This window comes from Balaenoptera borealis (assembly GCF_965194805.1).
Source record: "Balaenoptera borealis genome assembly, chromosome: 7".
In the NCBI taxonomy this organism is placed as follows: domain Eukaryota; kingdom Metazoa; phylum Chordata; class Mammalia; order Artiodactyla; family Balaenopteridae; genus Balaenoptera; species Balaenoptera borealis.
Window position 1 is genome coordinate 34,368,987 of NC_138864.1, and position 72,089 is coordinate 34,441,075.

Here is a 72,089-nt window from a genome sequence, read left to right on the forward strand (position 1 = left end):
ATTCTAAGGGGGACGTGGTAAGAGCCACTAATGAAAACACAAAGAAGGTGCTTTGAAAAGGGAAACACGGTGCTACCAGTCAATCAATCACACCCACTGCTGGGCCTATCACCTGAGAAAATGAGAATCGAAAAGTCACAGCCTGGCAATCCTGCACTCCAACAATATTTACCATAGCCAACACTTGGAAGCAATGAAAATGTCCATCAACCGAGGAATGCACAAAGTAGAAGTGGTCCACGTACACAGTGGAAAATTACTCCAATAAAAAATAAAAATTAAATGTAACAATCCAACAAAAGTAAGGAGACATCAGCTTGTGTGGGTTTGTCCGGGCACACTCCACTCTAATTTATAACCGAGAAACACCACAGGCCGCAAGGGCTTTTCCCTAGTTACCAGGGTGGGGGACATAGAAAGGCTGCCGCCCTCTGGCAGTTACCTGCAAAAGCAGCTTTAAAGCCTGTGCTAATGGTCACTTCATAGGAACAAGTACTGCAGAACTGTAAATGAAACAGGCCCTCAAAATGTCTTGAGGGAGGTAAAGGCCAAAACATTTCAAAATATGACACATACTTAAAGAGAACACTTTGAAGAACTAAGGGGTAATCACAGCTTGAAACATAGAAAAGGACATGCCTTAAAGCTCAATTTCAACAGATTATGTGGCACATTCGAATTCAACCACAGAGAGGTATCAGCTCACACTTGTCAGAATAACCATCAGCAAGAAAACTACAAACAATAAATGCTGAAAGTGTTGTGGAGAAATGCATACCCTCAACTTCAAAGGGGACGTAACTTGGAAAGGGCCACGAATGAGAACAGAATGGAGGTGCCTTAAAAAGGTAAACATTGAGCTACTATATGATCCAGCAGGCCCACTCCTCGACGTAAAACCTAAGAAGAGAGAATTGGAAAGACACAGGCAGGCAAATCTGCACTGCACAGTATTACAATAGCCAAGATATGGAAGTAACCAAAAAGTCCACCAACAGATGGATGGACAAAGAAGAACTCCTCCATGTACAGATGGAATATTCGCTAGTGAAAAAAATGAAACAATGCCGTTTGCAGCACCATAGATGAGTCTAGACGTAATCACGCCACGTGTAGTAAGTGAGAAAGCAAAAGACACATATCCTATCATATCACTTTTAAGAGTTACTTAAAAATTGATACCAATGAAGATATTTCCACAGAGAAAGGCAATCACAGATTCATTAAAAAACTTATGGTTCACCAAATAGAAAGGGATGAGGATTGGATACATTACCACATTGGGGTTAACAGAGATATACAAACCATGTGAAATATATAACCACCAAAGACGTACGGAAGACCAGGAGAAGACTACTCAACATTGTGTCATAACCTACATGGGAAAAGGATGCGAGGAAGAATAGATACATGTATATGTGGGAAAGAACCACATCTTGCACACCTAGAACAAACAAACCATTGTAATCATATTTGCTGGGATAAAAAATAAAAAGTAAATTACAAATACGAACAAGAAGTAATGAGACATAAACTTAAAGGGCTTTTCCCTGGCACATTCCATTCTAATTTACAACCTACAACACCACTTCCATTAAGGCTCTGTTTCCCTAGTAACCAAATATGGTAAAGGGGAAATGCTGCCACCTTGTGGCCGTTTCCTGCAAGAACAGCTTTAAAATCACAGCTAATGGTCACTTAACATTCCCAAGGACTCAGGGCTGTAAAGGACACCTGCCCTAAAAAATTGTGCTGAAGGAAGGAATGGACAAAACAATTCAAAACAGGCAAATATTTCAAGAAGAGAGTATGAAGAGTTAAGTTTTACTCACGTTCTTTTAAAAAAAAGGAAAATGGATAAAAGCTCAACCTCAGGGAGTGTTAGACCCATGCAATCTAATCTACAAAAAGTTTCAACTTACACCAGTTGACTTACCATCAGCAAAAAGTCAACAAACAATAAATGCTGAAGGGGTTTTAGAGAACTGTGTACACTCTACCTGCTGGTGAGACGTGAAGGGGTAACAGCCAATAATGAGAAAAGAAAGGAGCTGTGTTTAAAAGTAAAACTGCAGGCACCATTCAATGCAGCAGGCGCACCATTGGACCTCTCACCTGAGAAGACAAGAATCGAGAAGACACAGGCCGCAAAAGCTGCAGTGCAGCCTTATTCACAATAGCCAAGACAGTGGAGCAATCAAAATGTCCAACAACAGGTGAATGGATAAAGAAGAAGTGGTCCATGTACACAATGGAATAATAGCCATGGAAAACAATGAACCACTGCTCTCTGAGGCACCACAAATGAGTCTGGAGATAATCACGAAACATGAGGTAAGTCGGAAAGCAAAAGACCTATAATCTATGATATCACTTATAGGCGTTATCTAATAACTGACACAAAGGAACATATTTCCACAGAGAAAGACACTCACAGACTTAGAAAACAAACTATGCTCATCTAAAAGGAAAGGTGGGGGGAATGGATAAATTAAGATTAGTGTTACTATATGTATACAAACACATATTATATCCATATCTCAAAAAGACCAACCATATAGCAAGGGAGGTCTGCGGAACCCTCAGTAACATTTTACATGGGAAGAGGATCTGTACTTGAATAGACATATATAATTTACAAAGCAACCAGATGGTGTACACCTAGGACAAACAATATTCTAAGCTTTACCCCAATTAAAAAAAAATTTTAAAACCAAGAAGAAATAATGAGACATATACTTATGGGGCTTTCTCCATGCACATTCCAATGTAATTTACAAACTAGGAACACGACTTCCAGAAAGGCTCTGCTGCCCTAGTACCCAGATATGGGAATGGAGATATGCTGCCTGCTTGAGGCCACTTCCCACAACAGCAGATTTAAACCCATTGCTAAAGGTCACTAAATATTCACCAAACTTGCAGTTTGGTAAAAGACACCTGCTTTCTAAAAAAATTCTGGAGTGGAAAATCGACCAAAAATTTCAAAAGAGGGCAACCTTCCAAGAACACAATTTCAAGAGTTCTATTGTACTCCCAATTGTTTCCTTTTTTTTAACAGAAAAGAAAACGGTGGAGAAAAATGATGAGTTTTACGAATTTTCAAAGACATGCAAACGCAAATTACAAAAACCTATCAGCTCACAGCAGCCAGAAGGGCCATTAGCATAAATGCTGCAAACAATAAATGCTGAAGCGATTGTGGAGAAATGCGTACCCTGGATTCTAAGGGGGACGTGGTAAGAGCCACTAATGAAAACACAAAGAAGGTGCTTTGAAAAGGGAAACACGGTGCTACCAGTCAATCAATCACACCCACTGCTGGGCCTATCACCTGAGAAAATGAGAATCGAAAAGTCACAGCCTGGCAATCCTGCACTCCAACAATATTTACCATAGCCAACACTTGGAAGCAATGAAAATGTCCATCAACCGAGGAATGCACAAAGTAGAAGTGGTCCACGTACACAGTGGAAAATTACTCCAATAAAAAATAAAAATTAAATGTAACAATCCAACAAAAGTAAGGAGACATCAGCTTGTGTGGGTTTGTCCGGGCACACTCCACTCTAATTTATAACCGAGAAACACCACAGGCCGCAAGGGCTTTTCCCTAGTTACCAGGGTGGGGGACATAGAAAGGCTGCCGCCCTCTGGCAGTTACCTGCAAAAGCAGCTTTAAAGCCTGTGCTAATGGTCACTTCATAGGAACAAGTACTGCAGAACTGTAAATGAAACAGGCCCTCAAAATGTCTTGAGGGAGGTAAAGGCCAAAACATTTCAAAATATGACACATACTTAAAGAGAACGCTTTGAAGAACTAAGGGGTAATCACAGCTTGAAACATAGAAAAGGACATGCCTTAAAGCTCAATTTCAACAGATTATGTGGCACATTCGAATTCAACCACAGAGAGGTATCAGCTCACACTTGTCAGAATAACCATCAGCAAGAAAACTACAAACAATAAATGCTGAAAGTGTTGTGGAGAAATGCATACCCTCAACTTCAAAGGGGACGTAACTTGGAAAGGGCCACGAATGAGAACAGAATGGAGGTGCCTTAAAAAGGTAAACATTGAGCTACTATATGATCCAGCAGGCCCACTCCTCGACGTAAAACCTAAGAAGAGAGAATTGGAAAGACACAGGCAGGCAAATCTGCACTGCACAGTATTACAATAGCCAAGATATGGAAGTAACCAAAAAGTCCACCAACAGATGGATGGACAGAGAAGAACTCCTCCATGTACAGATGGAATATTCACTAGTGAAAAAAATGAAACAATGCCGTTTGCAGCACCATAGATGAGTCTAGACGTAATCACGCCACGTGTAGTAAGTGAGAAAGCAAAAGACACATATCCTATCATATCACTTTTAAGAGTTACTTAAAAATTGATACCAATGAAGATATTTCCACAGAGAAAGGCAATCACAGATTCATTAAAAATCTTATGGTTCACCAAATAGAAAGGGATGAGGATTGGATACATTACCACATTGGGGTTAACAGAGATATACAAACCATGTGAAATATATAACCACCAAAGACGTACGGAAGACCAGGAGAAGACTACTCAACATTGTGTCATAACCTACATGGGAAAAGGATGCGAGGAAGAATAGATACATGTATATGTGGGAAAGAACCACATCTTGCACACCTAGAACAAACAAACCATTGTAATCATATTTGCTGGGATAAAAAATAAAAAGTAAATTGCAAATATGAACAAGAAGTAATGAGACATAAACTTAAAGGGCTTTTCCCTGGCACATTCCATTCTAATTTACAACCTACAACACCACTTCCATTAAGGCTCTGTTTCCCTAGTAACCAAATATGGTAAAGGGGAAATGCTGCCACCTTGTGGCCGTTTCCTGCAAGAACAGCTTTAAACTCACAGCTAATGGTCACTTAACATTCCCAAGGACTCAGGGCTGTAAAGGACACCTGCCCTAAAAAATTGTGCTGAAGGAAGGAATGGACAAAACAATTCAAAACAGGCAAATATTTCAAGAAGAGAGTATGAAGAGTTAAGTTTTACTCACGTTCTTTTAAAAAAAAGGAAAATGGATAAAAGCTCAACCTCAGGGAGTGTTAGACCCATGCAATCTAATCTACAAAAAGTTTCAACTTACACCAGTTGACTTACCATCAGCAAAAAGTCAACAAACAATAAATGCTGAAGGGGTTTTAGAGAACTGTGTACACTCTACCTGCTGGTGAGACGTGAAGGGGTAACAGCCAATAATGAGAACAGAAAGGAGCTGTGTTTAAAAGTAAAACTGCAGGCACCATTCAATGCAGCAGGCGCACCATTGGACCTCTCACCTGAGAAGACAAGAATCGAGAAGACACAGGCCGCAAAAGCTGCAGTGCAGCCTTATTCACAATAGCCAAGACAGTGGAGCAATCAAAATGTCCAACAACAGGTGAATGGATAAAGAAGAAGTGGTCCATGTACACAATGGAATAATAGCCATGGAAAACAATGAACCACTGCTCTCTGAGGCACCACAAATGAGTCTGGAGATAATCACGAAACATGAGGTAAGTCGGAAAGCAAAAGACCTATAATCTATGATATCACTTATAGGCGTTATCTAATAACTGACACAAAGGAACATATTTCCACAGAGAAAGACACTCACAGACTTAGAAAACAAACTATGCTCATCTAAAAGGAAAGGTGGGGGGAATGGATAAATTAAGATTAGTGTTACTATATGTATACAAACACATATTATATCCATATCTCAAAAAGACCAACCATATAGCAAGGGAGGTCTGCGGAACCCTCAGTAACATTTTACATGGGAAGAGGATCTGTACTTGAATAGACATATATAATGTACAAACCAACCAGATGGTGTACACCTAGGACAAACAATATTCTAAGCTTTACCCCAATTAAAAAAAAATTTTAAAACCAAGAAGAAATAATGAGACATATACTTATGGGGCTTTCTCCATGCACATTCCAATGTAATTTACAAACTAGGAACACGACTTCCAGAAAGGCTCTGCTGCCCTAGTACCCAGATATGGGAATGGAGATATGCTGCCTGCTTGAGGCCACTTCCCACAACAGCAGATTTAAACCCATTGCTAAAGGTCACTAAATATTCACCAAACTTGCAGTTTGGTAAAAGACACCTGCTTTCTAAAAAAATTCTGGAGTGGAAAATCGACCAAAAATTTCAAAAGAGGGCAACCTTCCAAGAACACAATTTCAAGAGTTCTATTGTACTCCCAATTGTTTCCTTTTTTTTAACAGAAAAGAAAACGGTGGAGAAAAATGATGAGTTTTACGAATTTTCAAAGACATGCAAACCCAAATTACAAAAACCTACCAGCTCACAGCAGCCAGAAGGGCCATTAGCATAAATGCTGCAAACAATAAATGCTGAAGCGATTGTGGAGAAATGCGTACCCTGGATTCTAAGGGGGACGTGGTAAGAGCCACTAATGAAAACACAAAGAAGGTGCTTTGAAAAGGGAAACACGGTGCTACCAGTCAATCAATCACACCCACTGCTGGGCCTATCACCTGAGAAAATGAGAATCGAAAAGTCACAGCCTGGCAATCCTGCACTCCAACAATATTTACCATAGCCAACACTTGGAAGCAATGAAAATGTCCATCAACCGAGGAATGCACAAAGTAGAAGTGGTCCACGTACACAGTGGAAAATTACTCCAATAAAAAATAAAAATTAAATGTAACAATCCAACAAAAGTAAGGAGACATCAGCTTGTGTGGGTTTGTCCGGGCACACTCCACTCTAATTTATAACCGAGAAACACCACAGGCCGCAAGGGCTTTTCCCTAGTTACCAGGGTGGGGGACATAGAAAGGCTGCCGCCCTCTGGCAGTTACCTGCAAAAGCAGCTTTAAAGCCTGTGCTAATGGTCACTTCATAGGAACAAGTACTGCAGAACTGTAAATGAAACAGGCCCTCAAAATGTCTTGAGGGAGGTAAAGGCCAAAACATTTCAAAATATGACACATACTTAAAGAGAACACTTTGAAGAACTAAGGGGTAATCACAGCTTGAAACATAGAAAAGGACATGCCTTAAAGCTCAATTTCAACAGATTATGTGGCACATTCGAATTCAACCACAGAGAGGTATCAGCTCACACTTGTCAGAATAACCATCAGCAAGAAAACTACAAACAATAAATGCTGAAAGTGTTGTGGAGAAATGCATACCCTCAACTTCAAAGGGGACGTAACTTGGAAAGGGCCACGAATGAGAACAGAATGGAGGTGCCTTAAAAAGGTAAACATTGAGCTACTATATGATCCAGCAGGCCCACTCCTCGACGTAAAACCTAAGAAGAGAGAATTGGAAAGACACAGGCAGGCAAATCTGCACTGCACAGTATTACAATAGCCAAGATATGGAAGTAACCAAAAAGTCCACCAACAGATGGATGGACAGAGAAGAACTCCTCCATGTACAGATGGAATATTCGCTAGTGAAAAAAATGAAACAATGCCGTTTGCAGCACCATAGATGAGTCTAGACGTAATCACGCCACGTGTAGTAAGTGAGAAAGCAAAAGACACATATCCTATCATATCACTTTTAAGAGTTACTTAAAAATTGATACCAATGAAGATATTTCCACAGAGAAAGGCAATCACAGATTCATTAAAAAACTTATGGTTCACCAAATAGAAAGGGATGAGGATTGGATACATTACCACATTGGGGTTAACAGAGATATACAAACCATGTGAAATATATAACCACCAAAGACGTACGGAAGACCAGGAGAAGACTACTCAACATTGTGTCATAACCTACATGGGAAAAGGATGCGAGGAAGAATAGATACATGTATATGTGGGAAAGAACCACATCTTGCACACCTAGAACAAACAAACCATTGTAATCATATTTGCTGGGATAAAAAATAAAAAGTAAATTACAAATACGAACAAGAAGTAATGAGACATAAACTTAAAGGGCTTTTCCCTGGCACATTCCATTCTAATTTACAACCTACAACACCACTTCCATTAAGGCTCTGTTTCCCTAGTAACCAAATATGGTAAAGGGGAAATGCTGCCACCTTGTGGCCGTTTCCTGCAAGAACAGCTTTAAAATCACAGCTAATGGTCACTTAACATTCCCAAGGACTCAGGGCTGTAAAGGACACCTGCCCTAAAAAATTGTGCTGAAGGAAGGAATGGACAAAACAATTCAAAACAGGCAAATATTTCAAGAAGAGAGTATGAAGAGTTAAGTTTTACTCACGTTCTTTTAAAAAAAAGGAAAATGGATAAAAGCTCAACCTCAGGGAGTGTTAGACCCATGCAATCTAATCTACAAAAAGTTTCAACTTACACCAGTTGACTTACCATCAGCAAAAAGTCAACAAACAATAAATGCTGAAGGGGTTTTAGAGAACTGTGTACACTCTACCTGCTGGTGAGACGTGAAGGGGTAACAGCCAATAATGAGAAAAGAAAGGAGCTGTGTTTAAAAGTAAAACTGCAGGCACCATTCAATGCAGCAGGCGCACCATTGGACCTCTCACCTGAGAAGACAAGAATCGAGAAGACACAGGCCGCAAAAGCTGCAGTGCAGCCTTATTCACAATAGCCAAGACAGTGGAGCAATCAAAATGTCCAACAACAGGTGAATGGATAAAGAAGAAGTGGTCCATGTACACAATGGAATAATAGCCATGGAAAACAATGAACCACTGCTCTCTGAGGCACCACAAATGAGTCTGGAGATAATCACGAAACATGAGGTAAGTCGGAAAGCAAAAGACCTATATTCTATGATATCACTTATAGGCGTTATCTAATAACTGACACAAAGGAACATATTTCCACAGAGAAAGACACTCACAGACTTAGAAAACAAACTATGCTCATCTAAAAGGAAAGGTGGGGGGAATGGATAAATTAAGATTAGTGTTAGTATATGTATACAAACACATATTATATCCATATCTCAAAAAGACCAACCATATAGCAAGGGAGGTCTGCGGAACCGTCAGTAACATTTTACATGGGAAGAGGATCTGTACTTGAATAGACATATATAATGTACAAACCAACCAGATGGTGTACACCTAGGACAAACAATATTCTAAGCTTTACCCCAATTAAAAAAAAAATTTTAAAACCAAGAAGAAATAATGAGACATATACTTATGGGGCTTTCTCCATGCACATTCCAATGTAATTTACAAACTAGGAACATGACTTCCAGAAAGGCTCTGCTGCCCTAGTACCCAGATATGGGAATGGAGATATGCTGCCTGCTTGAGGCCACTTCCCACAACAGCAGATTTAAACCCATTGCTAAAGGTCACTAAATATTCACCAAACTTGCAGTTTGGTAAAAGACACCTGCTTTCTAAAAAAATTCTGGAGTGGAAAATCGACCAAAAATTTCAAAAGAGGGCAACCTTCCAAGAACACAATTTCAAGAGTTCTATTGTACTCCCAATTGTTTCCTTTTTTTTAACAGAAAAGAAAACGGTGGAGAAAAATGATGAGTTTTACGAATTTTCAAAGACATGCAAACCCAAATTACAAAAACCTATCAGCTCACAGCAGCCAGAAGGGCCATTAGCATAAATGCTGCAAACAATATATGCTGAAGCGATTGTGGAGAAATGCGTACCCTCGATTCTAAGGGGGACGTGGTAAGAGCCACTAATGAAAACACAAATAAGGTGCTTTGAAAAGGGAAACACGGTGCTACCAGTCAATCAATTACACCCACTGCTGGGCCTATCACCTGAGAAAATGAGAATCGAAAAGTCACAGCCTGGCAATCCTGCACTCCAAAAATATTTACCATAGCCAACACTTGGAAGCAATGAAAATGTCCATCAACCGAGGAATGCACAAAGTAGAAGTGGTCCACGTACACAGTGGAAAATTACTCCAATAAAAAATAAAAATTAAATGTAAAAATCCAACAAAAGTAAGGAGACATCAGCTTGTGTGGGTTTGTCCGGGCAAACTCCACTCTAATTTATAACCGAGAAACACCACAGGCCGCAAGGGCTTCTCCCTAGTTACCAGGGTGGGGGACATAGAAAGGCTGCCGCCCTCTGGCAGTTACCTGCAAAAGCAGCTTTAAAGCCTGTGCTAATGGTCACTTCATAGGAACAAGTACTGCAGAACTGTAAATGAAACATGCCCTCAAAATGTCTTGAGGGAGGTAAAGGCCAAAACATTTCAAAATGTGACACATACTTAAAGAGAACACTTTGAAGAACTAAGGGGTAATCACAGCTTGAAAAATAGAAAAGGACATGCCTTAAAGCTCAATTTCAACAGATTATGTGGCACATTCGAATTCAACCACAGAGAGGTATCAGCTCACACTTGTCAGAATAACCATCAGCAAGAAAACTACAAACAATAAATGCTGAAAGTGTTGTGGAGAAATGCATACCCTCAACTTCCAAGGGGACGTAACTTGGAAAGGGCCACGAATGAGAACAGAATGGAGGTGCCTTAAAAAGGTAAACATTGAGCTACTATATGATCCAACAGGCCCACTCCTCGACGTAAAACCTAAGAAGAGAGAATTGGAAAGACACAGGCAGGCAAATCTGCACTGCACAGTATTACAATAGCCAAGATATGGAAGTAACCAAAAAGTCCACCAACAGATGGATGGACAAAGAAGAACTCCTCCATGTACAGATGGAATATTCGCTAGTGAAAAAAATGAAACAATGCCGTTTGCAGCACCATAGATGAGTCTAGACGTAATCACGCCACGTGTAGTAAGTGAGAAAGCAAAAGACACATATCCTATCATATCACTTTTAAGAGTTACTTAAAAATTGATACCAATGAAGATATTTCCACAGAGAAAGGCAATCACAGATTCATTAAAAAACTTATGGTTCACCAAATAGAAAGGGATGAGGATTGGATACATTGCCACATTGGGGTTAACAGAGATATACAAACCATGTGAAATATATAACCACCAAAGACGTATGGAAGACCAGGAGAAGACTACTCAACATTGTGTCATAACCTACATGGGAAAAGGAGGCGAGGAAGAATAGATACATGTATATGTGTGAAAGAACCACATCTTGCACACCTAGAACAAACAAACCATTGTAATCATATTTACTGGGCTAAAAAATAAAAAGTAAACTACAAATACGAACAAGAAGTAATGAGACATAAACTTAAAGGGCTTTTCCCTGGCACATTCCATTCTAATTTACAACCTACAACACCACTTCCATTAAGGCTCTGTTTCCCTAGTAACCAAATATGGTAAAGGGGAAATGCTGCCACCTTGTGGCCGTTTCCTGCAAGAACAGCTTTAAACTCACAGCTAATGGTCACTTAACATTCCCAAGGACTCAGGGCTGTAAAGGACACCTGCCCTAAAAAATTGTGCTGAAGGAGGGAATGGACAAAACAATTCAAAACAGGCAAATGTTTCAAGAAGAGAGTATGAAGAGTTAAGTTTTACTCACGCTCTTTTAAAAAAAAGGAAAATGGATAAAAGCTCAACCTCAGGGAGTGTTAGACCCATGCAATTTAATCTACAAAAAGTTTCAACTTACACCAGTCGACTGAACATGAGCAAAAAGTCTACAAACAATAAATGCTGAAGGGGTTTTAGGGAACTGTGTACCCTCTACCTGCTGGTGAGACGTAAAGGGGTAACAGCCAATAATGAGAACAGAAAGGAGCTGTGTTTAAAAGTAAAAATGGAGGTACCATTCAATCCAGCAGGCGCACCAATGGACCTCTCACTTGAGAAGACAAGAATCGAGAAGACACAGGCCGCAAAACCTGCAGTGCAGCCTTATTCACAATAGCCAAGGCAGTGAAGCAATCAAAATGTCCAACAACCGGTAAATGGATAAAGAAGAAGTGGTCCATGTACACAATGGAATAATAGCCATGGAAAACAATGAACCACTGCTCTCTGAGGCACCACAAATGAGTCTGGAGATAATCACGAAACATGAGGTAAGTCGGAAAGCAAAAGAACTATATTCTATGATATCACTTATAGGCGTTATCTAATAACTGACACAAAGGAACATATTTCCACAGAGAAAGACACTCACAGACTTAGAAAACAAACTATGCTCATCTAAAAGGAAAGGTGGGGGGAATGGATAAATTAAGATTAGTGTTACTATATGTATACAAACACATAATATATCCATATCTCAAAAAGACCAACCATATAGCAAGGGAGGTCTGCGGAACCCTCAGTAACATTTTACATGGGAAGAGGATCTGTACTTGAATAGACATATATAATGTACAAACGAACCAGATGGTGTACACCTAGGACAAACAATATTCTAAGCTTTACCCCAATTAAAAAAAAATTTAAAACCAAGAAGAAATAATGAGACATAAACTTATGCGGCTTTCTCCATGCACATTCCAATGTAATTTACAAATTAGGAACACGACTTCCAGAAAGGCTCTGCTGCCCTAGTACCCAGATATGGGAATGGAGACATGCTGCCTGCTTGAGGCCACTTCCTACAACAGCAGCTTTAAACCCATTGCTAAAGGTCACTAAATATTCACCAAACTTGCAGTTCGGTAAAAGACACCTGCTTTCTAAAAAAATTCTGGGGTGGAAAATCGACCAAAAATTTCAAAAGAGGGCAACCTTCCAAGAACACAATTTCAAGAGTTCTATTGTACTCCCAATTGTTTCCTTTTTTTTAACAGAAAAGAAAACGGTGGAGAAAAATGATGAGTTTTACGAATTTTCAAAGACATGCAAACCCAAATTACAAAAACCTATCAGCTCACAGCAGCCAGAAGGGCCATTAGCATAAATGCTGCAAACAATAAATGCTGAAGCGATTGTGGAGAAATGCGTACCCTGGATTCTAAGGGGGACGTGGTAAGAGCCACTAATGAAAACACAAAGAAGGTGCTTTGAAAAGGGAAACACGGTGCTACCAGTCAATCAATCACACCCACTGCTGGGCCTATCACCTGAGAAAATGAGAATCGAAAAGTCACAGCCTGGCAATCCTGCACTCCAACAATATTTACCATAGCCAACACTTGGAAGCAATGAAAATGTCCATCAACCGAGGAATGCACAAAGTAGAAGTGGTCCACGTACACAGTGGAAAATTACTCCAATAAAAAATAAAAATTAAATGTAAAAATCCAACAAAAGTAAGGAGACATCAGCTTGTGTGGGTTTGTCCGGGCACACTCCACTCTAATTTATAACCGAGAAACACCACAGGCCGCAAGGGCTTTTCCCTAGTTATCAGGGTGGGGGACATAGAAAGGCTGCTGCACTCTGGCAGTTACCTGCAAAAGCAGCTTTAAAGCCTGTGCTAATGGTCACTTCATAGGAACAAGTACTGCAGAACTGTAAATGAAACAGGCCCTCAAAATGTCTTGAGGGAGGTAAAGGCCAAAACATTTCAAAATATGACACATACTTAAAGAGAACACTTTGAAGAACTAAGGGGTAATCACAGCTTGAAACATAGAAAAGGACATGCCTTAAAGCTCAATTTCAACAGATTATGTGGCACATTCGAATTCAACCACAGAGAGGTATCAGCTCACACTTGTCAGAATAACCATCAGCAAGAAAACTACAAACAATAAATGCTGAAAGTGTTGTGGAGAAATGCATACCCTCAACTTCAAAGGGGACGTAACTTGGAAAGGGCCACGAATGAGAACAGAATGGAGGTGCCTTAAAAAGGTAAACATTGAGCTACTATATGATCCAGCAGGCCCACTCCTCGACGTAAAACCTAAGAAGAGAGAATTGGAAAGACACAGGCAGGCAAATCTGCACTGCACAGTATTACAATAGCCAAGATATGGAAGTAACCAAAAAGTCCACCAACAGATGGATGGACAAAGAAGAACTCCTCCATGTACAGATGGAATATTCGCTAGTGAAAAAAATGAAACAATGCCGTTTGCAGCACCATAGATGAGTCTAGACGTAATCACGCCACGTGTAGTAAGTGAGAAAGCAAAAGACACATATCCTATCATATCACTTTTAAGAGTTACTTAAAAATTGATACCAATGAAGATATTTCCACAGAGAAAGGCAATCACAGATTCATTAAAAAACTTATGGTTCACCAAATAGAAAGGGATGAGGATTGGATACATTACCACATTGGGGTTAACAGAGATATACAAACCATGTGAAATATATAACCACCAAAGACGTACGGAAGACCAGGAGAAGACTACTCAACATTGTGTCATAACCTACATGGGAAAAGGATGCGAGGAAGAATAGATACATGTATATGTGGGAAAGAACCACATCTTGCACACCTAGAACAAACAAACCATTGTAATCATATTTGCTGGGATAAAAAATAAAAAGTAAATTACAAATACGAACAAGAAGTAATGAGACATAAACTTAAAGGGCTTTTCCCTGGCACATTCCATTCTAATTTACAACCTACAACACCACTTCCATTAAGGCTCTGTTTCCCTAGTAACCAAATATGGTAAAGGGGAAATGCTGCCACCTTGTGGCCGTTTCCTGCAAGAACAGCTTTAAAATCACAGCTAATGGTCACTTAACATTCCCAAGGACTCAGGGCTGTAAAGGACACCTGCCCTAAAAAATTGTGCTGAAGGAAGGAATGGACAAAACAATTCAAAACAGGCAAATATTTCAAGAAGAGAGTATGAAGAGTTAAGTTTTACTCACGTTCTTTTAAAAAAAAGGAAAATGGATAAAAGCTCAACCTCAGGGAGTGTTAGACCCATGCAATCTAATCTACAAAAAGTTTCAACTTACACCAGTTGACTTACCATCAGCAAAAAGTCAACAAACAATAAATGCTGAAGGGGTTTTAGAGAACTGTGTACACTCTACCTGCTGGTGAGACGTGAAGGGGTAACAGCCAATAATGAGAAAAGAAAGGAGCTGTGTTTAAAAGTAAAACTGCAGGCACCATTCAATGCAGCAGGCGCACCATTGGACCTCTCACCTGAGAAGACAAGAATCGAGAAGACACAGGCCGCAAAAGCTGCAGTGCAGCCTTATTCACAATAGCCAAGACAGTGGAGCAATCAAAATGTCCAACAACAGGTGAATGGATAAAGAAGAAGTGGTCCATGTACACAATGGAATAATAGCCATGGAAAACAATGAACCACTGCTCTCTGAGGCACCACAAATGAGTCTGGAGATAATCACGAAACATGAGGTAAGTCGGAAAGCAAAAGACCTATAATCTATGATATCACTTATAGGCGTTATCTAATAACTGACACAAAGGAACATATTTCCACAGAGAAAGACACTCACAGACTTAGAAAACAAACTATGCTCATCTAAAAGGAAAGGTGGGGGGAATGGATAAATTAAGATTAGTGTTACTATATGTATACAAACACATATTATATCCATATCTCAAAAAGACCAACCATATAGCAAGGGAGGTCTGCGGAACCCTCAGTAACATTTTACATGGGAAGAGGATCTGTACTTGAATAGACATATATAATGTACAAAGCAACCAGATGGTGTACACCTAGGACAAACAATATTCTAAGCTTTACCCCAATTAAAAAAAAATTTTAAAACCAAGAAGAAATAATGAGACATATACTTATGGGGCTTTCTCCATGCACATTCCAATGTAATTTACAAACTAGGAACACGACTTCCAGAAAGGCTCTGCTGCCCTAGTACCCAGATATGGGAATGGAGATATGCTGCCTGCTTGAGGCCACTTCCCACAACAGCAGATTTAAACCCATTGCTAAAGGTCACTAAATATTCACCAAACTTGCAGTTTGGTAAAAGACACCTGCTTTCTAAAAAAATTCTGGAGTGGAAAATCGACCAAAAATTTCAAAAGAGGGCAACCTTCCAAGAACACAATTTCAAGAGTTCTATTGTACTCCCAATTGTTTCCTTTTTTTTAACAGAAAAGAAAACGGTGGAGAAAAATGATGAGTTTTACGAATTTTCAAAGACATGCAAACGCAAATTACAAAAACCTATCAGCTCACAGCAGCCAGAAGGGCCATTAGCATAAATGCTGCAAACAATAAATGCTGAAGCGATTGTGGAGAAATGCGTACCCTGGATTCTAAGGGGGACGTGGTAAGAGCCACTAATGAAAACACAAAGAAGGTGCTTTGAAAAGGGAAACACGGTGCTACCAGTCAATCAATCACACCCACTGCTGGGCCTATCACCTGAGAAAATGAGAATCGAAAAGTCACAGCCTGGCAATCCTGCACTCCAACAATATTTACCATAGCCAACACTTGGAAGCAATGAAAATGTCCATCAACCGAGGAATGCACAAAGTAGAAGTGGTCCACGTACACAGTGGAAAATTACTCCAATAAAAAATAAAAATTAAATGTAACAATCCAACAAAAGTAAGGAGACATCAGCTTGTGTGGGTTTGTCCGGGCACACTCCACTCTAATTTATAACCGAGAAACACCACAGGCCGCAAGGGCTTTTCCCTAGTTACCAGGGTGGGGGACATAGAAAGGCTGCCGCCCTCTGGCAGTTACCTGCAAAAGCAGCTTTAAAGCCTGTGCTAATGGTCACTTCATAGGAACAAGTACTGCAGAACTGTAAATGAAACAGGCCCTCAAAATGTCTTGAGGGAGGTAAAGGCCAAAACATTTCAAAATATGACACATACTTAAAGAGAACGCTTTGAAGAACTAAGGGGTAATCACAGCTTGAAACATAGAAAAGGACATGCCTTAAAGCTCAATTTCAACAGATTATGTGGCACATTCGAATTCAACCACAGAGAGGTATCAGCTCACACTTGTCAGAATAACCATCAGCAAGAAAACTACAAACAATAAATGCTGAAAGTGTTGTGGAGAAATGCATACCCTCAACTTCAAAGGGGACGTAACTTGGAAAGGGCCACGAATGAGAACAGAATGGAGGTGCCTTAAAAAGGTAAACATTGAGCTACTATATGATCCAGCAGGCCCACTCCTCGACGTAAAACCTAAGAAGAGAGAATTGGAAAGACACAGGCAGGCAAATCTGCACTGCACAGTATTACAATAGCCAAGATATGGAAGTAACCAAAAAGTCCACCAACAGATGGATGGACAGAGAAGAACTCCTCCATGTACAGATGGAATATTCGCTAGTGAAAAAAATGAAACAATGCCGTTTGCAGCACCATAGATGAGTCTAGACGTAATCACGCCACGTGTAGTAAGTGAGAAAGCAAAAGACACATATCCTATCATATCACTTTTAAGAGTTACTTAAAAATTGATACCAATGAAGATATTTCCACAGAGAAAGGCAATCACAGATTCATTAAAAATCTTATGGTTCACCAAATAGAAAGGGATGAGGATTGGATACATTACCACATTGGGGTTAACAGAGATATACAAACCATGTGAAATATATAACCACCAAAGACGTACGGAAGACCAGGAGAAGACTACTCAACATTGTGTCATAACCTACATGGGAAAAGGATGCGAGGAAGAATAGATACATGTATATGTGGGAAAGAACCACATCTTGCACACCTAGAACAAACAAACCATTGTAATCATATTTGCTGGGATAAAAAATAAAAAGTAAATTACAAATATGAACAAGAAGTAATGAGACATAAACTTAAAGGGCTTTTCCCTGGCACATTCCATTCTAATTTACAACCTACAACACCACTTCCATTAAGGCTCTGTTTCCCTAGTAACCAAATATGGTAAAGGGGAAATGCTGCCACCTTGTGGCCGTTTCCTGCAAGAACAGCTTTAAACTCACAGCTAATGGTCACTTAACATTCCCAAGGACTCAGGGCTGTAAAGGACACCTGCCCTAAAAAATTGTGCTGAAGGAAGGAATGGACAAAACAATTCAAAACAGGCAAATATTTCAAGAAGAGAGTATGAAGAGTTAAGTTTTACTCACGTTCTTTTAAAAAAAAGGAAAATGGATAAAAGCTCAACCTCAGGGAGTGTTAGACCCATGCAATCTAATCTACAAAAAGTTTCAACTTACACCAGTTGACTTACCATCAGCAAAAAGTCAACAAACAATAAATGCTGAAGGGGTTTTAGAGAACTGTGTACACTCTACCTGCTGGTGAGACGTGAAGGGGTAACAGCCAATAATGAGAACAGAAAGGAGCTGTGTTTAAAAGTAAAACTGCAGGCACCATTCAATGCAGCAGGCGCACCATTGGACCTCTCACCTGAGAAGACAAGAATCGAGAAGACACAGGCCGCAAAAGCTGCAGTGCAGCCTTATTCACAATAGCCAAGACAGTGGAGCAATCAAAATGTCCAACAACAGGTGAATGGATAAAGAAGAAGTGGTCCATGTACACAATGGAATAATAGCCATGGAAAACAATGAACCACTGCTCTCTGAGGCACCACAAATGAGTCTGGAGATAATCACGAAACATGAGGAAAGTCGGAAAGCAAAAGACCTATAATCTATGATATCACTTATAGGCGTTATCTAATAACTGACACAAAGGAACATATTTCCACAGAGAAAGACACTCACAGACTTAGAAAACAAACTATGCTCATCTAAAAGGAAAGGTGGGGGGAATGGATAAATTAAGATTAGTGTTACTATATGTATACAAACACATATTATATCCATATCTCAAAAAGACCAACCATATAGCAAGGGAGGTCTGCGGAACCGTCAGTAACATTTTACATGGGAAGAGGATCTGTACTTGAATAGACATATATAATGTACAAACCAACCAGATGGTGTACACCTAGGACAAACAATATTCTAAGCTTTACCCCAATTAAAAAAAAATTTTAAAACCAAGAAGAAATAATGAGACATATACTTATGGGGCTTTCTCCATGCACATTCCAATGTAATTTACAAACTAGGAACACGACTTCCAGAAAGGCTCTGCTGCCCTAGTACCCAGATATGGGAATGGAGATATGCTGCCTGCTTGAGGCCACTTCCCACAACAGCAGATTTAAACCCATTGCTAAAGGTCACTAAATATTCACCAAACTTGCAGTTTGGTAAAAGACACCTGCTTTCTAAAAAAATTCTGGAGTGGAAAATCGACCAAAAATTTCAAAAGAGGGCAACCTTCCAAGAACACAATTTCAAGAGTTCTATTGTACTCCCAATTGTTTCCTTTTTTTTAACAGAAAAGAAAACGGTGGAGAAAAATGATGAGTTTTACGAATTTTCAAAGACATGCAAACCCAAATTACAAAAACCTACCAGCTCACAGCAGCCAGAAGGGCCATTAGCATAAATGCTGCAAACAATAAATGCTGAAGCGATTGTGGAGAAATGCGTACCCTGGATTCTAAGGGGGACGTGGTAAGAGCCACTAATGAAAACACAAAGAAGGTGCTTTGAAAAGGGAAACACGGTGCTACCAGTCAATCAATCACACCCACTGCTGGGCCTATCACCTGAGAAAATGAGAATCGAAAAGTCACAGCCTGGCAATCCTGCACTCCAACAATATTTACCATAGCCAACACTTGGAAGCAATGAAAATGTCCATCAACCGAGGAATGCACAAAGTAGAAGTGGTCCACGTACACAGTGGAAAATTACTCCAATAAAAAATAAAAATTAAATGTAACAATCCAACAAAAGTAAGGAGACATCAGCTTGTGTGGGTTTGTCCGGGCACACTCCACTCTAATTTATAACCGAGAAACACCACAGGCCGCAAGGGCTTTTCCCTAGTTACCAGGGTGGGGGACATAGAAAGGCTGCCGCCCTCTGGCAGTTACCTGCAAAAGCAGCTTTAAAGCCTGTGCTAATGGTCACTTCATAGGAACAAGTACTGCAGAACTGTAAATGAAACAGGCCCTCAAAATGTCTTGAGGGAGGTAAAGGCCAAAACATTTCAAAATATGACACATACTTAAAGAGAACACTTTGAAGAACTAAGGGGTAATCACAGCTTGAAACATAGAAAAGGACATGCCTTAAAGCTCAATTTCAACAGATTATGTGGCACATTCGAATTCAACCACAGAGAGGTATCAGCTCACACTTGTCAGAATAACCATCAGCAAGAAAACTACAAACAATAAATGCTGAAAGTGTTGTGGAGAAATGCATACCCTCAACTTCAAAGGGGACGTAACTTGGAAAGGGCCACGAATGAGAACAGAATGGAGGTGCCTTAAAAAGGTAAACATTGAGCTACTATATGATCCAGCAGGCCCACTCCTCGACGTAAAACCTAAGAAGAGAGAATTGGAAAGACACAGGCAGGCAAACCTGCACTGCACAGTATTACAATAGCCAAGATATGGAAGTAACCAAAAAGTCCACCAACAGATGGATGGACAGAGAAGAACTCCTCCATGTACAGATGGAATATTCGCTAGTGAAAAAAATGAAACAATGCCGTTTGCAGCACCATAGATGAGTCTAGACGTAATCACGCCACGTGTAGTAAGTGAGAAAGCAAAAGACACATATCCTATCATATCACTTTTAAGAGTTACTTAAAAATTGATACCAATGAAGATATTTCCACAGAGAAAGGCAATCACAGATTCATTAAAAAACTTATGGTTCACCAAATAGAAAGGGATGAGGATTGGATACATTACCACATTGGGGTTAACAGAGATATACAAACCATGTGAAATATATAACCACCAAAGACGTACGGAAGACCAGGAGAAGACTACTCAACATTGTGTCATAACCTACATGGGAAAAGGATGCGAGGAAGAATAGATACATGTATATGTGGGAAAGAACCACATCTTGCACACCTAGAACAAACAAACCATTGTAATCATATTTGCTGGGATAAAAAATAAAAAGTAAATTACAAATACGAACAAGAAGTAATGAGACATAAACTTAAAGGGCTTTTCCCTGGCACATTCCATTCTAATTTACAACCTACAACACCACTTCCATTAAGGCTCTGTTTCCCTAGTAACCAAATATGGTAAAGGGGAAATGCTGCCACCTTGTGGCCGTTTCCTGCAAGAACAGCTTTAAACTCACAGCTAATGGTCACTTAACATTCCCAAGGACTCAGGGCTGTAAAGGACACCTGCCCTAAAAAATTGTGCTGAAGGAGGGAATGGACAAAACAATTCAAAACAGGCAAATATTTCAAGAAGAGAGTATGAAGAGTTAAGTTTTACTCACGCTCTTTTAAAAAAAAGGAAAATGGATAAAAGCTCAACCTCAGGGAGTGTTAGACCCATGCAATTTAATCTACAAAAAGTTTCAACTTACACCAGTCGACTGAACATGAGCAAAAAGTCTACAAACAATAAATGCTGAAGGGGTTTTAGGGAACTGTGTACCCTCTACCTGCTGGTGAGACGTAAAGGGGTAACAGCCAATAATGAGAACAGAAAGGAGCTGTGTTTAAAAGTAAAAATGGAGGTACCATTCAATCCAGCAGGCGCACCAATGGACCTCTCACTTGAGAAGACAAGAATCGAGAAGACACAGGCCGCAAAAGCTGCAGTGCAGCCTTATTCACAATAGCCAAGGCAGTGAAGCAATCAAAATGTCCAACAACCGGTAAATGGATAAAGAAGAAGTGGTCCATGTACACAATGGAATAATAGCCATGGAAAACAATGAACCACTGCTCTCTGAGGCACCACAAATGAGTCTGGAGATAATCACGAAACATGAGGTAAGTCGGAAAGCAAAAGAACTATATTCTATGATATCACTTATAGGCGTTATCTAATAACTGACACAAAGGAACATATTTCCACAGAGAAAGACACTCACAGACTTAGAAAACAAACTATGCTCATCTAAAAGGAAAGGTGGGGGGAATGGATAAATTAAGATTAGTGTTACTATATGTATACAAACACATAATATATCCATATCTCAAAAAGACCAACCATATAGCAAGGGAGGTCTGCGGAACCCTCAGTAACATTTTACATGGGAAGAGGATCTGTACTTGAATAGACATATATAATGTACAAACGAACCAGATGGTGTACACCTAGGACAAACAATATTCTAAGCTTTACCCCAATTAAAAAAAAATTTAAAACCAAGAAGAAATAATGAGACATAAACTTATGCGGCTTTCTCCATGCACATTCCAATGTAATTTACAAATTAGGAACACGACTTCCAGAAAGGCTCTGCTGCCCTAGTACCCAGATATGGGAATGGAGACATGCTGCCTGCTTGAGGCCACTTCCTACAACAGCAGCTTTAAACCCATTGCTAAAGGTCACTAAATATTCACCAAACTTGCAGTTCGGTAAAAGACACCTGCTTTCTAAAAAAATTCTGGGGTGGAAAATCGACCAAAAATTTCAAAAGAGGGCAACCTTCCAAGAACACAATTTCAAGAGTTCTATTGTACTCCCAATTGTTTCCTTTTTTTTAACAGAAAAGAAAACGGTGGAGAAAAATGATGAGTTTTACGAATTTTCAAAGACATGCAAACCCAAATTACAAAAACCTATCAGCTCACAGCAGCCAGAAGGGCCATTAGCATAAATGCTGCAAACAATAAATGCTGAAGCGATTGTGGAGAAATGCGTACCCTGGATTCTAAGGGGGACGTGGTAAGAGCCACTAATGAAAACACAAAGAAGGTGCTTTGAAAAGGGAAACACGGTGCTACCAGTCAATCAATCACACCCACTGCTGGGCCTATCACCTGAGAAAATGAGAATCGAAAAGTCACAGGCTGGCAATCCTGCACTCCAACAATATTTACCATAGCCAACACTTGGAAGCAATGAAAATGTCCATCAACCGAGGAATGCACAAAGTAGAAGTGGTCCACGTACACAGTGGAAAATTACTCCAATAAAAAATAAAAATTAAATGTAAAAATCCAACAAAAGTAAGGAGACATCAGCTTGTGTGGGTTTGTCCGGGCACACTCCACTCTAATTTATAACCGAGAAACACCACAGGCCGCAAGGGCTTTTCCCTAGTTATCAGGGTGGGGGACATAGAAAGGCTGCTGCACTCTGGCAGTTACCTGCAAAAGCAGCTTTAAAGCCTGTGCTAATGGTCACTTCATAGGAACAAGTACTGCAGAACTGTAAATGAAACAGGCCCTCAAAATGTCTTGAGGGAGGTAAAGGCCAAATCATTTCAAAATGTGACACATACTTAAAGAGAACACTTTGAAGAACTAAGGGGTAATCACAGCTTGAAAAATAGAAAAGGACATGCCTTAAAGCTCAATTTCAACAGATTATGTGGCACATTCGAATTCAACCACAGAGAGGTATCAGCTCACACTTGTCAGAATAACCATCAGCAAGAAAACTACAAACAATAAATGCTGAAAGTGTTGTGGAGAAATGCATACCCTCAACTTCAAAGGGGACGTAACTTGGAAAGGGCCACGAATGAGAACAGAATGGAGGTGCCTTAAAAAGGTAAACATTGAGCTACTATATGATCCAGCAGGCCCACTCCTCGACGTAAAACCTAAGAAGAGAGAATTGGAAAGACACAGGCAGGCAAATCTGCACTGCACAGTATTACAATAGCCAAGATATGGAAGTAACCAAAAAGTCCACCAACAGATGGATGGACAAAGAAGAACTCCTCCATGTACAGATGGAATATTCGCTAGTGAAAAAAATGAAACAATGCCGTTTGCAGCACCACAGATGAGTCTAGACGTAATCACGCCACGTGTAGTAAGTGAGAAAGCAAAAGACACATATCCTATCATATCACTTTTAAGAGTTACTTAAAAATTGATACCAATGAAGATATTTCCACAGAGAAAGGCAATCACAGATTCATTAAAAAACTTATGGTTCACCAAATAGAAAGGGATGAGGATTGGATACATTACCACATTGGGGTTAACAGAGATATACAAACCATGTGAAATATATAACCACCAAAGACGTACGGAAGACCAGGAGAAGACTACTCAACATTGTGTCATAACCTACATGGGAAAAGGATGCGAGGAAGAATAGATACATGTATATGTGGGAAAGAACCACATCTTGCACACCTAGAACAAACAAACCATTGTAATCATATTTGCTGGGATAAAAAATAAAAAGTAAATTACAAATATGAACAAGAAGTAATGAGACATAAACTTAAAGGGCTTTTCCCTGGCACATTCCATTCTAATTTACAACCTACAACACCACTTCCATTAAGGCTCTGTTTCCCTAGTAACCAAATATGGTAAAGGGGAAATGCTGCCACCTTGTGGCCGTTTCCTGCAAGAACAGCTTTAAACTCACAGCTAATGGTCACTTAACATTCCCAAGGACTCAGGGCTGTAAAGGACACCTGCCCTAAAAAATTGTGCTGAAGGAAGGAATGGACAAAAAAATTCAAAACAGGCAAATATTTCAAGAAGAGAGTATGAAGAGTTAAGTTTTACTCACGTTCTTTTAAAAAAAAGGAAAATGGATAAAAGCTCAACCTCAGGGAGTGTTAGACCCATGCAATCTAATCTACAAAAAGTTTCAACTTACACCAGTTGACTTACCATCAGCAAAAAGTCAACAAACAATAAATGCTGAAGGGGTTTTAGAGAACTGTGTACACTCTACCTGCTGGTGAGACGTGAAGGGGTAACAGCCAATAATGAGAACAGAAAGGAGCTGTGTTTAAAAGTAAAACTGCAGGCACCATTCAATGCAGCAGGCGCACCATTGGACCTCTCACCTGAGAAGACAAGAATCGAGAAGACACAGGCCGCAAAAGCTGCAGTGCAGCCTTATTCACAATAGCCAAGACAGTGGAGCAATCAAAATGTCCAACAACAGGTGAATGGATAAAGAAGAAGTGGTCCATGTACACAATGGAATAATAGCCATGGAAAACAATGAACCACTGCTCTCTGAGGCACCACAAATGAGTCTGGAGATAATCACGAAACATGAGGTAAGTCGGAAAGCAAAAGACCTATAATCTATGATATCACTTATAGGCGTTATCTAATAACTGACACAAAGGAACATATTTCCACAGAGAAAGACACTCACAGACTTAGAAAACAAACTATGCTCATCTAAAAGGAAAGGTGGGGGGAATGGATAAATTAAGATTAGTGTTACTATATGTATACAAACACATATTATATCCATATCTCAAAAAGACCAACCATATAGCAAGGGAGGTCTGCGGAACCGTCAGTAACATTTTACATGGGAAGAGGATCTGTACTTGAATAGACATATATAATGTACAAACCAACCAGATGGTGTACACCTAGGACAAACAATATTCTAAGCTTTACCCCAATTAAAAAAAAATTTTAAAACCAAGAAGAAATAATGAGACATATACTTATGGGGCTTTCTCCATGCACATTCCAATGTAATTTACAAACTAGGAACACGACTTCCAGAAAGGCTCTGCTGCCCTAGTACCCAGATATGGGAATGGAGATATGCTGCCTGCTTGAGGCCACTTCCCACAACAGCAGATTTAAACCCATTGCTAAAGGTCACTAAATATTCACCAAACTTGCAGTTTGGTAAAAGACACCTGCTTTCTAAAAAAATTCTGGAGTGGAAAATCGACCAAAAATTTCAAAAGAGGGCAACCTTCCAAGAACACAATTTCAAGAGTTCTATTGTACTCCCAATTGTTTCCTTTTTTTTAACAGAAAAGAAAACGGTGGAGAAAAATGATGAGTTTTACAAATTTTCAAAGACATGCAAACCCAAATTACAAAAACCTATCAGCTCACAGCAGCCAGAAGGGCCATTAGCATAAATGCTGCAAACAATATATGCTGAAGCGATTGTGGAGAAATGCGTACCCTCGATTCTAAGGGGGACGTGGTAAGAGCCACTAATGAAAACACAAATAAGGTGCTTTGAAAAGGGAAACACGGTGCTACCAGTCAATCAATTACACCCACTGCTGGGCCTATCACCTGAGAAAATGAGAATCGAAAAGTCACAGCCTGGCAATCCTGCACTCCAACAATATTTACCATAGCCAACACTTGGAAGCAATGAAAATGTCCATCAACCGAGGAATGCACAAAGTAGAAGTGGTCCACGTACACAGTGGAAAATTACTCCAATAAAAAATAAAAATTAAATGTAAAAATCCAACAAAAGTAAGGAGACATCAGCTTGTGTGGGTTTGTCCGGGCACACTCCACTCTAATTTATAACCGAGAAACACCACAGGCCGCAAGGGCTTTTCCCTAGTTACCAGGGTGGGGGACATAGAAAGGCTGCTGCCCTCTGGCAGTTACCTGCAAAAGCAGCTTTAAAGCCTGTGCTAATGGTCACTTCATAGGAACAAGTGCTGCAGAACTGTAAATGAAACAGGCCCTCAAAATGTCTTGAGGGAGGTAAAGGCCAAAACATTTCAATATGTGACACATACTTAAAGAGAACACTTTGAAGAACTAAGGGGTAATCACAGCTTTAAAAATAGAAAAGGACATGCCTTAAAGCTCAATTTCAACAGATTATGTGGCACATTCGAATTCAACCACAGAGAGGTATCAGCTCACACTTGTCAGAATAACCATCAGCAAGAAAACTACAAACAATAAATGCTGAAAGTGTTGTGGAGAAATGCATACCCTCAACTTCAAAGGGGACGTAACTTGGAAAGGGCCACGAATGAGAACAGAATGGAGGAGCCTTAAAAAGATAAACATTGAGCTACTATATGATCCAGCAGGCCCACTCCTCGACGTAAAACCTAAGAAGAGAGAATTGGAAAGACACAGGCAGGCAAATCTGCACTGCACAGTATTACAATAGCCAAGATATGGAAGTAACCAAAAAGTCCACCAACAGATGGATGGACAAAGAAGAACTCCTCCATGTACAGATGGAATATTCGCTAGTGAAAAAAATGAAACAATGCCGTTTGCAGCACCATAGATGAGTCTAGACGTAATCACGCCACGTGTAGTAAGTGAGAAAGCAAAAGACACATATCCTATCATATCACTTTTAAGAGTTACTTAAAAATTGATACCAATGAAGATATTTCCACAGAGAAAGGCAATCACAGATTCATTAAAAAACTTATGGTTCACCAAATAGAAAGGGATGAGGATTGGTTACATTACCACATTGGGGTTAACAGAGATATACAAACCATGTGAAATATATAACCACCAAAGACGTACGGAAGACCAGGAGAAGACTACTCAACATTGTGTCATAACCTACATGGGAAAAGGATGCGAGGAAGAATAGATACATGTATATGTGGGAAAGAACCACATCTTGCACACCTAGAACAAACAAACCATTGTAATCATATTTGCTGGGATAAAAAATAAAAAGTAAATTACAAATAAGAACAAGAAGTAATGAGACATAAACTTAAAGGGCTTTTCCCTGGCACATTCCATTCTAATTTACAACCTACAACACCACTTCCATTAAGGCTCTGTTTCCCTAGTAACCAAATATGGTAAAGGGGAAATGCTGCCACCTTGTGGCCGTTTCCTGCAAGAACAGCTTTAAAATCACAGCTAATGGTCACTTAACATTCCCAAGGACTCAGGGCTGTAAAGGACACCTGCCCTAAAAAATTGTGCTGAAGGAAGGAATGGACAAAACAATTCAAAACAGGCAAATATTTCAAGAAGAGAGTATGAAGAGTTAAGTTTTACTCACGTTCTTTTAAAAAAAAGGAAAATGGATAAAAGCTCAACCTCAGGGAGTGTTAGACCCATGCAATCTAATCTACAAAAAGTTTCAACTTACACCAGTTGACTTACCATCAGCAAAAAGTCAACAAACAATAAATGCTGAAGGGGTTTTAGAGAACTGTGTACACTCTACCTGCTGGTGAGACGTGAAGGGGTAACAGCCAATAATGAGAACAGAAAGGAGCTGTGTTTAAAAGTAAAACTGCAGGCACCATTCAATCCAGCAGGCGCACCAATGGACCTCTCACTTGAGAAGACAAGAATCGAGAAGACACAGGCCGCAAAAGCTGCAGTGCAGCCTTATTCACAATAGCCAAGGCAGTGAAGCAATCAAAATGTCCAACAACCGGTAAATGGATAAAGAAGAAGTGGTCCATGTACACAATGGAATAATAGCCATGGAAAACAATGAACCACTGCTCTCTGAGGCACCACAAATGAGTCTGGAGATAATCACGAAACATGAGGTAAGTCGGAAAGCAAAAGAACAATATTCTATGATATCACTTATAGGCGTTATCTAATAACTGACACAAAGGAACATATTTCCACAGAGAAAGACACTCACAGACTTAGAAAACAAACTATGCTCATCTAAAAGGAAAGGTGGGGGGAATGGATAAATTAAGATTAGTGTTACTATATGTATACAAACACATATTATATCCATATCTCAAAAAGACCAACCATATAGCAAGGGAGGTCTGCGGAACCGTCAGTAACATTTTACATGGGAAGAGGATCTGTACTTGAATAGACATATATAATGTACAAACCAACCAGATGGTGTACACCTAGGACAAACAATATTCTAAGCTTTACCCCAATTAAAAAAAAATTTTAAAACCAAGAAGAAATAATGAGACATATACTTATGGGGCTTTCTCCATGCACATTCCAATGTAATTTACAAACTAGGAACACGACTTCCAGAAAGGCTCTGCTGCCCTAGTACCCAGATATGGGAATGGAGATATGCTGCCTGCTTGAGGCCACTTCCCACAACAGCAGATTTAAACCCATTGCTAAAGGTCACTAAATATTCACCAAACTTGCAGTTTGGTAAAAGACACCTGCTTTCTAAAAAAATTCTGGAGTGGAAAATCGACCAAAAATTTCAAAAGAGGGCAACCTTCCAAGAACACAATTTCAAGAGTTCTATTGTACTCCCAATTGTTTCCTTTTTTTAACAGAAAAGAAAACGGTGGAGAAAAATGATGAGTTTTACGAATTTTCAAAGACATGCAAACGCAAATTACAAAAACCTATCAGCTCACAGCAGCCAGAAGGGCCATTAGCATAAATGCTGCAAACAATAAATGCTGAAGCGATTGTGGAGAAATGCGTACCCTGGATTCTAAGGGGGACGTGGTAAGAGCCACTAATGAAAACACAAAGAAGGTGCTTTGAAAAGGGAAACACGGTGCTACCAGTCAATCAATCACACCCACTGCTGGGCCTATCACCTGAGAAAATGAGAATCGAAAAGTCACAGCCTGGCAATCCTGCACTCCAACAATATTTACCATAGCCAACACTTGGAAGCAATGAAAATGTCCGTCAACCGAGGAATGCACAAAGTAGAAGTGGTCCACGTACACAGTGGAAAATTACTCCAATAAAAAATAAAAATTAAATGTAACAATCCAACAAAAGTAAGGAGACATCAGCTTGTGTGGGTTTGTCCGGGCAAACTCCACTCTAATTTATAACCGAGAAACACCACAGGCCGCAAGGGCTTTTCCCTAGTTACCAGGGTGGGGGACATAGAAAGGCTGCCGCCCTCTGGCAGTTACCTGCAAAAGCAGCTTTAAAGCCTGTGCTAATGGTCACTTCATAGGAACAAGTACTGCAGAACTGTAAATGAAACAGGCCCTCAAAATGTCTTGAGGGAGGTAAAGGCCAAAACATTTCAAAATGTGACACATACTTAAAGAGAACACTTTGAAGAACTAAGGGGTAATCACAGCTTGAAAAATAGAAAAGGACATGCCTTAAAGCTCAATTTCAACAGATTATGTGGCACATTCGAATTCAACCACAGAGAGGTATCAGCTCACACTTGTCAGAATAACCATCAGCAAGAAAACTACAAACAATAAATGCTGAAGGTGTTGTGGAGAAATGCATACCCTCAACTTCAAAGGGGACGTAACTTGGAAAGGGCCACGAATGAGAACAGAATGGAGGTGCCTTAAAAAGGTAAACATTGAGCTACTATATGATCCAGCAGGCCCACTCCTCGACGTAAAACCTAAGAAGAGAGAATTGGAAAGACACAGGCAGGCAAATCTGCACTGCACAGTATTACAATAGCCAAGATATGGAAGTAACCAAAAAGTCCACCAACAGATGGATGGACAGAGAAGAACTCCTCCATGTACAGATGGAATATTCGCTAGTGAAAAAAATGAAACAATGCCGTTTGCAGCACCATAGATGAGTCTAGACGTAATCACGCCACGTGTAGTAAGTGAGAAAGCAAAAGACACATATCCTATCATATCACTTTTAAGAGTTACTTAAAAATTGATACCAATGAAGATATTTCCACAGAGAAAGGCAATCACAGATTCATTAAAAAACTTATGGTTCACCAAATAGAAAGGGATGAGGATTGGATACATTACCACATTGGGGTTAACAGAGATATACAAACCATGTGAAATATATAACCACCAAAGACGTACGGAAGACCAGGAGAAGACTACTCAACATTGTGTCATAACCTACATGGGAAAAGGATGCGAGGAAGAATAGATACATGTATATGTGGGAAAGAACCACATCTTGCACACCTAGAACAAACAAACCATTGTAATCATATTTGCTGGGATAAAAAATAAAAAGTAAATTACAAATATGAACAAGAAGTAATGAGACATAAACTTAAAGGGCTTTTCCCTGGCACATTCCATTCTAATTTACAACCTACAACACCACTTCCATTAAGGCTCTGTTTCCCTAGTAACCAAATATGGTAAAGGGGAAATGCTGCCACCTTGTGGCCGTTTCCTGCAAGAACAGCTTTAAACTCACAGCTAATGGTCACTTAACATTCCCAAGGACTCAGGGCTGTAAAGGACACCTGCCCTAAAAAATTGTGCTGAAGGAAGGAATGGACAAAACAATTCAAAACAGGCAAATATTTCAAGAAGAGAGTATGAAGAGTTAAGTTTTACTCACGTTCTTTTAAAAAAAAGGAAAATGGATAAAAGCTCAACCTCAGGGAGTGTTAGACCCATGCAATCTAATCTACAAAAAGTTTCAACTTACACCAGTTGACTTACCATCAGCAAAAAGTCAACAAACAATAAATGCTGAAGGGGTTTTAGAGAACTGTGTACACTCTACCTGCTGGTGAGACGTGAAGGGGTAACAGCCAATAATGAGAACAGAAAGGAGCTGTGTTTAAAAGTAAAACTGCAGGCACCATTCAATGCAGCAGGCGCACCATTGGACCTCTCACCTGAGAAGACAAGAATCGAGAAGACACAGGCCGCAAAAGCTGCAGTGCAGCCTTATTCACAATAGCCAAGACAGTGGAGCAATCAAAATGTCCAACAACAGGTGAATGGATAAAGAAGAAGTGGTCCATGTACACAATGGAATAATAGCCATGGAAAACAATGAACCACTGCTCTCTGAGGCACCACAAATGAGTCTGGAGATAATCACGAAACATGAGGTAAGTCGGAAAGCAAAAGACCTATAATCTATGATATCACTTATAGGCGTTATCTAATAACTGACACAAAGGAACATATTTCCACAGAGAAAGACACTCACAGACTTAGAAAACAAACTATGCTCATCTAAAAGGAAAGGTGGGGGGAATGGATAAATTAAGATTAGTGTTACTATATGTATACAAACACATATTATATCCATATCTCAAAAAGACCAACCATATAGCAAGGGAGGTCTGCGGAACCCTCAGTAACATTTTACATGGGAAGAGGATCTGTACTTGAATAGACATATATAATGTACAAACCAACCAGATGGTGTACACCTAGGACAAACAATATTCTAAGCTTTACCCCAATTAAAAAAAAATTTTAAAACCAAGAAGAAATAATGAGACATATACTTATGGGGCTTTCTCCATGCACATTCCAATGTAATTTACAAACTAGGAACACGACTTCCAGAAAGGCTCTGCTGCCCTAGTACCCAGATATGGGAATGGAGATATGCTGCCTGCTTGAGGCCACTTCCCACAACAGCAGATTTAAACCCATTGCTAAAGGTCACTAAATATTCACCAAACTTGCAGTTTGGTAAAAGACACCTGCTTTCTAAAAAAATTCTGGAGTGGAAAATCGACCAAAAATTTCAAAAGAGGGCAACCTTCCAAGAACACAATTTCAAGAGTTCTATTGTACTCCCAATTGTTTCCTTTTTTTTAACAGAAAAGAAAACGGTGGAGAAAAATGATGAGTTTTACGAATTTTCAAAGACATGCAAACCCAAATTACAAAAACCTACCAGCTCACAGCAGCCAGAAGGGCCATTAGCATAAATGCTGCAAACAATAAATGCTGAAGCGATTGTGGAGAAATGCGTACCCTGGATTCTAAGGGGGACGTGGTAAGAGCCACTAATGAAAACACAAAGAAGGTGCTTTGAAAAGGGAAACACGGTGCTACCAGTCAATCAATCACACCCACTGCTGGGCCTATCACCTGAGAAAATGAGAATCGAAAAGTCACAGCCTGGCAATCCTGCACTCCAACAATATTTACCATAGCCAACACTTGGAAGCAATGAAAATGTCCATCAACCGAGGAATGCACAAAGTAGAAGTGGTCCACGTACACAGTGGAAAATTACTCCAATAAAAAATAAAAATTAAATGTAACAATCCAACAAAAGTAAGGAGACATCAGCTTGTGTGGGTTTGTCCGGGCACACTCCACTCTAATTTATAACCGAGAAACACCACAGGCCGCAAGGGCTTTTCCCTAGTTACCAGGGTGGGGGACATAGAAAGGCTGCCGCCCTCTGGCAGTTACCTGCAAAAGCAGCTTTAAAGCCTGTGCTAATGGTCACTTCATAGGAACAAGTACTGCAGAACTGTAAATGAAACAGGCCCTCAAAATGTCTTGAGGGAGGTAAAGGCCAAAACATTTCAAAATATGACACATACTTAAAGAGAACACTTTGAAGAACTAAGGGGTAATCACAGCTTGAAACATAGAAAAGGACATGCCTTAAAGCTCAATTTCAACAGATTATGTGGCACATTCGAATTCAACCACAGAGAGGTATCAGCTCACACTTGTCAGAATAACCATCAGCAAGAAAACTACAAACAATAAATGCTGAAAGTGTTGTGGAGAAATGCATACCCTCAACTTCAAAGGGGACGTAACTTGGAAAGGGCCACGAATGAGAACAGAATGGAGGTGCCTTAAAAAGGTAAACATTGAGCTACTATATGATCCAGCAGGCCCACTCCTCGACGTAAAACCTAAGAAGAGAGAATTGGAAAGACACAGGCAGGCAAATCTGCACTGCACAGTATTACAATAGCCAAGATATGGAAGTAACCAAAAAGTCCACCAACAGATGGATGGACAAAGAAGAACTCCTCCATGTACAGATGGAATATTCGCTAGTGAAAAAAATGAAACAATGCCGTTTGCAGCACCACAGATGAGTCTAGACGTAATCACGCCACGTGTAGTAAGTGAGAAAGCAAAAGACACATATCCTATCATATCACTTTTAAGAGTTACTTAAAAATTGATACCAATGAAGATATTTCCACAGAGAAAGGCAATCACAGATTCATTAAAAAACTTATGGTTCACCAAATAGAAAGGGATGAGGATTGGATACATTACCACATTGGGGTTAACAGAGATATACAAACCATGTGAAATATATAACCACCAAAGACGTACGGAAGACCAGGAGAAGACTACTCAACATTGTGTCATAACCTACATGGGAAAAGGATGCGAGGAAGAATAGATACATGTATATGTGGGAAAGAACCACATCTTGCACACCTAGAACAAACAAACCATTGTAATCATATTTGCTGGGATAAAAAATAAAAAGTAAATTACAAATATGAACAAGAAGTAATGAGACATAAACTTAAAGGGCTTTTCCCTGGCACATTCCATTCTAATTTACAACCTACAACACCACTTCCATTAAGGCTCTGTTTCCCTAGTAACCAAATATGGTAAAGGGGAAATGCTGCCACCTTGTGGCCGTTTCCTGCAAGAACAGCTTTAAACTCACAGCTAATGGTCACTTAACATTCCCAAGGACTCAGGGCTGTAAAGGACACCTGCCCTAAAAAATTGTGCTGAAGGAAGGAATGGACAAAACAATTCAAAACAGGCAAATATTTCAAGAAGAGAGTATGAAGAGTTAAGTTTTACTCACGTTCTTTTAAAAAAAAGGAAAATGGATAAAAGCTCAACCTCAGGGAGTGTTAGACCCATGCAATCTAATCTACAAAAAGTTTCAACTTACACCAGTTGACTTACCATCAGCAAAAAGTCAACAAACAATAAATGCTGAAGGGGTTTTAGAGAACTGTGTACACTCTACCTGCTGGTGAGACGTGAAGGGGTAACAGCCAATAATGAGAACAGAAAGGAGCTGTGTTTAAAAGTAAAACTGCAGGCACCATTCAATGCAGCAGGCGCACCATTGGACCTCTCACCTGAGAAGACAAGAATCGAGAAGACACAGGCCGCAAAAGCTGCAGTGCAGCCTTATTCACAATAGCCAAGACAGTGGAGCAATCAAAATGTCCAACAACAGGTGAATGGATAAAGAAGAAGTGGTCCATGTACACAATGGAATAATAGCCATGGAAAACAATGAACCACTGCTCTCTGAGGCACCACAAATGAGTCTGGAGATAATCACGAAACATGAGGTAAGTCGGAAAGCAAAAGACCTATAATCTATGATATCACTTATAGGCGTTATCTAATAACTGACACAAAGGAACATATTTCCACAGAGAAAGACACTCACAGACTTAGAAAACAAACTATGCTCATCTAAAAGGAAAGGTGGGGGGAATGGATAAATTAAGATTAGTGTTACTATATGTATACAAACACATATTATATCCATATCTCAAAAAGACCAACCATATAGCAAGGGAGGTCTGCGGAACCCTCAGTAACATTTTACATGGGAAGAGGATCTGTACTTGAATAGACATATATAATGTACAAACCAACCAGATGGTGTACACCTAGGACAAACAATATTCTAAGCTTTACCCCAATTAAAAAAAAATTTTAAAACCAAGAAGAAATAATGAGACATATACTTATGGGGCTTTCTCCATGCACATTCCAATGTAATTTACAAACTAGGAACACGACTTCCAGAAAGGCTCTGCTGCCCTAGTACCCAGATATGGGAATGGAGATATGCTGCCTGCTTGAGGCCACTTCCCACAACAGCAGATTTAAACCCATTGCTAAAGGTCACTAAATATTCACCAAACTTGCAGTTTGGTAAAAGACACCTGCTTTCTAAAAAAATTCTGGAGTGGAAAATCGACCAAAAATTTCAAAAGAGGGCAACCTTCCAAGAACACAATTTCAAGAGTTCTATTGTACTCCCAATTGTTTCCTTTTTTTTAACAGAAAAGAAAACGGTGGAGAAAAATGATGAGTTTTACGAATTTTCAAAGACATGCAAACCCAAATTACAAAAACCTACCAGCTCACAGCAGCCAGAAGGGCCATTAGCATAAATGCTGCAAACAATAAATGCTGAAGCGATTGTGGAGAAATGCGTACCCTGGATTCTAAGGGGGACGTGGTAAGAGCCACTAATGAAAACACAAAGAAGGTGCTTTGAAAAGGGAAACACGGTGCTACCAGTCAATCAATCACACCCACTGCTGGGCCTATCACCTGAGAAAATGAGAATCGAAAAGTCACAGCCTGGCAATCCTGCACTCCAACAATATTTACCATAGCCAACACTTGGAAGCAATGAAAATGTCCATCAACCGAGGAATGCACAAAGTAGAAGTGGTCCACGTACACAGTGGAAAATTACTCCAATAAAAAATAAAAATTAAATGTAACAATCCAACAAAAGTAAGGAGACATCAGCTTGTGTGGGTTTGTCCGGGCACACTCCACTCTAATTTATAACCGAGAAACACCACAGGCCGCAAGGGCTTTTCCCTAGTTACCAGGGTGGGGGACATAGAAAGGCTGCCGCCCTCTGGCAGTTACCTGCAAAAGCAGCTTTAAAGCCTGTGCTAATGGTCACTTCATAGGAACAAGTACTGCAGAACTGTAAATGAAACAGGCCCTCAAAATGTCTTGAGGGAGGTAAAGGCCAAAACATTTCAAAATATGACACATACTTAAAGAGAACACTTTGAAGAACTAAGGGGTAATCACAGCTTGAAACATAGAAAAGGACATGCCTTAAAGCTCAATTTCAACAGATTATGTGGCACATTCGAATTCAACCACAGAGAGGTATCAGCTCACACTTGTCAGAATAACCATCAGCAAGAAAACTACAAACAATAAATGCTGAAAGTGTTGTGGAGAAATGCATACCCTCAACTTCAAAGGGGACGTAACTTGGAAAGGGCCACGAATGAGAACAGAATGGAGGTGCCTTAAAAAGGTAAACATTGAGCTACTATATGATCCAGCAGGCCCACTCCTCGACGTAAAACCTAAGAAGAGAGAATTGGAAAGACACAGGCAGGCAAATCTGCACTGCACAGTATTACAATAGCCAAGATATGGAAGTAACCAAAAAGTCCACCAACAGATGGATGGACAAAGAAGAACTCCTCCATGTACAGATGGAATATTCGCTAGTGAAAAAAATGAAACAATGCCGTTTGCAGCACCATAGATGAGTCTAGACGTAATCACGCCACGTGTAGTAAGTGAGAAAGCAAAAGACACATATCCTATCATATCACTTTTAAGAGTTACTTAAAAATTGATACCAATGAAGATATTTCCACAGAGAAAGGCAATCACAGATTCATTAAAACACTTATGGTTCACCAAATAGAAAGGGATGAGGATTGGATACATTGCCACATTGGGGTTAACAGAGATATACAAACCATGTGAAATATATAACCACCAAAGACGTACGGAAGACCAGGAGAAGACTACTCAACATTGTGTCATAACCTACATGGGAAAAGGATGCGAGGAAGAATAGATACATGTATATGTGGGAAAGAACCACATCTTGCACACCTAGAACAAACAAACCATTGTAATCATATTTGCTGGGATAAAAAATAAAAAGTAAATTACAAATACGAACAAGAAGTAATGAGACATAAACTTAAAGGGCTTTTCCCTGGCACATTCCATTCTAATTTACAACCTACAACACCACTTCCATTAAGGCTCTGTTTCCCTAGTAACCAAATATGGTAAAGGGGAAATGCTGCCACCTTGTGGCCGTTTCCTGCAAGAACAGCTTTAAAATCACAGCTAATGGTCACTTAACATTCCCAAGGACTCAGGGCTGTAAAGGACACCTGCCCTAAAAAATTGTGCTGAAGGAAGGAATGGACAAAAAAATTCAAAACAGGCAAATATTTCAAGAAGAGAGTATGAAGAGTTAAGTTTTACTCACGTTCTTTTAAAAAAAAGGAAAATGGATAAAAGCTCAACCTCAGGGAGTGTTAGACCCATGCAATCTAATCTACAAAAAGTTTCAACTTACACCAGTTGACTTACCATCAGCAAAAAGTCAACAAACAATAAATGCTGAAGGGGTTTTAGAGAACTGTGTACACTCTACCTGCTGGTGAGACGTGAAGGGGTAACAGCCAATAATGAGAACAGAAAGGATCTGTGTTTAAAAGTAAAACTGCAGGCACCATTCAATGCAGCAGGCGCACCATTGGACCTCTCACCTGAGAAGACAAGAATCGAGAAGACACAGGCCGCAAAAGCTGCAGTGCAGCCTTATTCACAATAGCCAAGACAGTGGAGCAATCAAAATGTCCAACAACAGGTGAATGGATAAAGAAGAAGTGGTCCATGTACACAATGGAATAATAGCCATGGAAAACAATGAACCACTGCTCTCTGAGGCACCACAAATGAGTCTGGAGATAATCACGAAACATGAGGTAAGTCGGAAAGCAAAAGACCTATATTCTATGATATCACTTATAGGCGTTATCTAATAACTGACACAAAGGAACATATTTCCACAGAGAAAGACACTCACAGACTTAGAAAACAAACTATGCTCATCTAAAAGGAAAGGTGGGGGGAATGGATAAATTAAGATTAGTGTTACTATATGTATACAAACACATATTATATCCATATCTCAAAAAGACCAACCATATAGCAAGGGAGGTCTGCGGAACCGTCAGTAACATTTTACATGGGAAGAGGATCTGTACTTGAATAGACATATATAATGTACAAACCAACCAGATGGTGTACACCTAGGACAAACAATATTCTAAGCTTTACCCCAATTAAAAAAAAATTTTAAAACCAAGAAGAAATAATGAGACATATACTTATGGGGCTTTCTCCATGCACATTCCAATGTAATTTACAAACTAGGAACACGACTTCCAGAAAGGCTCTGCTGCCCTAGTACCCAGATATGGGAATGGAGATATGCTGCCTGCTTGAGGCCACTTCCCACAACAGCAGATTTAAACCCATTGCTAAAGGTCACTAAATATTCACCAAACTTGCAGTTTGGTAAAAGACACCTGCTTTCTAAAAAAATTCTGGAGTGGAAAATCGACCAAAAATTTCAAAAGAGGGCAACCTTCCAAGAACACAATTTCAAGAGTTCTATTGTACTCCCAATTGTTTCCTTTTTTTTAACAGAAAAGAAAACGGTGGAGAAAAATGATGAGTTTTACGAATTTTCAAAGACATGCAAACCCAAATTACAAAAACCTACCAGCTCACAGCAGCCAGAAGGGCCATTAGCATAAATGCTGCAAACAATAAATGCTGAAGCGATTGTGGAGAAATGCGTACCCTGGATTCTAAGGGGGACGTGGTAAGAGCCACTAATGAAAACACAAAGAAGGTGCTTTGAAAAGGGAAACACGGTGCTACCAGTCAATCAATCACACCCACTGCTGGGCCTATCACCTGAGAAAATGAGAATCGAAAAGTCACAGCCTGGCAATCCTGCACTCCAACAATATTTACCATAGCCAACACTTGGAAGCAATGAAAATGTCCATCAACCGAGGAATGCACAAAGTAGAAGTGGTCCACGTACACAGTGGAAAATTACTCCAATAAAAAATAAAAATTAAATGTAACAATCCAACAAAAGTAAGGAGACATCAGCTTGTGTGGGTTTGTCCGGGCACACTCCACTCTAATTTATAACCGAGAAACACCACAGGCCGCAAGGGCTTTTCCCTAGTTACCAGGGTGGGGGACATAGAAAGGCTGCCGCCCTCTGGCAGTTACCTGCAAAAGCAGCTTTAAAGCCTGTGCTAATGGTCACTTCATAGGAACAAGTACTGCAGAACTGTAAATGAAACAGGCCCTCAAAATGTCTTGAGGGAGGTAAAGGCCAAAACATTTCAAAATATGACACATACTTAAAGAGAACACTTTGAAGAACTAAGGGGTAATCACAGCTTGAAACATAGAAAAGGACATGCCTTAAAGCTCAATTTCAACAGATTATGTGGCACATTCGAATTCAACCACAGAGAGGTATCAGCTCACACTTGTCAGAATAACCATCAGCAAGAAAACTACAAACAATAAATGCTGAAAGTGTTGTGGAGAAATGCATACCCTCAACTTCAAAGGGGACGTAACTTGGAAAGGGCCACGAATGAGAACAGAATGGAGGTGCCTTAAAAAGGTAAACATTGAGCTACTATATGATCCAGCAGGCCCACTCCTCGACGTAAAACCTAAGAAGAGAGAATTGGAAAGACACAGGCAGGCAAATCTGCACTGCACAGTATTACAATAGCCAAGATATGGAAGTAACCAAAAAGTCCACCAACAGATGGATGGACAAAGAAGAACTCCTCCATGTACAGATGGAATATTCGCTAGTGAAAAAAATGAAACAATGCCGTTTGCAGCACCATAGATGAGTCTAGACGTAATCACGCCACGTGTAGTAAGTGAGAAAGCAAAAGACACATATCCTATCATATCACTTTTAAGAGTTACTTAAAAATTGATACCAATGAAGATATTTCCACAGAGAAAGGCAATCACAGATTCATTAAAACACTTATGGTTCACCAAATAGAAAGGGATGAGGATTGGATACATTGCCACATTGGGGTTAACAGAGATATACAAACCATGTGAAATATATAACCACCAAAGACGTACGGAAGACCAGGAGAAGACTACTCAACATTGTGTCATAACCTACATGGGAAAAGGATGCGAGGAAGAATAGATACATGTATATGTGGGAAAGAACCACATCTTGCACACCTAGAACAAACAAACCATTGTAATCATATTTGCTGGGATAAAAAATAAAAAGTAAATTACAAATACGAACAAGAAGTAATGAGACATAAACTTAAAGGGCTTTTCCCTGGCACATTCCATTCTAATTTACAACCTACAACACCACTTCCATTAAGGCTCTGTTTCCCTAGTAACCAAATATGGTAAAGGGGAAATGCTGCCACCTTGTGGCCGTTTCCTGCAAGAACAGCTTTAAAATCACAGCTAATGGTCACTTAACATTCCCAAGGACTCAGGGCTGTAAAGGACACCTGCCCTAAAAAATTGTGCTGAAGGAAGGAATGGACAAAAAAATTCAAAACAGGCAAATATTTCAAGAAGAGAGTATGAAGAGTTAAGTTTTACTCACGTTCTTTTAAAAAAAAGGAAAATGGATAAAAGCTCAACCTCAGGGAGTGTTAGACCCATGCAATCTAATCTACAAAAAGTTTCAACTTACACCAGTTGACTTACCATCAGCAAAAAGTCAACAAACAATAAATGCTGAAGGGGTTTTAGAGAACTGTGTACACTCTACCTGCTGGTGAGACGTGAAGGGGTAACAGCCAATAATGAGAACAGAAAGGATCTGTGTTTAAAAGTAAAACTGCAGGCACCATTCAATGCAGCAGGCGCACCATTGGACCTCTCACCTGAGAAGACAAGAATCGAGAAGACACAGGCCGCAAAAGCTGCAGTGCAGCCTTATTCACAATAGCCAAGACAGTGGAGCAATCAAAATGTCCAACAACAGGTGAATGGATAAAGAAGAAGTGGTCCATGTACACAATGGAATAATAGCCATGGAAAACAATGAACCACTGCTCTCTGAGGCACCACAAATGAGTCTGGAGATAATCACGAAACATGAGGTAAGTCGGAAAGCAAAAGACCTATATTCTATGATATCACTTATAGGCGTTATCTAATAACTGACACAAAGGAACATATTTCCACAGAGAAAGACACTCACAGACTTAGAAAACAAACTATGCTCATCTAAAAGGAAAGGTGGGGGGAATGGATAAATTAAGATTAGTGTTAGTATATGTATACAAACACATATTATATCCATATCTCAAAAAGACCAACCATATAGCAAGGGAGGTCTGCGGAACCGTCAGTAACATTTTACATGGGAAGAGGATCTGTACTTGAATAGACATATATAATGTACAAACGAACCAGATGGTGTACACCTAGGACAAACAATATTCTAAGCTTTACCCCAATTAAAAAAAAAATTTTAAAACCAAGAAGAAATAATGAGACATATACTTATGGGGCTTTCTCCATGCACATTCCAATGTAATTTACAAACTAGGAACATGACTTCCAGAAAGGCTCTGCTGCCCTAGTACCCAGATATGGGAATGGAGATATGCTGCCTGCTTGAGGCCACTTCCCACAACAGCAGATTTAAACCCATTGCTAAAGGTCACTAAATATTCACCAAACTTGCAGTTTGGTAAAAGACACCTGCTTTCTAAAAAAATTCTGGAGTGGAAAATCGACCAAAAATTTCAAAAGAGGGCAACCTTCCAAGAACACAATTTCAAGAGTTCTATTGTACTCCCAATTGTTTCCTTTTTTTTAACAGAAAAGAAAACGGTGGAGAAAAATGATGAGTTTTACGAATTTTCAAAGACATGCAAACCCAAATTACAAAAACCTACCAGCTCACAGCAGCCAGAAGGGCCATTAGCATAAATGCTGCAAACAATAAATGCTGAAGCGATTGTGGAGAAATGCGTACCCTGGATTCTAAGGGGGACGTGGTAAGAGCCACTAATGAAAACACAAAGAAGGTGCTTTGAAAAGGGAAACACGGTGCTACCAGTCAATCAATCACACCCACTGCTGGGCCTATCACCTGAGAAAATGAGAATCGAAAAGTCACAGCCTGGCAATCCTGCACTCCAACAATATTTACCATAGCCAACACTTGGAAGCAATGAAAATGTCCATCAACCGAGGAATGCACAAAGTAGAAGTGGTCCACGTACACAGTGGAAAATTACTCCAATAAAAAATAAAAATTAAATGTAACAATCCAACAAAAGTAAGGAGACATCAGCTTGTGTGGGTTTGTCCGGGCACACTCCACTCTAATTTATAACCGAGAAACACCACAGGCCGCAAGGGCTTTTCCCTAGTTACCAGGGTGGGGGACATAGAAAGGCTGCCGCCCTCTGGCAGTTACCTGCAAAAGCAGCTTTAAAGCCTGTGCTAATGGTCACTTCATAGGAACAAGTACTGCAGAACTGTAAATGAAACAGGCCCTCAAAATGTCTTGAGGGAGGTAAAGGCCAAAACATTTCAAAATATGACACATACTTAAAGAGAACACTTTGAAGAACTAAGGGGTAATCACAGCTTGAAACATAGAAAAGGACATGCCTTAAAGCTCAATTTCAACAGATTATGTGGCACATTCGAATTCAACCACAGAGAGGTATCAGCTCACACTTGTCAGAATAACCATCAGCAAGAAAACTACAAACAATAAATGCTGAAAGTGTTGTGGAGAAATGCATACCCTCAACTTCAAAGGGGACGTAACTTGGAAAGGGCCACGAATGAGAACAGAATGGAGGTGCCTTAAAAAGATAAACATTGAGCTACTATATGATCCAGCAGGCCCACTCCTCGACGTAAAACCTAAGAAGAGAGAATTGGAAAGACACAGGCAGGCAAATCTGCACTGCACAGTATTACAATAGCCAAGATATGGAAGTAACCAAAAAGTCCACCAACAGATGGATGGACAAAGAAGAACTCCTCCATGTACAGATGGAATATTCGCTAGTGAAAAAAATGAAACAATGCCATTTGCAGCACCATAGATGAGTCTAGACGTAATCACGCCACGTGTAGTAAGTGAGAAAGCAAAAGACACATATCCTATCATATCACTTTTAAGAGTTACTTAAAAATTGATACCAATGAAGATATTTCCACAGAGAAAGGCAATCACAGATTCATTAAAAAACTTATGGTTCACCAAATAGAAAGGGATGAGGATTGGATACATTACCACATTGGGGTTAACAGAGATATACAAACCATGTGAAATATATAACCACCAAAGACGTACGGAAGACCAGGAGAAGACTACTCAACATTGTGTCATAACCTACATGGGAAAAGGATGCGAGGAAGAATAGATACATGTATATGTGGGAAAGAACCACATCTTGCACACCTAGAACAAACAAACCATTGTAATCATATTTGCTGGGATAAAAAATAAAAAGTAAATTACAAATATGAACAAGAAGTAATGAGACATAAACTTAAAGGGCTTTTCCCTGGCACATTCCATTCTAATTTACAACCTACAACACCACTTCCATTAAGGCTCTGTTTCCCTAGTAACCAAATATGGTAAAGGGGAAATGCTGCCACCTTGTGGCCGTTTCCTGCAAGAACAGCTTTAAACTCACAGCTAATGGTCACTTAACATTCCCAAGGACTCAGGGCTGTAAAGGACACCTGCCCTAAAAAATTGTGCTGAAGGAAGGAATGGACAAAACAATTCAAAACAGGCAAATATTTCAAGAAGAGAGTATGAAGAGTTAAGTTTTACTCACGTTCTTTTAAAAAAAAGGAAAATGGATAAAAGCTCAACCTCAGGGAGTGTTAGACCCATGCAATCTAATCTACAAAAAGTTTCAACTTACACCAGTTGACTTACCATCAGCAAAAAGTCAACAAACAATAAATGCTGAAGGGGTTTTAGAGAACTGTGTACACTCTACCTGCTGGTGAGACGTGAAGGGGTAACAGCCAATAATGAGAACAGAAAGGAGCTGTGTTTAAAAGTAAAACTGCAGGCACCATTCAATGCAGCAGGCGCACCATTGGACCTCTCACCTGAGAAGACAAGAATCGAGAAGACACAGGCCGCAAAAGCTGCAGTGCAGCCTTATTCACAATAGCCAAGACAGTGGAGCAATCAAAATGTCCAACAACAGGTGAATGGATAAAGAAGAAGTGGTCCATGTACACAATGGAATAATAGCCATGGAAAACAATGAACCACTGCTCTCTGAGGCACCACAAATGAGTCTGGAGATAATCACGAAACATGAGGTAAGTCGGAAAGCAAAAGACCTATAATCTATGATATCACTTATAGGCGTTATCTAATAACTGACACAAAGGAACATATTTCCACAGAGAAAGACACTCACAGACTTAGAAAACAAACTATGCTCATCTAAAAGGAAAGGTGGGGGGAATGGATAAATTAAGATTAGTGTTACTATATGTATACAAACACATATTATATCCATATCTCAAAAAGACCAACCATATAGCAAGGGAGGTCTGCGGAACCCTCAGTAACATTTTACATGGGAAGAGGATCTGTACTTGAATAGACATATATAATGTACAAACCAACCAGATGGTGTACACCTAGGACAAACAATATTCTAAGCTTTACCCCAATTAAAAAAAAATTTTAAAACCAAGAAGAAATAATGAGACATATACTTATGGGGCTTTCTCCATGCACATTCCAATGTAATTTACAAACTAGGAACACGACTTCCAGAAAGGCTCTGCTGCCCTAGTACCCAGATATGGGAATGGAGATATGCTGCCTGCTTGAGGCCACTTCCCACAACAGCAGATTTAAACCCATTGCTAAAGGTCACTAAATATTCACCAAACTTGCAGTTCGGTAAAAGACACCTGCTTTCTAAAAAAATTCTGGAGTGGAAAATCGACCAAAAATTTCAAAAGAGGGCAACCTTCCAAGAACACAATTTCAAGAGTTCTATTGTACTCCCAATTGTTTCCTTTTTTTTAACAGAAAAGAAAACGGTGGAGAAAAATGATGAGTTTTACGAATTTTCAAAGACATGCAAACGCAAATTACAAAAACCTATCAGCTCACAGCAGCCAGAAGGGCCATTAGCATAAATGCTGCAAACAATAAATGCTGAAGCGATTGTGGAGAAATGCGTACCCTGGATTCTAAGGGGGACGTGGTAAGAGCCACTAATGAAAACACAAAGAAGGTGCTTTGAAAAGGGAAACACGGTGCTACCAGTCAATCAATCACACCCACTGCTGGGCCTATCACCTGAGAAAATGAGAATCGAAAAGTCACAGCCTGGCAATCCTGCACTCCAACAATATTTACCATAGCCAACACTTGGAAGCAATGAAAATGTCCATCAACCGAGGAATGCACAAAGTAGAAGTGGTCCACGTACACAGTGGAAAATTACTCCAATAAAAAATAAAAATTAAATGTAACAATCCAACAAAAGTAAGGAGACATCAGCTTGTGTGGGTTTGTCCGGGCACACTCCACTCTAATTTATAACCGAGAAACACCACAGGCCGCAAGGGCTTTTCCCTAGTTACCAGGGTGGGGGACATAGAAAGGCTGCCGCCCTCTGGCAGTTACCTGCAAAAGCAGCTTTAAAGCCTGTGCTAATGGTCACTTCATAGGAACAAGTACTGCAGAACTGTAAATGAAACAGGCCCTCAAAATGTCTTGAGGGAGGTAAAGGCCAAAACATTTCAAAATATGACACATACTTAAAGAGAACACTTTGAAGAACTAAGGGGTAATCACAGCTTGAAACATAGAAAAGGACATGCCTTAAAGCTCAATTTCAACAGATTATGTGGCACATTCGAATTCAACCACAGAGAGGTATCAGCTCACACTTGTCAGAATAACCATCAGCAAGAAAACTACAAACAATAAATGCTGAAAGTGTTGTGGAGAAATGCATACCCTCAACTTCAAAGGGGACGTAACTTGGAAAGGGCCACGAATGAGAACAGAATGGAGGTGCCTTAAAAAGGTAAACATTGAGCTACTATATGATCCAGCAGGCCCACTCCTCGACGTAAAACCTAAGAAGAGAGAATTGGAAAGACACAGGCAGGCAAATCTGCACTGCACAGTATTACAATAGCCAAGATATGGAAGTAACCAAAAAGTCCACCAACAGATGGATGGACAGAGAAGAACTCCTCCATGTACAGATGGAATATTCGCTAGTGAAAAAAATGAAACAATGCCGTTTGCAGCACCATAGATGAGTCTAGACGTAATCACGCCACGTGTAGTAAGTGAGAAAGCAAAAGACACATATCCTATCATATCACTTTTAAGAGTTACTTAAAAATTGATACCAATGAAGATATTTCCACAGAGAAAGGCAATCACAGATTCATTAAAAATCTTATGGTTCACCAAATAGAAAGGGATGAGGATTGGATACATTACCACATTGGGGTTAACAGAGATATACAAACCATGTGAAATATATAACCACCAAAGACGTACGGAAGACCAGGAGAAGACTACTCAACATTGTGTCATAACCTACATGGGAAAAGGATGCGAGGAAGAATAGATACATGTATATGTGGGAAAGAACCACATCTTGCACACCTAGAACAAACAAACCATTGTAATCATATTTGCTGGGATAAAAAATAAAAAGTAAATTACAAATATGAACAAGAAGTAATGAGACATAAACTTAAAGGGCTTTTCCCTGGCACATTCCATTCTAATTTACAACCTACAACACCACTTCCATTAAGGCTCTGTTTCCCTAGTAACCAAATATGGTAAAGGGGAAATGCTGCCACCTTGTGGCCGTTTCCTGCAAGAACAGCTTTAAACTCACAGCTAATGGTCACTTAACATTCCCAAGGACTCAGGGCTGTAAAGGACACCTGCCCTAAAAAATTGTGCTGAAGGAAGGAATGGACAAAACAATTCAAAACAGGCAAATATTTCAAGAAGAGAGTATGAAGAGTTAAGTTTTACTCACGTTCTTTTAAAAAAAAGGAAAATGGATAAAAGCTCAACCTCAGGGAGTGTTAGACCCATGCAATCTAATCTACAAAAAGTTTCAACTTACACCAGTTGACTTACCATCAGCAAAAAGTCAACAAACAATAAATGCTGAAGGGGTTTTAGAGAACTGTGTACACTCTACCTGCTGGTGAGACGTGAAGGGGTAACAGCCAATAATGAGAACAGAAAGGAGCTGTGTTTAAAAGTAAAACTGCAGGCACCATTCAATGCAGCAGGCGCACCATTGGACCTCTCACCTGAGAAGACAAGAATCGAGAAGACACAGGCCGCAAAAGCTGCAGTGCAGCCTTATTCACAATAGCCAAGACAGTGGAGCAATCAAAATGTCCAACAACAGGTGAATGGATAAAGAAGAAGTGGTCCATGTACACAATGGAATAATAGCCATGGAAAACAATGAACCACTGCTCTCTGAGGCACCACAAATGAGTCTGGAGATAATCACGAAACATGAGGTAAGTCGGAAAGCAAAAGACCTATAATCTATGATATCACTTATAGGCGTTATCTAATAACTGACACAAAGGAACATATTTCCACAGAGAAAGACACTCACAGACTTAGAAAACAAACTATGCTCATCTAAAAGGAAAGGTGGGGGGAATGGATAAATTAAGATTAGTGTTACTATATGTATACAAACACATATTATATCCATATCTCAAAAAGACCAACCATATAGCAAGGGAGGTCTGCGGAACCCTCAGTAACATTTTACATGGGAAGAGGATCTGTACTTGAATAGACATATATAATGTACAAACCAACCAGATGGTGTACACCTAGGACAAACAATATTCTAAGCTTTACCCCAATTAAAAAAAAATTTTAAAACCAAGAAGAAATAATGAGACATATACTTATGGGGCTTTCTCCATGCACATTCCAATGTAATTTACAAACTAGGAACACGACTTCCAGAAAGGCTCTGCTGCCCTAGTACCCAGATATGGGAATGGAGATATGCTGCCTGCTTGAGGCCACTTCCCACAACAGCAGATTTAAACCCATTGCTAAAGGTCACTAAATATTCACCAAACTTGCAGTTTGGTAAAAGACACCTGCTTTCTAAAAAAATTCTGGAGTGGAAAATCGACCAAAAATTTCAAAAGAGGGCAACCTTCCAAGAACACAATTTCAAGAGTTCTATTGTACTCCCAATTGTTTCCTTTTTTTTAACAGAAAAGAAAACGGTGGAGAAAAATGATGAGTTTTACGAATTTTCAAAGACATGCAAACCCAAATTACAAAAACCTACCAGCTCACAGCAGCCAGAAGGGCCATTAGCATAAATGCTGCAAACAATAAATGCTGAAGCGATTGTGGAGAAATGCGTACCCTGGATTCTAAGGGGGACGTGGTAAGAGCCACTAATGAAAACACAAAGAAGGTGCTTTGAAAAGGGAAACACGGTGCTACCAGTCAATCAATCACACCCACTGCTGGGCCTATCACCTGAGAAAATGAGAATCGAAAAGTCACAGCCTGGCAATCCTGCACTCCAACAATATTTACCATAGCCAACACTTGGAAGCAATGAAAATGTCCATCAACCGAGGAATGCACAAAGTAGAAGTGGTCCACGTACACAGTGGAAAATTACTCCAATAAAAAATAAAAATTAAATGTAACAATCCAACAAAAGTAAGGAGACATCAGCTTGTGTGGGTTTGTCCGGGCACACTCCACTCTAATTTATAACCGAGAAACACCACAGGCCGCAAGGGCTTTTCCCTAGTTACCAGGGTGGGGGACATAGAAAGGCTGCCGCCCTCTGGCAGTTACCTGCAAAAGCAGCTTTAAACCTGTGCTAATGGTCACTTCATAGGAACAAGTACTGCAGAACTGTAAATGAAACAGGCCCTCAAAATGTCTTGAGGGAGGTAAAGGCCAAAACATTTCAAAATATGACACATACTTAAAGAGAACACTTTGAAGAACTAAGGGGTAATCACAGCTTGAAACATAGAAAAGGACATGCCTTAAAGCTCAATTTCAACAGATTATGTGGCACATTCGAATTCAACCACAGAGAGGTATCAGCTCACACTTGTCAGAATAACCATCAGCAAGAAAACTACAAACAATAAATGCTGAAAGTGTTGTGGAGAAATGCATACCCTCAACTTCAAAGGGGACGTAACTTGGAAAGGGCCACGAATGAGAACAGAATGGAGGTGCCTTAAAAAGGTAAACATTGAGCTACTATATGATCCAGCAGGCCCACTCCTCGACGTAAAACCTAAGAAGAGAGAATTGGAAAGACACAGGCAGGCAAATCTGCACTGCACAGTATTACAATAGCCAAGATATGGAAGTAACCAAAAAGTCCACCAACAGATGGATGGACAGAGAAGAACTCCTCCATGTACAGATGGAATATTCGCTAGTGAAAAAAATGAAACAATGCCATTTGCAGCACCATAGATGAGTCTAGACGTAATCACGCCACGTGTAGTAAGTGAGAAAGCAAAAGACACATATCCTATCATATCACTTTTAAGAGTTACTTAAAAATTGATACCAATGAAGATATTTCCACAGAGAAAGGCAATCACAGATTCATTAAAAAACTTATGGTTCACCAAATAGAAAGGGATGAGGATTGGATACATTACCACATTGGGGTTAACAGAGATATACAAACCATGTGAAATATATAACCACCAAAGACGTACGGAAGACCAGGAGAAGACTACTCAACATTGTGTCATAACCTACATGGGAAAAGGATGCGAGGAAGAATAGATACATGTATATGTGGGAAAGAACCACATCTTGCACACCTAGAACAAACAAACCATTGTAATCATATTTGCTGGGATAAAAAATAAAAAGTAAATTACAAATATGAACAAGAAGTAATGAGACATAAACTTAAAGGGCTTTTCCCTGGCACATTCCATTCTAATTTACAACCTACAACACCACTTCCATTAAGGCTCTGTTTCCCTAGTAACCAAATATGGTAAAGGGGAAATGCTGCCACCTTGTGGCCGTTTCCTGCAAGAACAGCTTTAAACTCACAGCTAATGGTCATTTAACATTCCCAAGGACTCAGGGCTGTAAAGGACACCTGCCCTAAAAAATTGTGCTGAAGGAAGGAATGGACAAAACAATTCAAAACAGGCAAATATTTCAAGAAGAGAGTATGAAGAGTTAAGTTTTACTCACGTTCTTTTAAAAAAAAGGAAAATGGATAAAAGCTCAACCTCAGGGAGTGTTAGACCCATGCAATCTAATCTACAAAAAGTTTCAACTTACACCAGTTGACTTACCATCAGCAAAAAGTCAACAAACAATAAATGCTGAAGGGGTTTTAGAGAACTGTGTACACTCTACCTGCTGGTGAGACGTGAAGGGGTAACAGCCAATAATGAGAACAGAAAGGAGCTGTGTTTAAAAGTAAAACTGCAGGCACCATTCAATGCAGCAGGCGCACCATTGGACCTCTCACCTGAGAAGACAAGAATCGAGAAGACACAGGCCGCAAAAGCTGCAGTGCAGCCTTATTCACAATAGCCAAGACAGTGGAGCAATCAAAATGTCCAACAACAGGTGAATGGATAAAGAAGAAGTGGTCCATGTACACAATGGAATAATAGCCATGGAAAACAATGAACCACTGCTCTCTGAGGCACCACAAATGAGTCTGGAGATAATCACGAAACATGAGGTAAGTCGGAAAGCAAAAGACCTATAATCTATGATATCACTTATAGGCGTTATCTAATAACTGACACAAAGGAACATATTTCCACAGAGAAAGACACTCACAGACTTAGAAAACAAACTATGCTCATCTAAAAGGAAAGGTGGGGGGAATGGATAAATTAAGATTAGTGTTACTATATGTATACAAACACATATTATATCCATATCTCAAAAAGACCAACCATATAGCAAGGGAGGTCTGCGGAACCCTCAGTAACATTTTACATGGGAAGAGGATCTGTACTTGAATAGACATATATAATGTACAAACCAACCAGATGGTGTACACCTAGGACAAACAATATTCTAAGCTTTACCCCAATTAAAAAAAAATTTTAAAACCAAGAAGAAATAATGAGACATATACTTATGGGGCTTTCTCCATGCACATTCCAATGTAATTTACAAACTAGGAACACGACTTCCAGAAAGGCTCTGCTGCCCTAGTACCCAGATATGGGAATGGAGATATGCTGCCTGCTTGAGGCCACTTCCCACAACAGCAGATTTAAACCCATTGCTAAAGGTCACTAAATATTCACCAAACTTGCAGTTTGGTAAAAGACACCTGCTTTCTAAAAAAATTCTGGAGTGGAAAATCGACCAAAAATTTCAAAAGAGGGCAACCTTCCAAGAACACAATTTCAAGAGTTCTATTGTACTCCCAATTGTTTCCTTTTTTTTAACAGAAAAGAAAACGGTGGAGAAAAATGATGAGTTTTACGAATTTTCAAAGACATGCAAACGCAAATTACAAAAACCTACCAGCTCACAGCAGCCAGAAGGGCCATTAGCATAAATGCTGCAAACAATAAATGCTGAAGCGATTGTGGAGAAATGCGTACCCTGGATTCTAAGGGGGACGTGGTAAGAGCCACTAATGAAAACACAAAGAAGGTGCTTTGAAAAGGGAAACACGGTGCTACCAGTCAATCAATCACACCCACTGCTGGGCCTATCACCTGAGAAAATGAGAATCGAAAAGTCACAGCCTGGCAATCCTGCACTCCAACAATATTTACCATAGCCAACACTTGGAAGCAATGAAAATGTCCATCAACCGAGGAATGCACAAAGTAGAAGTGGTCCACGTACACAGTGGAAAATTACTCCAATAAAAAATAAAAATTAAATGTAACAATCCAACAAAAGTAAGGAGACATCAGCTTGTGTGGGTTTGTCCGGGCACACTCCACTCTAATTTATAACCGAGAAACACCACAGGCCGCAAGGGCTTTTCCCTAGTTACCAGGGTGGGGGACATAGAAAGGCTGCCGCCCTCTGGCAGTTACCTGCAAAAGCAGCTTTAAAGCCTGTGCTAATGGTCACTTCATAGGAACAAGTACTGCAGAACTGTAAATGAAACAGGCCCTCAAAATGTCTTGAGGGAGGTAAAGGCCAAAACATTTCAAAATATGACACATACTTAAAGAGAACACTTTGAAGAACTAAGGGGTAATCACAGCTTGAAACATAGAAAAGGACATGCCTTAAAGCTCAATTTCAACAGATTATGTGGCACATTCGAATTCAACCACAGAGAGGTATCAGCTCACACTTGTCAGAATAACCATCAGCAAGAAAACTACAAACAATAAATGCTGAAAGTGTTGTGGAGAAATGCATACCCTCAACTTCAAAGGGGACGTAACTTGGAAAGGGCCACGAATGAGAACAGAATGGAGGTGCCTTAAAAAGGTAAACATTGAGCTACTATATGATCCAGCAGGCCCACTCCTCGACGTAAAACCTAAGAAGAGAGAATTGGAAAGACACAGGCAGGCAAATCTGCACTGCACAGTATTACAATAGCCAAGATATGGAAGTAACCAAAAAGTCCACCAACAGATGGATGGACAGAGAAGAACTCCTCCATGTACAGATGGAATATTCGCTAGTGAAAAAAATGAAACAATGCCGTTTGCAGCACCATAGATGAGTCTAGACGTAATCACGCCACGTGTAGTAAGTGAGAAAGCAAAAGACACATATCCTATCATATCACTTTTAAGAGTTACTTAAAAATTGATACCAATGAAGATATTTCCACAGAGAAAGGCAATCACAGATTCATTAAAAAACTTATGGTTCACCAAATAGAAAGGGATGAGGATTGGATACATTACCACATTGGGGTTAACAGAGATATACAAACCATGTGAAATATATAACCACCAAAGACGTACGGAAGACCAGGAGAAGACTACTCAACATTGTGTCATAACCTACATGGGAAAAGGATGCGAGGAAGAATAGATACATGTATATGTGGGAAAGAACCACATCTTGCACACCTAGAACAAACAAACCATTGTAATCATATTTGCTGGGATAAAAAATAAAAAGTAAATTACAAATACGAACAAGAAGTAATGAGACATAAACTTAAAGGGCTTTTCCCTGGCACATTCCATTCTAATTTACAACCTACAACACCACTTCCATTAAGGCTCTGTTTCCCTAGTAACCAAATATGGTAAAGGGGAAATGCTGCCACCTTGTGGCCGTTTCCTGCAAGAACAGCTTTAAACTCACAGCTAATGGTCACTTAACATTCCCAAGGACTCAGGGCTGTAAAGGACACCTGCCCTAAAAAATTGTGCTGAAGGAAGGAATGGACAAAACAATTCAAAACAGGCAAATATTTCAAGAAGAGAGTATGAAGAGTTAAGTTTTACTCACGTTCTTTTAAAAAAAAGGAAAATGGATAAAAGCTCAACCTCAGGGAGTGTTAGACCCATGCAATCTAATCTACAAAAAGTTTCAACTTACACCAGTTGACTTACCATCAGCAAAAAGTCAACAAACAATAAATGCTGAAGGGGTTTTAGAGAACTGTGTACACTCTACCTGCTGGTGAGACGTGAAGGGGTAACAGCCAATAATGAGAACAGAAAGGAGCTGTGTTTAAAAGTAAAACTGCAGGCACCATTCAATGCAGCAGGCGCACCATTGGACCTCTCACCTGAGAAGACAAGAATCGAGAAGACACAGGCCGCAAAAGCTGCAGTGCAGCCTTATTCACAATAGCCAAGACAGTGGAGCAATCAAAATGTCCAACAACAGGTGAATGGATAAAGAAGAAGTGGTCCATGTACACAATGGAATAATAGCCATGGAAAACAATGAACCACTGCTCTCTGAGGCACCACAAATGAGTCTGGAGATAATCACGAAACATGAGGTAAGTCGGAAAGCAAAAGACCTATAATCTATGATATCACTTATAGGCGTTATCTAATAACTGACACAAAGGAACATATTTCCACAGAGAAAGACACTCACAGACTTAGAAAACAAACTATGCTCATCTAAAAGGAAAGGTGGGGGGAATGGATAAATTAAGATTAGTGTTACTATATGTATACAAACACATATTATATCCATATCTCAAAAAGACCAACCATATAGCAAGGGAGGTCTGCGGAACCCTCAGTAACATTTTACATGGGAAGAGGATCTGTACTTGAATAGACATATATAATGTACAAACCAACCAGATGGTGTACACCTAGGACAAACAATATTCTAAGCTTTACCCCAATTAAAAAAAAATTTTAAAACCAAGAAGAAATAATGAGACATATACTTATGGGGCTTTCTCCATGCACATTCCAATGTAATTTACAAACTAGGAACACGACTTCCAGAAAGGCTCTGCTGCCCTAGTACCCAGATATGGGAATGGAGATATGCTGCCTGCTTGAGGCCACTTCCCACAACAGCAGATTTAAACCCATTGCTAAAGGTCACTAAATATTCACCAAACTTGCAGTTTGGTAAAAGACACCTGCTTTCTAAAAAAATTCTGGAGTGGAAAATCGACCAAAAATTTCAAAAGAGGGCAACCTTCCAAGAACACAATTTCAAGAGTTCTATTGTACTCCCAATTGTTTCCTTTTTTTTAACAGAAAAGAAAACGGTGGAGAAAAATGATGAGTTTTACGAATTTTCAAAGACATGCAAACCCAAATTACAAAAACCTACCAGCTCACAGCAGCCAGAAGGGCCATTAGCATAAATGCTGCAAACAATAAATGCTGAAGCGATTGTGGAGAAATGCGTACCCTGGATTCTAAGGGGGACGTGGTAAGAGCCACTAATGAAAACACAAAGAAGGTGCTTTGAAAAGGGAAACACGGTGCTACCAGTCAATCAATCACACCCACTGCTGGGCCTATCACCTGAGAAAATGAGAATCGAAAAGTCACAGCCTGGCAATCCTGCACTCCAACAATATTTACCATAGCCAACACTTGGAAGCAATGAAAATGTCCATCAACCGAGGAATGCACAAAGTAGAAGTGGTCCACGTACACAGTGGAAAATTACTCCAATAAAAAATAAAAATTAAATGTAACAATCCAACAAAAGTAAGGAGACATCAGCTTGTGTGGGTTTGTCCGGGCACACTCCACTCTAATTTATAACCGAGAAACACCACAGGCCGCAAGGGCTTTTCCCTAGTTACCAGGGTGGGGGACATAGAAAGGCTGCCGCCCTCTGGCAGTTACCTGCAAAAGCAGCTTTAAACCTGTGCTAATGGTCACTTCATAGGAACAAGTACTGCAGAACTGTAAATGAAACAGGCCCTCAAAATGTCTTGAGGGAGGTAAAGGCCAAAACATTTCAAAATATGACACATACTTAAAGAGAACACTTTGAAGAACTAAGGGGTAATCACAGCTTGAAACATAGAAAAGGACATGCCTTAAAGCTCAATTTCAACAGATTATGTGGCACATTCGAATTCAACCACAGAGAGGTATCAGCTCACACTTGTCAGAATAACCATCAGCAAGAAAACTACAAACAATAAATGCTGAAAGTGTTGTGGAGAAATGCATACCCTCAACTTCAAAGGGGACGTAACTTGGAAAGGGCCACGAATGAGAACAGAATGGAGGTGCCTTAAAAAGGTAAACATTGAGCTACTATATGATCCAGCAGGCCCACTCCTCGACGTAAAACCTAAGAAGAGAGAATTGGAAAGACACAGGCAGGCAAATCTGCACTGCACAGTATTACAATAGCCAAGATATGGAAGTAACCAAAAAGTCCACCAACAGATGGATGGACAGAGAAGAACTCCTCCATGTACAGATGGAATATTCGCTAGTGAAAAAAATGAAACAATGCCATTTGCAGCACCATAGATGAGTCTAGACGTAATCACGCCACGTGTAGTAAGTGAGAAAGCAAAAGACACATATCCTATCATATCACTTTTAAGAGTTACTTAAAAATTGATACCAATGAAGATATTTCCACAGAGAAAGGCAATCACAGATTCATTAAAAAACTTATGGTTCACCAAATAGAAAGGGATGAGGATTGGATACATTACCACATTGGGGTTAACAGAGATATACAAACCATGTGAAATATATAACCACCAAAGACGTACGGAAGACCAGGAGAAGACTACTCAACATTGTGTCATAACCTACATGGGAAAAGGATGCGAGGAAGAATAGATACATGTATATGTGGGAAAGAACCACATCTTGCACACCTAGAACAAACAAACCATTGTAATCATATTTGCTGGGATAAAAAATAAAAAGTAAATTACAAATATGAACAAGAAGTAATGAGACATAAACTTAAAGGGCTTTTCCCTGGCACATTCCATTCTAATTTACAACCTACAACACCACTTCCATTAAGGCTCTGTTTCCCTAGTAACCAAATATGGTAAAGGGGAAATGCTGCCACCTTGTGGCCGTTTCCTGCAAGAACAGCTTTAAACTCACAGCTAATGGTCATTTAACATTCCCAAGGACTCAGGGCTGTAAAGGACACCTGCCCTAAAAAATTGTGCTGAAGGAAGGAATGGACAAAACAATTCAAAACAGGCAAATATTTCAAGAAGAGAGTATGAAGAGTTAAGTTTTACTCACGTTCTTTTAAAAAAAAGGAAAATGGATAAAAGCTCAACCTCAGGGAGTGTTAGACCCATGCAATCTAATCTACAAAAAGTTTCAACTTACACCAGTTGACTTACCATCAGCAAAAAGTCAACAAACAATAAATGCTGAAGGGGTTTTAGAGAACTGTGTACACTCTACCTGCTGGTGAGACGTGAAGGGGTAACAGCCAATAATGAGAACAGAAAGGAGCTGTGTTTAAAAGTAAAACTGCAGGCACCATTCAATGCAGCAGGCGCACCATTGGACCTCTCACCTGAGAAGACAAGAATCGAGAAGACACAGGCCGCAAAAGCTGCAGTGCAGCCTTATTCACAATAGCCAAGACAGTGGAGCAATCAAAATGTCCAACAACAGGTGAATGGATAAAGAAGAAGTGGTCCATGTACACAATGGAATAATAGCCATGGAAAACAATGAACCACTGCTCTCTGAGGCACCACAAATGAGTCTGGAGATAATCACGAAACATGAGGTAAGTCGGAAAGCAAAAGACCTATAATCTATGATATCACTTATAGGCGTTATCTAATAACTGACACAAAGGAACATATTTCCACAGAGAAAGACACTCACAGACTTAGAAAACAAACTATGCTCATCTAAAAGGAAAGGTGGGGGGAATGGATAAATTAAGATTAGTGTTACTATATGTATACAAACACATATTATATCCATATCTCAAAAAGACCAACCATATAGCAAGGGAGGTCTGCGGAACCCTCAGTAACATTTTACATGGGAAGAGGATCTGTACTTGAATAGACATATATAATGTACAAACCAACCAGATGGTGTACACCTAGGACAAACAATATTCTAAGCTTTACCCCAATTAAAAAAAAATTTTAAAACCAAGAAGAAATAATGAGACATATACTTATGGGGCTTTCTCCATGCACATTCCAATGTAATTTACAAACTAGGAACACGACTTCCAGAAAGGCTCTGCTGCCCTAGTACCCAGATATGGGAATGGAGATATGCTGCCTGCTTGAGGCCACTTCCCACAACAGCAGATTTAAACCCATTGCTAAAGGTCACTAAATATTCACCAAACTTGCAGTTTGGTAAAAGACACCTGCTTTCTAAAAAAATTCTGGAGTGGAAAATCGACCAAAAATTTCAAAAGAGGGCAACCTTCCAAGAACACAATTTCAAGAGTTCTATTGTACTCCCAATTGTTTCCTTTTTTTTAACAGAAAAGAAAACGGTGGAGAAAAATGATGAGTTTTACGAATTTTCAAAGACATGCAAACGCAAATTACAAAAACCTACCAGCTCACAGCAGCCAGAAGGGCCATTAGCATAAATGCTGCAAACAATAAATGCTGAAGCGATTGTGGAGAAATGCGTACCCTGGATTCTAAGGGGGACGTGGTAAGAGCCACTAATGAAAACACAAAGAAGGTGCTTTGAAAAGGGAAACACGGTGCTACCAGTCAATCAATCACACCCACTGCTGGGCCTATCACCTGAGAAAATGAGAATCGAAAAGTCACAGCCTGGCAATCCTGCACTCCAACAATATTTACCATAGCCAACACTTGGAAGCAATGAAAATGTCCATCAACCGAGGAATGCACAAAGTAGAAGTGGTCCACGTACACAGTGGAAAATTACTCCAATAAAAAATAAAAATTAAATGTAACAATCCAACAAAAGTAAGGAGACATCAGCTTGTGTGGGTTTGTCCGGGCACACTCCACTCTAATTTATAACCGAGAAACACCACAGGCCGCAAGGGCTTTTCCCTAGTTACCAGGGTGGGGGACATAGAAAGGCTGCCGCCCTCTGGCAGTTACCTGCAAAAGCAGCTTTAAAGCCTGTGCTAATGGTCACTTCATAGGAACAAGTACTGCAGAACTGTAAATGAAACAGGCCCTCAAAATGTCTTGAGGGAGGTAAAGGCCAAAACATTTCAAAATATGACACATACTTAAAGAGAACACTTTGAAGAACTAAGGGGTAATCACAGCTTGAAACATAGAAAAGGACATGCCTTAAAGCTCAATTTCAACAGATTATGTGGCACATTCGAATTCAACCACAGAGAGGTATCAGCTCACACTTGTCAGAATAACCATCAGCAAGAAAACTACAAACAATAAATGCTGAAAGTGTTGTGGAGAAATGCATACCCTCAACTTCAAAGGGGACGTAACTTGGAAAGGGCCACGAATGAGAACAGAATGGAGGTGCCTTAAAAAGGTAAACATTGAGCTACTATATGATCCAGCAGGCCCACTCCTCGACGTAAAACCTAAGAAGAGAGAATTGGAAAGACACAGGCAGGCAAATCTGCACTGCACAGTATTACAATAGCCAAGATATGGAAGTAACCAAAAAGTCCACCAACAGATGGATGGACAGAGAAGAACTCCTCCATGTACAGATGGAATATTCGCTAGTGAAAAAAATGAAACAATGCCGTTTGCAGCACCATAGATGAGTCTAGACGTAATCACGCCACGTGTAGTAAGTGAGAAAGCAAAAGACACATATCCTATCATATCACTTTTAAGAGTTACTTAAAAATTGATACCAATGAAGATATTTCCACAGAGAAAGGCAATCACAGATTCATTAAAAAACTTATGGTTCACCAAATAGAAAGGGATGAGGATTGGATACATTACCACATTGGGGTTAACAGAGATATACAAACCATGTGAAATATATAACCACCAAAGACGTACGGAAGACCAGGAGAAGACTACTCAACATTGTGTCATAACCTACATGGGAAAAGGATGCGAGGAAGAATAGATACATGTATATGTGGGAAAGAACCACATCTTGCACACCTAGAACAAACAAACCATTGTAATCATATTTGCTGGGATAAAAAATAAAAAGTAAATTACAAATACGAACAAGAAGTAATGAGACATAAACTTAAAGGGCTTTTCCCTGGCACATTCCATTCTAATTTACAACCTACAACACCACTTCCATTAAGGCTCTGTTTCCCTAGTAACCAAATATGGTAAAGGGGAAATGCTGCCACCTTGTGGCCGTTTCCTGCAAGAACAGCTTTAAACTCACAGCTAATGGTCACTTAACATTCCCAAGGACTCAGGGCTGTAAAGGACACCTGCCCTAAAAAATTGTGCTGAAGGAAGGAATGGACAAAACAATTCAAAACAGGCAAATATTTCAAGAAGAGAGTATGAAGAGTTAAGTTTTACTCACGTTCTTTTAAAAAAAAGGAAAATGGATAAAAGCTCAACCTCAGGGAGTGTTAGACCCATGCAATCTAATCTACAAAAAGTTTCAACTTACACCAGTTGACTTACCATCAGCAAAAAGTCAACAAACAATAAATGCTGAAGGGGTTTTAGAGAACTGTGTACACTCTACCTGCTGGTGAGACGTGAAGGGGTAACAGCCAATAATGAGAACAGAAAGGAGCTGTGTTTAAAAGTAAAACTGCAGGCACCATTCAATGCAGCAGGCGCACCATTGGACCTCTCACCTGAGAAGACAAGAATCGAGAAGACACAGGCCGCAAAAGCTGCAGTGCAGCCTTATTCACAATAGCCAAGACAGTGGAGCAATCAAAATGTCCAACAACAGGTGAATGGATAAAGAAGAAGTGGTCCATGTACACAATGGAATAATAGCCATGGAAAACAATGAACCACTGCTCTCTGAGGCACCACAAATGAGTCTGGAGATAATCACGAAACATGAGGTAAGTCGGAAAGCAAAAGACCTATAATCTATGATATCACTTATAGGCGTTATCTAATAACTGACACAAAGGAACATATTTCCACAGAGAAAGACACTCACAGACTTAGAAAACAAACTATGCTCATCTAAAAGGAAAGGTGGGGGGAATGGATAAATTAAGATTAGTGTTACTATATGTATACAAACACATATTATATCCATATCTCAAAAAGACCAACCATATAGCAAGGGAGGTCTGCGGAACCCTCAGTAACATTTTACATGGGAAGAGGATCTGTACTTGAATAGACATATATAATGTACAAACCAACCAGATGGTGTACACCTAGGACAAACAATATTCTAAGCTTTACCCCAATTAAAAAAAAATTTTAAAACCAAGAAGAAATAATGAGACATATACTTATGGGGCTTTCTCCATGCACATTCCAATGTAATTTACAAACTAGGAACACGACTTCCAGAAAGGCTCTGCTGCCCTAGTACCCAGATATGGGAATGGAGATATGCTGCCTGCTTGAGGCCACTTCCCACAACAGCAGATTTAAACCCATTGCTAAAGGTCACTAAATATTCACCAAACTTGCAGTTTGGTAAAAGACACCTGCTTTCTAAAAAAATTCTGGAGTGGAAAATCGACCAAAAATTTCAAAAGAGGGCAACCTTCCAAGAACACAATTTCAAGAGTTCTATTGTACTCCCAATTGTTTCCTTTTTTTTAACAGAAAAGAAAACGGTGGAGAAAAATGATGAGTTTTACGAATTTTCAAAGACATGCAAACCCAAATTACAAAAACCTACCAGCTCACAGCAGCCAGAAGGGCCATTAGCATAAATGCTGCAAACAATAAATGCTGAAGCGATTGTGGAGAAATGCGTACCCTGGATTCTAAGGGGGACGTGGTAAGAGCCACTAATGAAAACACAAAGAAGGTGCTTTGAAAAGGGAAACACGGTGCTACCAGTCAATCAATCACACCCACTGCTGGGCCTATCACCTGAGAAAATGAGAATCGAAAAGTCACAGCCTGGCAATCCTGCACTCCAACAATATTTACCATAGCCAACACTTGGAAGCAATGAAAATGTCCATCAACCGAGGAATGCACAAAGTAGAAGTGGTCCACGTACACAGTGGAAAATTACTCCAATAAAAAATAAAAATTAAATGTAACAATCCAACAAAAGTAAGGAGACATCAGCTTGTGTGGGTTTGTCCGGGCACACTCCACTCTAATTTATAACCGAGAAACACCACAGGCCGCAAGGGCTTTTCCCTAGTTACCAGGGTGGGGGACATAGAAAGGCTGCCGCCCTCTGGCAGTTACCTGCAAAAGCAGCTTTAAAGCCTGTGCTAATGGTCACTTCATAGGAACAAGTACTGCAGAACTGTAAATGAAACAGGCCCTCAAAATGTCTTGAGGGAGGTAAAGGCCAAAACATTTCAAAATATGACACATACTTAAAGAGAACACTTTGAAGAACTAAGGGGTAATCACAGCTTGAAACATAGAAAAGGACATGCCTTAAAGCTCAATTTCAACAGATTATGTGGCACATTCGAATTCAACCACAGAGAGGTATCAGCTCACACTTGTCAGAATAACCATCAGCAAGAAAACTACAAACAATAAATGCTGAAAGTGTTGTGGAGAAATGCATACCCTCAACTTCAAAGGGGACGTAACTTGGAAAGGGCCACGAATGAGAACAGAATGGAGGTGCCTTAAAAAGGTAAACATTGAGCTACTATATGATCCAGCAGGCCCACTCCTCGACGTAAAACCTAAGAAGAGAGAATTGGAAAGACACAGGCAGGCAAATCTGCACTGCACAGTATTACAATAGCCAAGATATGGAAGTAACCAAAAAGTCCACCAACAGATGGATGGACAGAGAAGAACTCCTCCATGTACAGATGGAATATTCGCTAGTGAAAAAAATGAAACAATGCCGTTTGCAGCACCATAGATGAGTCTAGACGTAATCACGCCACGTGTAGTAAGTGAGAAAGCAAAAGACACATATCCTATCATATCACTTTTAAGAGTTACTTAAAAATTGATACCAATGAAGATATTTCCACAGAGAAAGGCAATCACAGATTCATTAAAAATCTTATGGTTCACCAAATAGAAAGGGATGAGGATTGGATACATTACCACATTGGGGTTAACAGAGATATACAAACCATGTGAAATATATAACCACCAAAGACGTACGGAAGACCAGGAGAAGACTACTCAACATTGTGTCATAACCTACATGGGAAAAGGATGCGAGGAAGAATAGATACATGTATATGTGGGAAAGAACCACATCTTGCACACCTAGAACAAACAAACCATTGTAATCATATTTGCTGGGATAAAAAATAAAAAGTAAATTACAAATATGAACAAGAAGTAATGAGACATAAACTTAAAGGGCTTTTCCCTGGCACATTCCATTCTAATTTACAACCTACAACACCACTTCCATTAAGGCTCTGTTTCCCTAGTAACCAAATATGGTAAAGGGGAAATGCTGCCACCTTGTGGCCGTTTCCTGCAAGAACAGCTTTAAACTCACAGCTAATGGTCACTTAACATTCCCAAGGACTCAGGGCTGTAAAGGACACCTGCCCTAAAAAATTGTGCTGAAGGAAGGAATGGACAAAACAATTCAAAACAGGCAAATATTTCAAGAAGAGAGTATGAAGAGTTAAGTTTTACTCACGTTCTTTTAAAAAAAAGGAAAATGGATAAAAGCTCAACCTCAGGGAGTGTTAGACCCATGCAATCTAATCTACAAAAAGTTTCAACTTACACCAGTTGACTTACCATCAGCAAAAAGTCAACAAACAATAAATGCTGAAGGGGTTTTAGAGAACTGTGTACACTCTACCTGCTGGTGAGACGTGAAGGGGTAACAGCCAATAATGAGAACAGAAAGGAGCTGTGTTTAAAAGTAAAACTGCAGGCACCATTCAATGCAGCAGGCGCACCATTGGACCTCTCACCTGAGAAGACAAGAATCGAGAAGACACAGGCCGCAAAAGCTGCAGTGCAGCCTTATTCACAATAGCCAAGACAGTGGAGCAATCAAAATGTCCAACAACAGGTGAATGGATAAAGAAGAAGTGGTCCATGTACACAATGGAATAATAGCCATGGAAAACAATGAACCACTGCTCTCTGAGGCACCACAAATGAGTCTGGAGATAATCACGAAACATGAGGTAAGTCGGAAAGCAAAAGACCTATAATCTATGATATCACTTATAGGCGTTATCTAATAACTGACACAAAGGAACATATTTCCACAGAGAAAGACACTCACAGACTTAGAAAACAAACTATGCTCATCTAAAAGGAAAGGTGGGGGGAATGGATAAATTAAGATTAGTGTTACTATATGTATACAAACACATATTATATCCATATCTCAAAAAGACCAACCATATAGCAAGGGAGGTCTGCGGAACCCTCAGTAACATTTTACATGGGAAGAGGATCTGTACTTGAATAGACATATATAATGTACAAACCAACCAGATGGTGTACACCTAGGACAAACAATATTCTAAGCTTTACCCCAATTAAAAAAAAATTTTAAAACCAAGAAGAAATAATGAGACATATACTTATGGGGCTTTCTCCATGCACATTCCAATGTAATTTACAAACTAGGAACACGACTTCCAGAAAGGCTCTGCTGCCCTAGTACCCAGATATGGGAATGGAGATATGCTGCCTGCTTGAGGCCACTTCCCACAACAGCAGATTTAAACCCATTGCTAAAGGTCACTAAATATTCACCAAACTTGCAGTTTGGTAAAAGACACCTGCTTTCTAAAAAAATTCTGGAGTGGAAAATCGACCAAAAATTTCAAAAGAGGGCAACCTTCCAAGAACACAATTTCAAGAGTTCTATTGTACTCCCAATTGTTTCCTTTTTTTTAACAGAAAAGAAAACGGTGGAGAAAAATGATGAGTTTTACGAATTTTCAAAGACATGCAAACCCAAATTACAAAAACCTACCAGCTCACAGCAGCCAGAAGGGCCATTAGCATAAATGCTGCAAACAATAAATGCTGAAGCGATTGTGGAGAAATGCGTACCCTGGATTCTAAGGGGGACGTGGTAAGAGCCACTAATGAAAACACAAAGAAGGTGCTTTGAAAAGGGAAACACGGTGCTACCAGTCAATCAATCACACCCACTGCTGGGCCTATCACCTGAGAAAATGAGAATCGAAAAGTCACAGCCTGGCAATCCTGCACTCCAACAATATTTACCATAGCCAACACTTGGAAGCAATGAAAATGTCCATCAACCGAGGAATGCACAAAGTAGAAGTGGTCCACGTACACAGTGGAAAATTACTCCAATAAAAAATAAAAATTAAATGTAACAATCCAACAAAAGTAAGGAGACATCAGCTTGTGTGGGTTTGTCCGGGCACACTCCACTCTAATTTATAACCGAGAAACACCACAGGCCGCAAGGGCTTTTCCCTAGTTACCAGGGTGGGGGACATAGAAAGGCTGCCGCCCTCTGGCAGTTACCTGCAAAAGCAGCTTTAAACCTGTGCTAATGGTCACTTCATAGGAACAAGTACTGCAGAACTGTAAATGAAACAGGCCCTCAAAATGTCTTGAGGGAGGTAAAGGCCAAAACATTTCAAAATATGACACATACTTAAAGAGAACACTTTGAAGAACTAAGGGGTAATCACAGCTTGAAACATAGAAAAGGACATGCCTTAAAGCTCAATTTCAACAGATTATGTGGCACATTCGAATTCAACCACAGAGAGGTATCAGCTCACACTTGTCAGAATAACCATCAGCAAGAAAACTACAAACAATAAATGCTGAAAGTGTTGTGGAGAAATGCATACCCTCAACTTCAAAGGGGACGTAACTTGGAAAGGGCCACGAATGAGAACAGAATGGAGGTGCCTTAAAAAGGTAAACATTGAGCTACTATATGATCCAGCAGGCCCACTCCTCGACGTAAAACCTAAGAAGAGAGAATTGGAAAGACACAGGCAGGCAAATCTGCACTGCACAGTATTACAATAGCCAAGATATGGAAGTAACCAAAAAGTCCACCAACAGATGGATGGACAGAGAAGAACTCCTCCATGTACAGATGGAATATTCGCTAGTGAAAAAAATGAAACAATGCCATTTGCAGCACCATAGATGAGTCTAGACGTAATCACGCCACGTGTAGTAAGTGAGAAAGCAAAAGACACATATCCTATCATATCACTTTTAAGAGTTACTTAAAAATTGATACCAATGAAGATATTTCCACAGAGAAAGGCAATCACAGATTCATTAAAAAACTTATGGTTCACCAAATAGAAAGGGATGAGGATTGGATACATTACCACATTGGGGTTAACAGAGATATACAAACCATGTGAAATATATAACCACCAAAGACGTACGGAAGACCAGGAGAAGACTACTCAACATTGTGTCATAACCTACATGGGAAAAGGATGCGAGGAAGAATAGATACATGTATATGTGGGAAAGAACCACATCTTGCACACCTAGAACAAACAAACCATTGTAATCATATTTGCTGGGATAAAAAATAAAAAGTAAATTACAAATATGAACAAGAAGTAATGAGACATAAACTTAAAGGGCTTTTCCCTGGCACATTCCATTCTAATTTACAACCTACAACACCACTTCCATTAAGGCTCTGTTTCCCTAGTAACCAAATATGGTAAAGGGGAAATGCTGCCACCTTGTGGCCGTTTCCTGCAAGAACAGCTTTAAACTCACAGCTAATGGTCATTTAACATTCCCAAGGACTCAGGGCTGTAAAGGACACCTGCCCTAAAAAATTGTGCTGAAGGAAGGAATGGACAAAACAATTCAAAACAGGCAAATATTTCAAGAAGAGAGTATGAAGAGTTAAGTTTTACTCACGTTCTTTTAAAAAAAAGGAAAATGGATAAAAGCTCAACCTCAGGGAGTGTTAGACCCATGCAATCTAATCTACAAAAAGTTTCAACTTACACCAGTTGACTTACCATCAGCAAAAAGTCAACAAACAATAAATGCTGAAGGGGTTTTAGAGAACTGTGTACACTCTACCTGCTGGTGAGACGTGAAGGGGTAACAGCCAATAATGAGAACAGAAAGGAGCTGTGTTTAAAAGTAAAACTGCAGGCACCATTCAATGCAGCAGGCGCACCATTGGACCTCTCACCTGAGAAGACAAGAATCGAGAAGACACAGGCCGCAAAAGCTGCAGTGCAGCCTTATTCACAATAGCCAAGACAGTGGAGCAATCAAAATGTCCAACAACAGGTGAATGGATAAAGAAGAAGTGGTCCATGTACACAATGGAATAATAGCCATGGAAAACAATGAACCACTGCTCTCTGAGGCACCACAAATGAGTCTGGAGATAATCACGAAACATGAGGTAAGTCGGAAAGCAAAAGACCTATAATCTATGATATCACTTATAGGCGTTATCTAATAACTGACACAAAGGAACATATTTCCACAGAGAAAGACACTCACAGACTTAGAAAACAAACTATGCTCATCTAAAAGGAAAGGTGGGGGGAATGGATAAATTAAGATTAGTGTTACTATATGTATACAAACACATATTATATCCATATCTCAAAAAGACCAACCATATAGCAAGGGAGGTCTGCGGAACCCTCAGTAACATTTTACATGGGAAGAGGATCTGTACTTGAATAGACATATATAATGTACAAACCAACCAGATGGTGTACACCTAGGACAAACAATATTCTAAGCTTTACCCCAATTAAAAAAAAATTTTAAAACCAAGAAGAAATAATGAGACATATACTTATGGGGCTTTCTCCATGCACATTCCAATGTAATTTACAAACTAGGAACACGACTTCCAGAAAGGCTCTGCTGCCCTAGTACCCAGATATGGGAATGGAGATATGCTGCCTGCTTGAGGCCACTTCCCACAACAGCAGATTTAAACCCATTGCTAAAGGTCACTAAATATTCACCAAACTTGCAGTTTGGTAAAAGACACCTGCTTTCTAAAAAAATTCTGGAGTGGAAAATCGACCAAAAATTTCAAAAGAGGGCAACCTTCCAAGAACACAATTTCAAGAGTTCTATTGTACTCCCAATTGTTTCCTTTTTTTTAACAGAAAAGAAAACGGTGGAGAAAAATGATGAGTTTTACGAATTTTCAAAGACATGCAAACGCAAATTACAAAAACCTACCAGCTCACAGCAGCCAGAAGGGCCATTAGCATAAATGCTGCAAACAATAAATGCTGAAGCGATTGTGGAGAAATGCGTACCCTGGATTCTAAGGGGGACGTGGTAAGAGCCACTAATGAAAACACAAAGAAGGTGCTTTGAAAAGGGAAACACGGTGCTACCAGTCAATCAATCACACCCACTGCTGGGCCTATCACCTGAGAAAATGAGAATCGAAAAGTCACAGCCTGGCAATCCTGCACTCCAACAATATTTACCATAGCCAACACTTGGAAGCAATGAAAATGTCCATCAACCGAGGAATGCACAAAGTAGAAGTGGTCCACGTACACAGTGGAAAATTACTCCAATAAAAAATAAAAATTAAATGTAACAATCCAACAAAAGTAAGGAGACATCAGCTTGTGTGGGTTTGTCCGGGCACACTCCACTCTAATTTATAACCGAGAAACACCACAGGCCGCAAGGGCTTTTCCCTAGTTACCAGGGTGGGGGACATAGAAAGGCTGCCGCCCTCTGGCAGTTACCTGCAAAAGCAGCTTTAAAGCCTGTGCTAATGGTCACTTCATAGGAACAAGTACTGCAGAACTGTAAATGAAACAGGCCCTCAAAATGTCTTGAGGGAGGTAAAGGCCAAAACATTTCAAAATATGACACATACTTAAAGAGAACACTTTGAAGAACTAAGGGGTAATCACAGCTTGAAACATAGAAAAGGACATGCCTTAAAGCTCAATTTCAACAGATTATGTGGCACATTCGAATTCAACCACAGAGAGGTATCAGCTCACACTTGTCAGAATAACCATCAGCAAGAAAACTACAAACAATAAATGCTGAAAGTGTTGTGGAGAAATGCATACCCTCAACTTCAAAGGGGACGTAACTTGGAAAGGGCCACGAATGAGAACAGAATGGAGGTGCCTTAAAAAGGTAAACATTGAGCTACTATATGATCCAGCAGGCCCACTCCTCGACGTAAAACCTAAGAAGAGAGAATTGGAAAGACACAGGCAGGCAAATCTGCACTGCACAGTATTACAATAGCCAAGATATGGAAGTAACCAAAAAGTCCACCAACAGATGGATGGACAGAGAAGAACTCCTCCATGTACAGATGGAATATTCGCTAGTGAAAAAAATGAAACAATGCCGTTTGCAGCACCATAGATGAGTCTAGACGTAATCACGCCACGTGTAGTAAGTGAGAAAGCAAAAGACACATATCCTATCATATCACTTTTAAGAGTTACTTAAAAATTGATACCAATGAAGATATTTCCACAGAGAAAGGCAATCACAGATTCATTAAAAAACTTATGGTTCACCAAATAGAAAGGGATGAGGATTGGATACATTACCACATTGGGGTTAACAGAGATATACAAACCATGTGAAATATATAACCACCAAAGACGTACGGAAGACCAGGAGAAGACTACTCAACATTGTGTCATAACCTACATGGGAAAAGGATGCGAGGAAGAATAGATACATGTATATGTGGGAAAGAACCACATCTTGCACACCTAGAACAAACAAACCATTGTAATCATATTTGCTGGGATAAAAAATAAAAAGTAAATTACAAATACGAACAAGAAGTAATGAGACATAAACTTAAAGGGCTTTTCCCTGGCACATTCCATTCTAATTTACAACCTACAACACCACTTCCATTAAGGCTCTGTTTCCCTAGTAACCAAATATGGTAAAGGGGAAATGCTGCCACCTTGTGGCCGTTTCCTGCAAGAACAGCTTTAAACTCACAGCTAATGGTCACTTAACATTCCCAAGGACTCAGGGCTGTAAAGGACACCTGCCCTAAAAAATTGTGCTGAAGGAAGGAATGGACAAAACAATTCAAAACAGGCAAATATTTCAAGAAGAGAGTATGAAGAGTTAAGTTTTACTCACGTTCTTTTAAAAAAAAGGAAAATGGATAAAAGCTCAACCTCAGGGAGTGTTAGACCCATGCAATCTAATCTACAAAAAGTTTCAACTTACACCAGTTGACTTACCATCAGCAAAAAGTCAACAAACAATAAATGCTGAAGGGGTTTTAGAGAACTGTGTACACTCTACCTGCTGGTGAGACGTGAAGGGGTAACAGCCAATAATGAGAACAGAAAGGAGCTGTGTTTAAAAGTAAAACTGCAGGCACCATTCAATGCAGCAGGCGCACCATTGGACCTCTCACCTGAGAAGACAAGAATCGAGAAGACACAGGCCGCAAAAGCTGCAGTGCAGCCTTATTCACAATAGCCAAGACAGTGGAGCAATCAAAATGTCCAACAACAGGTGAATGGATAAAGAAGAAGTGGTCCATGTACACAATGGAATAATAGCCATGGAAAACAATGAACCACTGCTCTCTGAGGCACCACAAATGAGTCTGGAGATAATCACGAAACATGAGGTAAGTCGGAAAGCAAAAGACCTATAATCTATGATATCACTTATAGGCGTTATCTAATAACTGACACAAAGGAACATATTTCCACAGAGAAAGACACTCACAGACTTAGAAAACAAACTATGCTCATCTAAAAGGAAAGGTGGGGGGAATGGATAAATTAAGATTAGTGTTACTATATGTATACAAACACATATTATATCCATATCTCAAAAAGACCAACCATATAGCAAGGGAGGTCTGCGGAACCCTCAGTAACATTTTACATGGGAAGAGGATCTGTACTTGAATAGACATATATAATGTACAAACCAACCAGATGGTGTACACCTAGGACAAACAATATTCTAAGCTTTACCCCAATTAAAAAAAAATTTTAAAACCAAGAAGAAATAATGAGACATATACTTATGGGGCTTTCTCCATGCACATTCCAATGTAATTTACAAACTAGGAACACGACTTCCAGAAAGGCTCTGCTGCCCTAGTACCCAGATATGGGAATGGAGATATGCTGCCTGCTTGAGGCCACTTCCCACAACAGCAGATTTAAACCCATTGCTAAAGGTCACTAAATATTCACCAAACTTGCAGTTTGGTAAAAGACACCTGCTTTCTAAAAAAATTCTGGAGTGGAAAATCGACCAAAAATTTCAAAAGAGGGCAACCTTCCAAGAACACAATTTCAAGAGTTCTATTGTACTCCCAATTGTTTCCTTTTTTTTAACAGAAAAGAAAACGGTGGAGAAAAATGATGAGTTTTACGAATTTTCAAAGACATGCAAACCCAAATTACAAAAACCTACCAGCTCACAGCAGCCAGAAGGGCCATTAGCATAAATGCTGCAAACAATAAATGCTGAAGCGATTGTGGAGAAATGCGTACCCTGGATTCTAAGGGGGACGTGGTAAGAGCCACTAATGAAAACACAAAGAAGGTGCTTTGAAAAGGGAAACACGGTGCTACCAGTCAATCAATCACACCCACTGCTGGGCCTATCACCTGAGAAAATGAGAATCGAAAAGTCACAGCCTGGCAATCCTGCACTCCAACAATATTTACCATAGCCAACACTTGGAAGCAATGAAAATGTCCATCAACCGAGGAATGCACAAAGTAGAAGTGGTCCACGTACACAGTGGAAAATTACTCCAATAAAAAATAAAAATTAAATGTAACAATCCAACAAAAGTAAGGAGACATCAGCTTGTGTGGGTTTGTCCGGGCACACTCCACTCTAATTTATAACCGAGAAACACCACAGGCCGCAAGGGCTTTTCCCTAGTTACCAGGGTGGGGGACATAGAAAGGCTGCCGCCCTCTGGCAGTTACCTGCAAAAGCAGCTTTAAAGCCTGTGCTAATGGTCACTTCATAGGAACAAGTACTGCAGAACTGTAAATGAAACAGGCCCTCAAAATGTCTTGAGGGAGGTAAAGGCCAAAACATTTCAAAATATGACACATACTTAAAGAGAACACTTTGAAGAACTAAGGGGTAATCACAGCTTGAAACATAGAAAAGGACATGCCTTAAAGCTCAATTTCAACAGATTATGTGGCACATTCGAATTCAACCACAGAGAGGTATCAGCTCACACTTGTCAGAATAACCATCAGCAAGAAAACTACAAACAATAAATGCTGAAAGTGTTGTGGAGAAATGCATACCCTCAACTTCAAAGGGGACGTAACTTGGAAAGGGCCACGAATGAGAACAGAATGGAGGTGCCTTAAAAAGGTAAACATTGAGCTACTATATGATCCAGCAGGCCCACTCCTCGACGTAAAACCTAAGAAGAGAGAATTGGAAAGACACAGGCAGGCAAATCTGCACTGCACAGTATTACAATAGCCAAGATATGGAAGTAACCAAAAAGTCCACCAACAGATGGATGGACAAAGAAGAACTCCTCCATGTACAGATGGAATATTCGCTAGTGAAAAAAATGAAACAATGCCATTTGCAGCACCATAGATGAGTCTAGACGTAATCACGCCACGTGTAGTAAGTGAGAAAGCAAAAGACACATATCCTATCATATCACTTTTAAGAGTTACTTAAAAATTGATACCAATGAAGATATTTCCACAGAGAAAGG